The 72,089-nt window shown below is 40.4% G+C and overlaps 1 protein-coding gene across 1 annotated transcript; it reads left to right on the top strand.

The window, feature by feature from the left end:
• The first annotated feature begins 32,791 nt into the window (after positions 1-32,791).
• On the top strand, positions 32,792-70,508 carry LOC122083296 (altered inheritance rate of mitochondria protein 25-like). Its single transcript, XM_042651052.1, has 7 exons — positions 32,792-32,893; positions 33,003-33,059; positions 33,188-33,249; positions 53,491-53,611; positions 68,830-68,907; positions 68,995-69,101; positions 70,255-70,508. Exons 1-7 carry the CDS (start codon positions 32,873-32,875, stop codon positions 70,283-70,285), a joined length of 477 nt encoding a protein of 158 aa, XP_042506986.1. The 5' UTR covers positions 32,792-32,872; the 3' UTR covers positions 70,286-70,508.
• The last annotated feature ends 1,581 nt before the right edge of the window (positions 70,509-72,089 follow it).

Genomic DNA, 72,089 nt, shown 5'->3' with positions numbered 1-72,089 from the left:
CGCCCAAAGAGTCAATTGGATCAAAGACCAATTCCTTCAGACTTGATCAAACACAAGACCACCACTTTGATCACACACAAAGAAAACTCAGAAGAGTGACAACAACATAGCTTTTTTCATTCATAAAATTGTGAGGCTTAATGGGAGCCCTCTCCTTTATTTATAATCATAGTTGTCACGGTGCCAAGGCGAACCAAAGTGGTGGAGGGTTGTCTGAGCGCTTAGGCGAGAAGGCGCCCGCCTTAAGGCGAACTAGGCGAACAAGTGTTATTTTTTATTTTTTCAATTTTCTAACATTATTTAGTAAGTTATATATACCTTGTATCATAAAAAAATCAAGATTAAGCCACATCAAGTCATTAAAAATCAACATTTAGCTACATCAAATCATAAAAAGTTCACATTAAGTCATATTAAGTTATAAAAAATCAACATTTAGAAAAATGCTCTAATTCTATAATAAGTTTGACTGGTCAAATGATTTTATTTTTACATGAGACTTTTTGTATTAGTTATAATATAAAACCAGCTTTCTAACAAGTCTAAGATTACTTAAATCTGAGTTGCAATGACAAAGTAATGCTTCAATCAAACTTATTTTTAAGTGCGCGAATACTGTTAAAATCTCATGAATGAAAATAATTTTATGAATATCAGAACAAAATAATTTTTTACCGGACTTTTGGTTTTTAGCAATGTTTTAACATGATAGAATTTATAAAATTTTCATAATTGAGAAAAACCCTAGCATTTAAAAGTTGAAAATCGTCCATATAAGCAAAATCCAGTTTTTGTTCTTGGACTGGGGGGTTGACTTTTTATCCTTTTGGAATTTGATTTTTAAAACTATTTTTATTGGATTAAAATATGGGGTATTTGCTTATTTATGAATAATATCTTAAGTAAATGAAATAACAAATATTAAAAACATTTACTTGAATGATATTCGGCATAAATAAGTGCCGAAATAGAAGGCAACATGCAGTGCAACAAGGCGACTGTCGCCTAGGCGACACCTTGACAACTATGTTTATAATAATGATGGGGGTTTACAAATGATAGAAACTCACTTTAGTTTCCAAATCTGAAATAGGAATCTAAACAAAAGCAAGTACTCTAGTTTCTAAAATTAAAAATAAAAACTAGGAAATTAGAAACTAACTAGGTACTGAAATTAGAAACTAATTAACCCCATCAAAACCCAACTAAAAAGGAAACCAATGAAAAAAGGAAACTAACTAGTAATCCTGTACTCAATCTTAGAGCCCTTCTTTTAGACTCATAAAAGTGGCCCAATGCACTCCAAACCATATGGACTGAAGGACCAACACATATACAACCCAACCCTAGGCTTATTCCTAATAAAACAAGCCTATTTTGGTTATTAATCTGCATCACTAAACTAGGATGAAACAACTTTCCAACCAGCCCTTTAGTGAACACATCAGCCAGTTAATCACCAGACTTCACAAAAGGAACACAAATCAAACCAGCATCTAACTTCTCTTTGATGAAGTGTCTGTCAATCTCCACGTATTTGGTTCAGTCATGCTGTATTGGATTATGAGCAATATTGATAGCAACCTTATTATCACAGTAAAGCATCATAGGAAGATGAACAGGTACACCAATATGTGATGACAAAGATCGGGAAATGGATCGTTTCCACGATTCCTCTCGACCCTTCGATGACGACATGCATCAATAGGAGTTTTTGATCCCCCTCTCCCTTTTTCTTGGGAGCAAGTTTCTTCTTTATCTTTCCCAACTCTTCTTCCTCCCTAGGTTTACTGGGGATTCATTTATGTATCCTGTATTCTAGGTGACATGAATGGGGATGGGGAAGACATGCTGTTTGGAGTCCCCACCTAGGATTTAGGGCCTAGAACCCTGCTGGTGAGCCCAATTCCGATTGAGGGATCAAGCTCGAGTAAGGGGTTCGATTCCTGTTGAAGGATGGAACCCCCAAATTTGACTTCGTGTTTGGTCTGTTCCAGAGATGCGGGTCTGTGTCAGGTTATAAGGATGTGAAGGTGTTAGGCACCCACCTCGCTCGGAATTTCTGGTCTTCCTATTAGATGGTTGGATTTCGAATATTCTCCCCCGAGAATTTTAATTATCCTAACAAACATGTATGCAATGGTTTCTAAGTTATCATCATTGTTAAGAATTAGCGCTAATCCATCGGGATTAGCATCAAAACCATGACCCGATAGAGGCCTTTTGGTCCTATCGGGTTAAAGACTTAAGTGAGGGGCTTTTCTGTACTTTTCTCTTTGTTTTATGCAATATATATACACTACATTGACCTGCGATCAATCTATTCTGGACTGATCGCAGGCTGCTCTATTTCTGGACAGCTTTCGGTCTCTCCTTCTTGTTTCTGGTTCTGGTTACATCTAATTAATATTGTCACATGGTATCAGAGGAGGTTTAATCAGATTGATTGGTCCAAACAAACCTATTGCTGCTGATTTCAACCTAGCGATAAACTCCCTTGGTGCGCAGATGCCTTCTTTGCTGCAATTACTATGACTTAATTAATATGAAGTGATCTACAGTACATGTAAGTCATCTTCCTTACTGCTGCTATCGGTTTTATGCTGGTTCTTACTGTTTAAGAAAGCCGCTGGACTTGTTCTCCTCTACCGATGGCTGCTACTGCTACTTTATCATCGATGGCTGCTACTACTACTTTGTATTTTTTATATACTTGCTGCTGAAAGTTGCTCCTGCCTACTGTGGTTTTTGTCCATGCGATTAGCCTTCTCGCAGAATTTTTTGTTCTCCTATCAAAGGATGATTCGACACTACTGCTGCCCCCATTGGCTATTTATTTTTTTGTTGGCTTTGTGGTGTCCGATTGCTTACTGCTGCTGTTTTTCTTACTTGGTGGGTGATTATTATTTGATTCTCATGGCTGAGATCAAAGTCCCTACCCCTACTACTACTACTTCTTCTACCTCGGACAATGTTAATGTCCAAATTACATCTATCAAGCTTAAGGGAAGCTCAAATTACCTTCTTTGGGCTCAGTCAGTCAAGGTATATCTGATGGCTAAGGACAAGCTTGATTACACCATCTCTGATTCTCCCAAAGAATCTGAAACTGGTTATGCTCAATGGCAGAAAGAGAATGCATTAATTTTAATTTGGTTATGGAACAGTATGGAACCTGATGTTGCTACCAATGTTAGGTTTCATTCTACTGCCAAGGAGTGTGGAATGATTTGAAGGAGACCTACTCTCAAGAGAAGAATATGACCCGTATCTATGATATCTATGAAAAATTATTTTAGTATCGCCAGTCTGACAAGCCAGTTGCAGAATACTACTGTACTTTCAGGGGTATAGTTGAAGAACTCAATGTCTTTCAACCCTTGACCACTGACATTGACAAATAGAAGGCTCAGTGTAATGAGTTCTTCATCTCCAAATTCTTGGCTGGTCTGAACAATGACCTGAAGGCAGTGAAGGGTCACTTACTTGCAGAAGATACTGTGCCTACTTTGAATGATACATACTCACGCCTGCAGCATATTACCCCTTCCACCAAACCTGATCAGTCTTCCAAAGACAATTCTGCCTTCCATGCCAACCGTGGACGTGGTCGCGGTCGTGGATCGGCTGGTCGAGGATCTTGTGGACAGCCCTCTGATCGTACTGCACGCTAGTGTACTTTTTGTGGAAAGCCCAATCATATTGTAGAAACTTGTTGGGCAAAGCATGGAAAACCAGAGTGGGCAACACAGTTAGCTAATTATGTAGTGTCTGATGATGGTAGGGACACAATGGCTCCAGTTGACACTAAACCAACACCTTCTTTAGGAGATTCAACTATCGGTCTGCGAGATGACATCAACTAGTTGCTCCGGTACTTGCACACTCTTGGGGCGTCTGCTAATACATCTACTGATGCGTCCACATCCGCTACTACCCTAGCCCACACAGGTACCTTAACCCTCCTTACTACTACATTTACCCCCTGGATCATTGATTCAGGTGCTTCTGCCCACATGACTGGTAAGTCATCACTTTTAAGGATTTTTCTACTAGTTCTAACTCTGTGATTCTTGCTAATGGTGCTTCAACACTAGTTTTAGGTCATGGTTCTATCTCACCTACCCCATCCATAAACTTATCCTCTGTCTTACATGTTCCTCAATTTCCATTAAGTCTTCTCTCTGTGAGTCAATTAACTAGTTCGTTAAATTGCTCAATAACATTCTTTCCTTCTTACTGTGTCTTTCAGGATCTTCACACGAGGAAGACGATTGGTGAAGGGCATGAAAAGAATGGATTATATTACCTCAACTGCTGTTGTCCTACCTCTTCTGCTGCTGCTACGGCTGTTGGGGACATCACTCCTTTTCAATGGCATTGTCGTTTAGGTCATTTGTCGCTTTCTAGGTTACAACTTTTATTTCCTAGTTTTAAGTCTACTCCTAGATTAGAGTGTGAGGCTTGTGAGTTGGGGAAACATCACCGTGTGTCATTCCATCTCGCTCTGTGTCTTATAGTCTGTCTTTATTTTCTTTAGTCCATTCTGATGTATGGGGTCCTTGCAGAGTCAGTAATAGATTTGGGTTTCGGTATTTTATGACTTTTGTGGATGATCATTCCTGCCTTATATGGCTTTACATGTTAAAGGACAGGTTTGAATTTGTACATGTATTTACAAAATTCCATAATGAAATAAAGACTCAGTTTGACATTCCTATTAAAATCTTTCGTTCTGATAATGCTTTAGAATATGCTCAAACTAACATTTCTGATTTTTGTGATACTCATGGGATGATCCACCAAACTAGTTGTGCCTATATTCCACAGCAAAATGGAGTAGCAAAGCGTAAAAATTGGCACCTCCTTGAGGTTGCCCAAGCCATGATGCTGCATTTGCATATTCCCAAGCATTTTTGGTGTGATGGTGTCTTAACTGCATGTCATTTGATTAACCGCACGCTATCCTCTGTTTTGTCTGACAAATCTCCCTTCTCTGTTATGTTCCCTAATTTACCGAGTTTTTTAATTCCTCCTCGGGTTTTTGGGTGTGTGCTTTGTTCATAATTTACATATGCAGGTTGATAAGTTGTCTCCTAGGTCTACTAAATGTATTTTTTTGGGCTATTCTCGTACTCAGAAAGGGTATAAGTGCTATGACCCTATTTCACACAAAAACTTTGTCAGTGCCGATGTGACCTTTGAAAGTACTTCATTCTACCCCCCTCCAGTGCCCTCGTCTAGTGTAGAGTGGTCTTTTCCATCTCCTCCACCCATACCCTCCCTTATACCCTTCCTTAATGCTCCTGGTGCTAGGGACTCCCCTCCTTTATAGGTTTATCAACGCAGGAAGAAGATTGGACAGCCACGTCGCAAGGTAAATACCCCAGATGCTTCACTCCTTCCACTGCTGGCTTCCTTAGGTGAAGCTCCTCTTCCTCTTCCATCTGATGACTTATCAATTGCGCATAGGAAAGGTACTCGTTCTTGCACTCACAAATCTATGGTTGTGTATCCTATTGATAAATTTGTCTTTATATCATCTTCCCTCTCCTATCCATGGTCTTGCCTTATCTCTTTCCACTAACCCTATTCCCCGTACCCATACTGAGGCCCTCCGTATCCCTGGATGGAAGGCTGCCATGGATGTAGAAATGGATGCCCTTTTGAGTCGTGGTACCTAGAGTTTGGTAGATTTACCTCCTGGTAAGGATTTGGTGAAGTGTTGCTGGGTGTACACTGTTAAGTATCATTCTGATGGCTCTGTTGAGAGGTTGAAGCCCCGTCTGGTTGCTAAGGGGTATACTCAGATATATGGTGTTGATTACTTTGAGACCTTCTCCCAGGTTGCTAGATTGAATTCTGTTTGTCTTCTTATTTCTCTTGCTATCAACTTTAATTGGCCCTTGTTTCAGTTGGACATCAAGAATGCCTTCTTGTATGGTGATCTACAGGAAGAGGTGTATATGGAGCAACCTTCGGGGTATGTTGCTCAAGGGGAGAGTACAGGTCGTGTGTGTTGCTTACACAAGGCTATATATTGGTTGAAACAGTCTCCTCGGGCATGGTTTGACAAGTTCAGTGCTACCATAGTTACTTGTGGTTATTCTCAGTGTTATTCTGATCATTCTGTGTTTGTTCGTCGCAGAGGTGATAAGCTGGTTGTCTTGGTTGTATATGTTGATGACATTATTCTGACTGGTAATGATGAGGGAGGAATTTTTGAAGTTAAAGATCATCTCCAGCTCCATTTTCAGACAAAGGATCTGGGCCAACTTCATTATTTCCTTAGGATTGAGGTAATCCGCTGCAAGAAAGGGATCAGTCTATCTCAAAGGAAGTATGTGATGGATCTTCTATCTGATACTGGGATGCTTGCATCCAGACCTGTTGATATTCCTATGGACCCTTCACCAAAAGTTTGGTGTGGATGATGGTGAACCTCTCTAGGATGTGCATTAGTACAGGAGCTTGATTGGCAAGTTAATTTACCTCACTGTGACTTGTCTTGACATTTCCTATTCTGTTGGGGTTCTTAGTCAGTTCATGTAGTCTCCTCAAAAAGCACATTGGGATGCTGCTGTTCGTGTTCTTCGTTATCTAAAAGATGCTCTTGGAAAAGGGTTGATTTATTGTCCGAATCGGCATATGGAACTAGTAGGGTATTCTGATGTTGATTGGGCTGACTTTGCTAGTGATCGGAGATCTACTACTAGATACTGCACTTTTGTTGGAGGTAATCTTGTTACGTGGTGCAGCAAGAAGCAGACTACTATTGCCCGGTCTAGTGCAGAAGCTAAGTATAGAGCCATGGCTCATACCACTGCTGAGTTGATGTGGTTGTGGTCGTTACTTTTGGAGTTGGGGTTTCCAATGACCAAGCCATTGAAATGTATTGTGATAACTAAGATGCGGTTTATATTGCTAGTAATCCAGTCTTCCATGAGAGAACCAAACACATAGAAGTGGACTGCCATTTTGTTCGTGATGCTGTTCTGAAGAGGCTGATTGAAACTCCTTTTGTTCCTTCATCTGATCAGTTAGTTGACATGTTCACTAAGTCCTTGTTTGCCCCCACTTTTCGCAATGGTTGTACCAAGCTGAGCATGGGTGATGTGTATGCTGCAGCTTGAGGGGGACTGTTAAGAATTAGCGCTAATCCCGATAAAGGATTAGCATCAAAACCAAGACCCGATACGGGCCTTTTGATCCTTTCGGGTCCATATTTAAGTGTTTTAGGGTTGCAACTTAGGTGAGGGGCTTTTCTGTACTTTTTTCTTTGTTTTATGCAATATATATACACTTCATTGACCTGCGATCAGTCTATTCTGGACTGATCGCAGGCTGCTCTGTTTCTGGACAGCTTTCGGTCTCTCCTTCTTCTCTTCTCTTCTTTTTCTTCTTTTTTCTGGTTCTGGTTACATCTAATTAATATTGTCACAATCATAATGAAAATGAGCATTTAAGAATCTTACAAAATGATTTAATCTATCATTTATTCATGGAATGATACAACCTATTATTAACATGCATATTATCATATGAAATAAGGGTTAAATGTTACAAAAAAATCACATGAAATGATATTATCTCATGCAATAATAACTATTTTCACCTGCAATAATAACTATTTTCCTAATGAAAGCTACATAAAATGATGGATTGTATCATATTTAAATGACCAGATTACTAACTTATCAATATGCAATAATAAAAAAACCATATGCTTCTTATTTGCATAAAATAACATGTATGCTATCATGAATGGAATTAAACAAAACAGCCAATGGCCCGCATACTTGCTGTCATCTGTGCAAGTCTCCCCAACTCAGGGACAATACTTGATTTTCACTCTTTCTTGGAGAAAAATACCAATTTTTGGTAAGGTTTCTGGTCTGATGAGGGTACTTAGTACCTTAGGAATTCTAGGCAGCCTTTTTGTGCCATGTTGGAGTGAGCACTACCGATTTTAAGTATTTGGCCAACACTTCTACACCGTTTTATTAGGTTAGTTCTTTAAACTTGGGAAATTGGGCATGGGTTCCATATTATCAGGAACATGGGTTTCACCCTATGGCACAGTGGTTAGCATTGCCGTGCTATTGAGAAAATGAATTTTTCATTTTGAGAAACGGGTTTTTCTCTTAAAGAAATTAGGCAGCGCTTCCGCATCCTATTTATCGCTTCCGCATCCTATTGAAAATGGGATATTCTTTTCAAGAAAATCGGGCAGCATGTCCGCACCCTATTGAAAATGGGTTTTTCCTTTAACAAAAAAATGGGCAGCGCTTCCGCACCCTATTGAAAACAAGTTTTTCTTTTAACAAAATTGGGCAGCGCTTCCACCCTCTTTTGAAAACGATTTTACAAAATAAAGAAAATCGGTAGTGCTTCTGCATCCTAAAAAATGAATTTATCAAATGAAGTAATTGGGTAGATTTTTTTTACATGACTTATAAAAATTGGTGTTGGCCTTGGGTTAGCTGAATAGAGCTCCTCTCCTAAGCTCTTGGATCAACTTTTAGCACTAAGGAGGTTAATTAACTTAAGTCTACGTAAAGACTTAAGCTAACTAACCTAACCCCCTTACTTTCTCTTCTGTGTTTTTTTTGCGTGTAACATCACAACCTCATGCACACATACTTTTCTCTCTTGATCGAATTTTTCACCTCTCTTTTCTCTATTTTTCTTTCTTTTTTATCCCCTTTCTATGTTGTAAGTTCCTCCTTTTATAGGGAAAGGAAATAAAGGGTAAAAGCGGTAGACTAAGGGTAGTAAATGAGATATTTTTGAAACTCAATCATGACAACCCCACCGTCCAAGCTTTCCCCTTATCCCTTGTGTAACAAAATCCAAGTGGAAAATGAAAGCTAACTTCCTAGAATGACTAGTGTCTCCTACAAGAGTAATTGACTCTCACTTATATGGGTAGAATGGGCATATGAGGTTAGATATTTCTCTCTTTCTTATCTGTAGAGTAAATATTTGGTTATCATATGGGCATTAGAGGTAATTATAACTTAGATATTAATCTACTTACCCCTGACTAAATGACAAATGTACACAAAGAGGTAAAAAAACAATTACAAGATGAGAAGGAATCTTCAATCGATTGCCATATGCTAATGGTCATCATTGTAAGTAGGTTCCCCCCTTTATCTCTTAGATGGCTTAGCACATCAATGGCTTGGCTAAGGTTTGGCTTGGGTTTGGCTTTATTTGGCTTAGGTTCAACTGTTCAAGTGGATTGGTTTGGTTTAGGTTAGGTTCAAGTGGGTTGGTTGGTCTAGCATGGTTTAATGTGGTCCAGTTTTTAAGGACAAATTGCAAAACCTCTGGCCATCCGATTATTGCGCATGAGATATCAATGGATCCGCAATTTCAAACACAATTCAATGAAGACAAGACTGAACACGTGACTGGTTTGATCGTCATTTTATGACGGAAGATGTTATTGACCCCTTATGGTCATCTCCCCTTATCATTGAGCAGTATTTGGGCTGGATTCCTGACATTTCTTACACTCAACCGCATTCCAAGTATTTATGCAAAATGGAATGGGTTAGGGTATCAAGACTTATCCGAGTTACCTAGGTTTGACCAGATTTGACTAGGTCAACTAGATTTAACCAGATTTGGCTGAATTGACTGGTTTTGACCAGATTTGGCTGAACTGACTGGTTTTGGCTAGAGTTGGCTGAGTTGACTGGTTTGACCCGAATTGGCTGAGTTGACTGGGTTTGACCAGTATTGGTACTTCTTGACGAAAGAGATTGTAATAACCTTGTCTTGTCCGTAAATCATCATTGTTGGGGGGTGTCTTGAATGACAGTGCCATTGATTCAATTCAGAAAAAGTAGAATGCAGCTGATGAGGAGTACTTGATGCTGCAGCCGAAGGGAGACAACCATCATGAAGAAAATAAAGACCACCCTGCACCTTACCATATCCAATCTTTTTCTCCGTTACTAGATAGTGGAAAATGCAATAGGAAGGAAAAAATGTTACTTTACAATTGAGGTCCTTAGTAAGACCAAGGTTCAAGGTATAAGGTTTCGACCCTTGGGGAGACCGAAATTTCGGTCAAAACCTGAGAAATTTCGAGGAAATCAGGGAATTTTTTCCGATTGGGTGGAAACTTTGGTTTTGACCCCCAAAATGTGTTTTTTTTTTTTTCCTGATTTTTGTGTACATTCTATTTTAGATATTTCTAACACATTCACATAATTAGTTTCGTAAAAAAAAAAAACACAAAATCATACTTGTGGGTTGAACCAAAGTTTGGTGATATATGTTGAATCGTTGACTAAAAATCTGAAACTATACTACATAAGTAGTTAAGTACATAGTCTACACTATATATAGCCTATGATCTACATCAATACATAATATATAATACAAAGGATCCAAAATAGATAATAATATTACATCATCATGAGTTATCTCTCAACACTCAACACTCAACACTCAACACTCAACACTCAACACTCAATACTCAATACTCAAGTGACAACACAGCACTCACACTCACTCACACACACTCACACTCACACTCACACTCACACTCAACACTCAACACTCAACACTCAACACTCAACACTCAACACTCAACACTCAACACTCAAAAGTCAATTTCATGTACAGTGTCTAGGTGGTTCCAATCCTCGAGCTGCGTACCACTGCAAATGTCGTAGCCACTCCTCTGAATGTACCACATGCATCCCATACCATGTTTTAGGCCCAATTGTTTTGGTAGTCTGTCATTTCCTATCTATAAGATGCATCATCAACATCAGCTAGGTATCCCAGCCTAGGGAATGGGTCAGTCATAGTTATAGAATGTGGATATAGCACACAAAGATACCCTAATATACTATCAACAAAAGATGACCCACCACCTAAACTACCCTCCTGTTCAAATGAGGTAGAAGATCCATCATACTGTCCATACCCACTACCATATCCAAATGTACCGGTGCTCTCGAAAGATAATCCACCGGCATATACACTATAAAATGGATACCCATATTGCGTTGCAGCTGATCCGGCGCTCTCAAAGCCATTATCACTATGTTGTTTTGGACTAGGGCTCGAGTCAATGAATTCTAGTGCATGCTAATGCCCAGATCCTCCACTCTGTCCCAAACTCATGGCTTCCATTGTGCCAGACAAGCTAGATATATCCATGCTTTGAACCTTCTACGTGGACCTTTACATAGTTTTTAAGGCGGTAAGGCGACGGAGGCGTTTGAGGGTCTTTCGGAGCGCCTTAACGATAAGGCGGGTATAAAGCGTCGCCTTATTGACTAAAGCATTCCTGTGTAATTTTTTTATAAAACCAATCTATTTGGCTCAAATCCTAGTTGAATCCTATAACTCATATGTTAAATAAATATTAAAGGTTCATATTCATACCAATGTAAGATATTCATCAAGAAAACAAATCAATAAAGTGAATAAACTAAGTTCATCTTCATCAATCATCATAACAAATTAACATATAATATAAATACATAATTATGAAGCAAAATTATAAAAATAAAGAAAAGAAGACATAAAAAATACAAATATTTATTATACTTACCTCTATGATGCCAAAATGAGTGCCTAAGTCCTAAGATCATCCACTATATTTCTACTCCTGTCAATGAAGAATGAAGCTCACCGCTGCCGGAGCAAACTCACCGCTACCGGAGCAAAATGGTCGCCTAGATAAGTGGTTCTTCCTTATTCCTTGATTCCTTCTCAAAGTCCTTTCTTAAAACCCTTGACAAAATCCAAACCTTGTTTGTGAATCGTGTTTTTGTTTTGTTTGTTTTGGTTATTTTTGGTGGAGTAAAGTTGATCCCATACATCTCAAGTGTTAATAAAATCATACACCTACCATTAAAAATCTATATTTGGAATCTTCATCAAGTAATTTTAAAATGTGTTAAAAAAAAAAAAAAAAAAAAAAAACCCATAAGGCGCCACTTCATGTAAGGTGGAGCACTGCCTTACCATCTCTAGACCGCATCAGCGCCAAGGCGCTAGTAAGACGTCGCCTTAAAAACTATGGTCCTTTACTATAGCCTCTCTGTTGTTGGGAACCGTGATGTTCATATTGCACGGCATGGGAGAACTTAGTCTCCCTTGTGAATCTGATTGGCGATGGTTGTGGAACCGGGTCCCTTCTCATCTTATCATCCTCTCATCCTCTCGTAGGGCAGCTATTCTATCACTGTCATTATACCCACTATCACCATCGTCATCATCATCATCATCATCATCATCACCATTATCACCATCACCATCACCATCACTATCACCATCACCATCATCATCGTCATCATTATCTTGTGTCGGGTCAGGGGTTCGAGTGGAAGACGATGAAGGCAACGGACGCTCTTCTTTATTTCCAGCACTAGGGTGTGACTCAAATGGACAGGGTGTCTCTGAGTGAATTCTACGCTCTTCTAAAATATATTCTTCAACGTCAACATCCATTCCTGAAGCAATATGATTCTTAGGCTGACCAGTAGGCTCATCTAAAAGTGGCTCACCTCGATCTTTGACCCACTCATAAAGGGGATCCTCATCATCGTCATCTATTTGGAAGATATCGGTAAGCTCGATTGGGGTAGTATCATTCTCCATGCCAAGGCGTATGTGCTCTTCTTTCAATCTCATCTTATAGTGCACATACACCAAGTCTGACAGTCGTGCAACACCCAATCAATTCCATCTCTTTGAGTATATGAGGTTGAAAGTACTCCAATTGTGCTGACACCTAGTGGCGGAACATGTCTAGGATAACACTTTAATTGCTACTTTAGACAAGTTAGGTGAGTCTCTGTCATATTGCACCCACCATTCAACTGCATAAAACAATGAGAGACTATTAGGTGGTTTTTGTGATGGTGCATATTTTTAAATATGAAAGAAAAGAATAAGGTCATTGGACTAACCAGTAGCGGTGTTATCTTGAACCGCAATAGCCGTTGCCCAGCCGAAACTCCCAGTATCATCCCTAAAGGCTTTCATCTGTATTTCGGTACCAATGTTAGCAACTTAGCGTTCATAGCCTAGATTAATAATTACATCAATTAATAACTACAACACTCACCTCTGTGTTGATAATATTTTGTGCCGCTGGGTTTGACTCAACCTTCTCCACCTTGGTGTGAACTGCATCTATGAGATCAGTTCTCAATGCTAGTGTAAGATGATATTGGTATTTGGGGTTTAGATAGTATGCTGAAAATATATAATGCAAACTAATAAGTAAGCAAAAGTATATGTCAAAATATACAAGTTCAAGTTAGGTGAATAAAGTAAAATTAACCAGCCTTATGTAGAGGATGTGTGAGCTGTCTCTCTCAGTGGTCCTTGATTATGGCAAGGAACTCCTTGTTACCCTTTCTGTACACCGTATCTACCACCATCTTCAATAGCTGCCCATATGATTGGTAAGGTGGGTTTCTTCTGTGAATCGACCAACTTCAAGGTGTTGACAATTGGATCTAATATCCTCACCACTTTTTTGAGATCATCCTAGAATTTTTCACTAGCAATAGTTGCTTGAGCATCTTTTCCTCCTTGAGAATTAGATCCATCCCAATTACACAATTCCTTTGAGGCAAACATGGACCTCAATCCAGATTTCTTCATCTCAAAGCTCTTTAATGCGATATAGTTTGTTGCGAATCTTGTCAGCCCTGGCCTCACCAAGTCCCCACCACATTTTGTCCTTAACAAATTTAGAGCAAAACCATGGTTGTATACATAGGTGGTTACCTGCCTTGCTTTTTCTATAACATTTTTTACAATCTTCAGATTTCCCATGTCTTTCAACATGAGATCAATGCAATGGGCTGCATAGGGAGTCCATAATAGATGGTACCTCTGATTGTTCATTAGCCTTTCCCTAACTTTCTTGAATTGCTCCTATTATCAGTGACAATCTGTACACATTCTTCACCCCAACATCCTTTACCACATCTTTCAACAGGTTATAAATGTATTTTTCATCCTTCTTCTCACTAGATGCATCAATTGACTTGAGGACGATTGTCCTTCCATCACAATTTACCATGAAATTGATGACGGATCATCTAGTGGGTCTAATGTGACATCCAAGAATACGATAAGTACCAGACCCGCCTGGGAGATCGTTGAGGTGTCCCCACCAAGAATACGGCAAGTACCAGGGGGTTTGGGAGATCGGTGAGGGTGTGCAAACTTTAGTTCCACATCACTTAGGGAGAGATTGTTGGGTTAGTTAATAACCTCTAGCCTCCTTAATATGGTACAACGCGTTTTGAAGCATTGAGGCCCATGGGCCAAAGAGGACAATATTGTGCCAAGGTTAATGGGGCTAGGGGCGTTACAAATGGTATCAGAGTAAACCCCGACAATGTGGGGGGCAACAATGGGGATGTTGTGCTGAAAGGGGGAAGATTGTGACACCCAAGAATACGGCAAGTACCAGACCCATCTGGGAGATTGGTGAGGTGTCTCCACCAAGAATACGGTAAGTACCAGACCCACCTGGGAGATTGGTGAGGTGTTTCCATCAAGAATACAGTAAGTACCAGACCCACCTGGGAGATCGGTGAGGTGTCCCCACCAAAAATACAGTAAGTACCAGGGGGTTTGGGAGATCAGTGAGGGTGCGTAAATTTTAGTCCTACATCGCCTAGGGAGAGATTTCTGGGCTAGTTAGGTTCTATACTGTAACGTTATAAAAAATAGGTTCTGATGTTTATTCATTTTTTTGGAACAGAAATAGGGTAAAAATTGTATGGTAAGCCCGGTTCAATTTCTTGTTTTTTTGAAATGAACAAGGCACTTATGAGGTTTTGGAGTCCTTTTGTGGAGCATGAAAAGTTTGCTTTTCATTCTCAGAATCGATTATGAGCAAAAGGCGCTAAAACATATACGTGACTTAAGAGGGGTAAATCGGGAAATTAACCTCAAAACATAACAATAGGGGTCATCGATGGCATTGTAAACTCTTTACCCTCTTTTCTCTTGGAACGGCCAGAGAGAAGCTTGTACAGAGCCTGAAACCGAAGCTCTGAAGCTTGAATCCAAGAAGTTTCAGTGTCTGTAGATCTGCTGTTGGCAAGGTGGGATGTGATCGATCTGTCTCTCTCTCTCTCTCTCTCTCTCATTGAAACTCCATCTTTCAAGAGTGAAGACTTGCAGCGGTTGAAGCCCCAAGGATCTCTAATGTTAAAGCCCTAAAAACAAGAAGGGAAACTGCCCCTAACGTCATCTAATGTAAGACTAGGGTAGAGAGTCTAACCAAGTCTCAACTTTAGGATCTTTTAATCAGAAGAACAACCAGAACCAGCCCAATAAAATATCAAAAATTCATCGATCTCAACAGTTTCAGAAATTCTGTAACTGAACAATCAGCCAAGGAATTAAGGACTTAAATCACCAATTAATAAGACTAAACAATGAAGCATAAGACCAGCAACCAATCAGCCACATCCAGAACAATGCAATTCAAAATTCTGGGCAGAAACTTCAGCTCAATACAGTCGGCCATAATAGGGAGAATTTCTATCACTCACAATCCTCTGGTCTGATGGACTCCAAAACAGGGTCGAACCATCCATTCAACAGGGGTAACACTCGACCAAATTAGTAAGGCCATCAGGTGGCTGGTTGGCCTGAACAGTGAAGGTCGGTGTAGAAGAAATAAGGAGATTTCAAAACCAGAATTAAGAGGAGACCAGATCTCTTACCTGAGATGGTTGAAGAACTATATAATAAAAAGAAAAGAAAATAGCTTGAAGAAGAAGAGAACACTTGTAGCAGATCCTCTTGGGCTTCCCACCGTAAGGAGTCGAATGGATCAAACACCACTCCCTTCCACTGTGATCAAATATATAGTCTACCTGGCAGATGCATAGCAGCAACCAGCAACCAAGTTTTATTTTCATTAATCAAATCGTGGGGCTTAATGGGAGCCCTCTTATTTATTTATAATAATAATTGGGGGGTTGATTACAATTTAGTAACTTCAAAATTACTAAAAAATTGAAATAAATATTACTAACATCTAGTTACTAAATCTAGAAAAGTAAACTAGGAAATAAAACAACTGGAATTAGAAACTAATTCATGACTGAAAATTAGAAACTAAGTATTGAAATTAGAATCTAAATATCCCCATCTAAAAAGGAAACTAAAGAAGAAAGAAACAAATCAGTGAATTCCGTATTCAATCTTAGAGCCCTTCTCTTAGACCCATAAAAGTGTCCCTATACACTCTAAACCACATGGACTGAAGGCCCAACACATATACAACCCAACCCTAGGCTTATTCCTAATAAAACAAGGCTAGTTTGGTGAAGAATCTGCATCAACTCTCCCCATCGTGAAATAATTTGTCCTTGAATTTTGCAATGATGAGGTGGGAACAACATGTGAATAGCAACCGTAACCATTCCCAAACAGAATTCAGGTTGTTTGTAGACTTTTGGAAGGTAGTCTTCAAGGCGTGGAGCTTTCTCTTCAAAGAACTATGATGGCATAACAAACTCTATATGCTCAACCTCGGATACCACTTAGGGCCCATTTGATAACTTTTCTGCCGTTTCTGTTTCAAGAAATGGCAGAAACATAAATTTCCGTTTCTAGAAACAGAAACGGAATTGAAGGCGTTTGATAAGTTATGTTTCTGGAAGTCAATAGTGACCAACGAAAGAATGGCCACGAGTCGTCTCCAGAAACATCGAAATAGTGGCCTGGGTCGTTTCTCGAACCATAAATAGGTAGAAATTTCAATTTCTATTTCTGAAAACAAGTGAAACGAAATAGTTTTATCAAACGCTTTTTGTTCCGTGTCCAGAAACGGCAGAAACACGTTTCTTGAAACGTTATCAAATGTGCCGTTAATGTAAGACTAGGGTAGAGAGTCTAACCAAGTCTCAACTTTAGGATCTTTTAATCAGAAGAACAACCAGAACCAGCCCACTAAAATATCAGAAAATCATCGATCTCAACAGTTTTTGAAATTCTATAACTGAATAATCAGCCAAGGAATTAAGGACTTAAATCACCAATTAATAAGACTAAACAATGAAGCATAAGACCAGCAACCAATCAGCAACATCCAGAACAAAGTGATTCAAAATTCTGGGCAGAAACTTCAACTCAATACAGTCGGCCAAAATAGGGAGAATTCCTATCACTCACAATCCTCTGGTCTGATGGACTCCAAAATAGGGTCGAACCATCCATTCAATAGGGGTAACACTCGACCAAATTAGTAAGGCCATCAGGTGGCTGGTTTGCCTGAACAATGAAGGTCGGTGTAGAAGAAATCTGGAGATTTCTTCACCAGAATTAAGAGGAGGCCAGATCTCTTACCTGAGATGGTTGAAGAACAATATAATAAGAAGAAAAGAAACTAGCTTAAAGAAGAAGAGAACACTTGTAGCAGATCCTCCCAGGCTTCCCACCGCAAGGAGTCGAATGGATCAAACACCACTCCCTTCCACTGTGATCAAACGCACAGTTTACCGAGCAGATGCATAGCAGCAACCAGCAAGCAAGTTTTTTTTCCATTAATCAAATCGTGGGGCTTAATGGGAGCCCTCTTCTTTATTTATAATAATAATTGGGGGGGGGGTGATTACAATTTAGTAACTTCAAAGTTACTAAAAAATTGAAATAAAGATTACTAACATCTAGTTACTAAATCTGGAAAAGTAAACTAGGAAATAAAACAACTGGAATTAGAAACCAACTTATGACTGAAAATTAGAAACTAAATATCCCCATCTAAAAAGGAAACTAAAGAAGAAGGAAACAAATTAGTGAATCCCGTACTCAATCCTAGAGCCCCTCTTTTAGACCCATAAAAGTGTCCCAATACACTCTAAACCACATGGACTGAAGGCCCAACACATATACAACGCAACCCTAGGCTTATTCCTAATAAAACAAGCCTAGTTTGGTGAAGAATCTGCATCATCATCTCTCTCAATCATCTTCTCTCTTATTGGAAAAAACTCCATCTTTCTTCCTACCAAATCTAGGTTTTGTTGTGTTTATCTCCTTTGATTCTGAAATCCCAAATTCATGGTTGGATAAAATCAATCGGTTTAGAAAACCAATTTCATGCCACTGAGATCCCAAATTCATAAGCGATGACTTCTGATGTTTCCTCTGTATCCTATTAGGGTTTACGATCCGAGGGAAGGATAACATTTTTTTTTTTTTTTTGGGTGAAAAGGGAAGGATAGAATTGAAGGCCCTCAAATTGTTGAAGCTTGTACTGCAATATGAAATTATATTTATTCTGAAATTATCTTCTATTTTTATTTTTGCCCTAACTTATAACAGCCCTAATAGGTATTTCTTCTAAGAACTCAAATCCCTCTCTTAAATATCCCAAATGGTGTGTTTCGTTCTACAAGAATTATGCTTCCTTTTAAATTAGAAGAAAATTGAGGTGTGAAGAGCATAATTGTATGAATATGAATCAATAAGGATTTGTATGCTATTCAATGATCAACAATTGTAGGGTCAGCAACACTCATGCACACTGCTATAACTTTTCGTGTACAATGTTTGATCTCATGACTTAATAGCAATATCACATGCACACTCCTTTCTCTTTAGTGGTTCAGATTTTTTTTTTGGCTGTCTCTGTACTTTGTTTAGATTTTTCTCTTCATTGTGTTGCCTTAAATAATCCACCAAAATGACCAATGAGAATCCTCTACCGGTTTAACAATGTTAATCCACCATACATACAGAAGTAATGCACTAACCCTACCCTATTTAACAATGTTAATCCACCAACGGTGCCAGAGATGGGTTATGGTAATCCTTTGCTGACAAGGAGCCTTGTTGGGAAACTTCAATGTCCTTCTTCATGGATACTGTAGAGAGAGAGAGAGAGAGAGAATGGCATTCTATGTAATTTTTGTAAACAACGGGATTGATTCTGTTAAGTGCGAATCATACAGGTTTCTATTTCTTTCAGGCTTCAAAAACATTTTTTCTTTAGCGTTACCATACAGTATTTAAGGCACAAAATCACTCCAAAATAATAAAAATGCAAAAAAGTGTGCCAGTCCCAAAATCAAGTTTAAAAAACAGAATCGTTACGGTACAGAGCCTTAATAATCTCTAGCCTCCTTAGCATAGAACAACATATTTTAAAGCTTTGAGGCCCATGGGCCAAAGAGGACAATATTGTGCCAAGGTTAATAGGGCTGGGGCTAATGCAGGAGTAGATTACAAGTAACTAACTCCACAATTTATAACCCCAAACAATACAAATAGGAGTAAGAAACAAAGAAATAATACCATCAAATAAATCCCCAAGGATACAATACCTATATAGAAGTAAAACCAGCCCAAAACCTAACTCGATAGGAGAGAGAAAGACCTGTTATAGAGCTGGAGAGAGAGAGGTGCGGCTAGGGCTGTAGGAGTCCGATTGAGTTGCACTCTTGGGTGTAGATAGTCCCTAGGGAGGAGGGTACAAAAACTCCCAAATTTGAGAGGATTCTGACGGCTGGTTGTGAAGTTACAAGCTTTCTTGATTTTTTGACTTAGGAGAGAAAACTGAGAAGAACATTCAAGAACAGCAGCTGAATGTTTCCAACAGTGACTAGGTAAGGATCGTGGGACCCTTATGAGGCCTGGAATACCCTAATTGAAGACCTGGCTGAATAGAGTACAGAAGAGAGAAAGAGAGGAGATCGATCTCTCTTCTATTCCCACTAGGATTGCTGATAGGTTCTGATTTCTACAGACTTTTATCAGAATCTGAATTATATCTCTTAAATGTTATAGCAAATAAAATAAAAAATGAAGAATAAAATAGATGGGGGGTTGAGAAGAGTGAAAGAGAATAAAAGAAGTGGCTATCTCAGCCTAGACTTCTCACCCACAGCTATCTCAGCTGCTCTAAGCATTTAGTTGCAAACTTTCTTTCATAAATGCAAACTTTCTTTCATTCAAAATCTGTCCAATAATAATACATATGCCTCGTATAGAGGTGAAGTTTATAATCATACTAATACTAGGAACTAGTTTCCCAATAGGACTAGACACTCCTATTACAACTAGGAATTCAAAATAGGACTAGGACTTGACTTTATATCTCAACATGGAGTAGGACTGACTAACTAACTAATAGTCCATATAAGACTTTACAACCAACATATGGCTTAATGGGCCTTTATTGAATTAAATAACAACTAATTAAACTAATGAATAAAATCCCGTTTTCCTACCTTCTACACATATTTTAGGCCGATTAAAGTGGCCCATTTCAAAGAAAACCCATGGGATCAAAGGCCCAACACATACATAACACAACCCAAGGCTTATTTGTAATAAAATAAGCCCAAGTGACTTATCTACATCAACTCGCTCTCTTTTAGAAAAAATTCGTCCTCGAATTTTGTAGAGTGTGAGGGTGATCATATCATGGTGCACGTCCCTCTTCAAGCGGTAGAAAAATTCGGGTAGCTCTTTGATGATAAAGATTTAGTCTAGAATCTGAGGAGTTTGATCTTCAAGATACTTTAATGGGATGACAAACTCCACATGCTCAACTTCAATATCTTCGGATGTATCCATAGGGTCATCTACATATGCACCTTTGATCTCTTCTAACTTCAATGCAACATAAAGCTCTTTTGGTTCATCTACCTTATGGTTCCTAATCGGTTCCATTGATGGTTCAAACACAACTTCATTCTTGAACTCCTTAGGATCTTCCTCTTGGCTGTTCACAATCATCACTGTTGTTGTAGTGTCAAGTTCCTTAGTCTCAACCTCATGGTCCATTGTGACAAACTTGTTGCTTTCCACTTCACCCACATGAGTCTCGTTAATGGGAACATCAATCACTAGTTCTTCCTCAACAATAGGAATGGCTGGAAAATTTTTAACACGAACCTCAACTTTTGACTCTAGTTTACTGGTCAGAGGTGCCTTCTCTTGTTGCTCCTTTGCAATAGATGCTGATAATTCCTTCATGCTCTTGTTAATTGTGGGTGGCTTTTGGACATCTGGTGGAAGGAAGTACCTACTTCGTTCATGCTCAGATAGGTACATGCCTACAAACTCATACTGCATCTCGTCCCACGTTCTAGGTTTACATTCTTGAGCTTGAAGTTGCCTTTCACGGACTTTCCATTGCATTCTCAGCTGGGAACATGCATATTGGTGTTTTTGTGTCTCTGTTAAGTTGTAGTTGTCAAAGTACATGTCCAATTCATGCATCCATTCAAGGAATTCCCCATGAAAATAACGTGGCTGATCATTAGATTGGGCAGTAGTGGATGTATTCTGATGGGAATCCTGTGGAGGGAAGAGCATTCTTTGGAAATATATAGGGAGGTATTGTGTCACTAACTCGTACTTCATCTCTTCCCAAGTCCTAGGCTCATGTCCTCGAACTCGGAGTCACTTTTCATGGACTCTCCACCAATCTCTAGCATGACCAATCAACCGGAAACAAACAACTTGAAGCTTTTGTGTCTCTGTCAAGTTATAGTAGTCAAAATATTTCTCCAGAGAATCTAACCAATCAAGGATGTAGAATATATCCCTTTGTCTAGAAAAGTAACGAACTGATGGAACCATCTTCGGTTAGGCCTTGATAGATTGTTTGGAGCTATCTTCAACCGTAGCTCTGATACTACTTAATGTAGGAGTAGATTACAAGTAACTAACTCCGCAGTTTATAACCCCAAACAATACAAATAGGAGTAAGAAACAAAGAAATAATACCATCAAATAAATCCCCAAGGATATAATACCCATATAGGAGCAAAATCAGCCCAAAACCTAACCCGATAGGAGAGAGAAAGACCTGTTATAGAGCTGGAGAGAGAGAGGTGCGGCCTGGGCTGTAGGAGTCCGATTGAGTTGCACTCTTGGGCGTAGATAGTCCCTAGGGAGGGTACAAAAACCTCCAAAGTTGAGAGGATTCTAACGGCTTCTTATGAAGTTACAAGCTTTCTTGATTTTCTGACTTAGGAGAGAAAACTGAGAAGAACCTTCAAGAACAGCAGCTGAATGCTTCCAACAGTGACTAGGTAAGGATCATGGGACCCTTATGAGGCCTGGAATACCCTGATTGAAGACCTGACTGAACAGAGTACAGAAGAGAGAAAGAGAGGAGATCGATCTCTCTCCTATTCCCACTAGGATTGCTGATCGGTTCTGATTTCTGCAGACTTTTATCAGAATCTGAATTATATCTCTTGAATGTCACAGCAAATATAATAAAAATAAATAAATAAAATTGATGGGGGGTTGAGAAGGGTGAAAGAGAATAAAGGAAGTGGCTATCTCAGCCTGGGCTTCTCACCCACAGCTATCTCAGCTACTGTAAGCATTTAGTTGCAAACTTTCTTTCATAAATACAAACTTTCTTTCATTCAAAATCTGTCCAATAATAGTACATATGCTTCTCTATTTATAGAGGGGAAGTTTACAATCATACTAATACTAGGAACTAGTTTCCCAATAGGACTAGACACTCCTACTACAACTAGGAGCTAGTTTCCCAATAAGACTTGACACTCCTATTACAACTAGGAATTCAAAATAGGACTAGGACTTGACTTTATGACTCCAACATGGAGTGGGACTAACTAACTAATAGTCCATATAGGAATTTACAACCAACTAATGGCCTAATGGGCCTTTATTGAATTAAATAGCAACTAATTAAACTAATGAATAAAATCCCATTTTCCTACCTTCTACCCATATTTTAGGCCTATTAAAGTGACCCATTTCAAAGAAAACCCATGGAATCAAAGGCCCAACACATACATAACACAACCCAAGGCTTATTTGTAATAAAATAAGCCCAGGTGACTTATCTACATCAGGGGCGTTACATTCAGTCCATCCATCACACATCACGGTCATTCTATAGCACTACCACATTGGCTTCAACTCCTCAATGTAATCTACCGACTCTTTCTTCTGCTTTGGCAGATAAACATTGTACATCTCACATGTTGTTGGCCCCTTCACACCTGGCCTAGCCCTACCAATCTCATCTAACATGTTTTGGTGATATGACCTTGTGGTCTCATTGGATGAAATGCTAAGATAAAAAGCCCACTTGGAGAAAGCCATTCCCACTACCTCCTTTACATTGGTTCATACTTGCTTCAATTTTAATTGTCTTGAGTCCTGCTTCCGAAACAGTGCAGGATCAGCTTGAAGAACCTCAACATCATGTTATGAGCTGGTGGTGGAGGTTGGGCTTAGTCCCTCACACTTTGGTCCCTCAGACCTCCTCAATGGAATCTCGGGCTCTATATGGCTCAACCTCCTCCTCCTCTGTGGCTCAGGGTCTTCTTCAGCCTGTCGAGATGAACCAGTTCCCCTAGCCCACTGGACATGTCTTTCCTCATCAGTCTCAAGATGGGTTCTGCATGCTGTGAAAGTCCTCAGTTTTTCTGCCTTTTGTGCTATTTCTACATCATCCAAGTCAGGTTCATCACTGTTATAATCTTGCTTCCTCAACTCTGGAAACGTCTCTAGACAAGCATCATGATTCTTCCCTAGCTACCCTCTTCTCCTTCCTCTTCTGCTTCCCTCCTCTTAAATGCTCTAACATACTCCTCTTGATTTTATTAGAAATATTAGGGCATCCAAACACATTTCTGTCCCCACTAGCAAGACGCCTCTTTATTCTTGTGGCCCCACTGGACATGATTTTGTTTTGGCAAAAATTACACTGTGACTTCCTCATATCTGTTGAAAGAGGTCTCCCATGTAGCCATGTAATGTCCACACCTCTTTCAGCCATTATGCAACATTAAAAATCTTGGAATCAACACTATTCCAACAAAAAAGAGACCAATTATTAACATATACACATCAATAATGTCTCATAAAAACAATTAAAGGTTATTGTAAATTCCTAACAAAGCACTATATTTTTTACTTATTTAAAAATATTTTTAAAAATTATGTTGGTAATGATTATTTAATTAATAAAAAATAATCAATTAAGAAACATCACATTATTAATCAATTTTGATTGGAAATACATTTCTAATAAATTCAATAATTTTCTTGAATTTTCAAATCATAATAGACTATTTCTCATAATTATTTACATTTTTAAAATAATTTCAATAAATATTTAATGAATTTTGGGAATTAATTTTTTTTCAAATATATGTTGAAGGTAAATGTATTTTTAAAAACAGAAAAAAAATTAATTTGAAATAAAAAACATCTGACACCGTGAATGTGTAGATCGGGTGATTCTAACATATAAAAAATTCATATCATTTTACTCTATTTACAACTATATTCTATTAAAAAGTAAGATTTTTGGGGAAGATGGGATTGACCTTTTTGGTCCAGGCTGCTTTCCTTATGTAGATCAAGCAAGATCCAATCTTAGATTGAAGTTTTTTGGGCACAAGGGGGGAATCTTGAGTGTTTTCCCCAAGTTTCCCACTTCACAGAGAAAAAAATAATGGGGGAGGGTTGAATTTTTGAGAATAGAAGCCTTGGTTTTCCTTAAAAGTATGTTATATAGGAGATGGTTTACCCAAAGGGTCGAACCCAACTGGTTCAGTTGAAATTTCCCACATTTCGACTGAAATGTGGGATTTTTCGTCGAAACATGTGAGTTTAATCTATATGGTATCGAGCTACTGCGATACATCGAAACTTGTGAAATTTTGACGGTATCGGTCGACTTCTTGAACCATGAGTAAGACTATTAATGGATAACAAATTAGTAGTAAAATTAGGGATATGTAAAACTGAAGACAAATGTATGGAAGAACACTTAATAGAACCCTTTTCGGAAACAAATGTTACAACGTCGTCTGCTACCGTAACTTTATCTTTTCCTGAGGTGGCTGAATACTGGTGAAATAAACTAGAGGAACCGGTTATGTGATCAGTGGCACTGGAGTGAATGATCCGGGGAGTGGAGCCGACTGATGCACAATGACCACCAAATAAAATACCTGAGTGAGAAAAATTGGAACCTGAGTCGACTGAATTGGCAGGAATTTAGGAGTTTGATGCCTTGAGCATACGTCTGAAAGCCTAGAGGTCCTCGTGGGAATGTCCTATATCAGTTGCAAGTGGAGTGTCCACAGTCTCAACTTGATGGGCTTTAGTTTTGGATTGACCACGAGCACGCTTCACCTCAAAATCAGCAGGTTTTCCATGGAGCTTCCATCAATTTGCCTTGGTATGGTATGACTTGTGGCAATGTTCACATTTAACAATCTCCTTGGTGATATTACCGGTTCGATTTTCTCCCTCAGAGGTAGTAGTGGATCTAGTCTGTAGGGCTTACTTTTCAACAGTAGGAGTATATAGCATAGAGTTACGGTGACATTTCTCTGTATAAACCAGGGCAAAAGACTGTTCCAGAGTAGGGAAGGGAGATTTGCTAAGTACCTGAACACGAATCTGATCATGTTTGACATTCAAACTAGCCAAGAAATCATACTGCCTAATACTGCAAAGTGATCCAGTTCATACCACAAGGTTCGAAGTTCAGCATAATATTTGGACATAGAAAGTTCCTGCTGAGTTGTGGTGCGAACTTTCTTGTGAAGATCAAATACCTGAACATCATTCTCTAGTTGCCCATAAGTTTCCTTGGCAGTAGCCCAAATTTGAGAAGCAATATCTAACAGTAAAAATCCTCTAGAAATAGATTGATGAATAGAAGCAATCAAGTAAGCCATTACCAAAGAGTCATTAGTGATCCATTTATCCTAAGGGTTTCTTCAATTTCCCTGTAATGTGTCTAGTTACCCCTACTAGCAATGGTAAGATATGTAGATCTGGACTAGACATGGTAATTGTTCCATCCAATTTCACAGAGCTAGTCCCAAAATGCATGTAGTCATTGGGACTTTGTCCATCACATCCAGAGGTTACAATAGTTATTTCAGATATAATTGAACTAGTAAAAAATCGACAATGAGAGAAAGAAATGCTAGATCTTCAAAACCAGCCAGCATAAAGTGTCTATTGGATCGAATTGCCCAGTAAGTGTAATGAGGCGCTCATCCAAATAATATCGGATTTTGATGAAGAACTGTTGAGATAGGAAAATTAGGGTTTTGGGAGAAAACCCTAATTATCAAAGAAGAGGGGAGATTTGATACAGAGACTTGGCAGATGGGGCCACAAGTCTGGTCGATCTTTTCTGAAATGGTGATGATGTTCTCTTAAAAAATTTAGCCACTTATGAGGAGAGAGTCCCAAGAATCGATTTAGTCAGGGTTTTGGAAGAAAACCTAGTTTTTGCAAAAATCGATTAGTGTAGATCTTCAATCTTGCAAGTGTTGATGAGTCCTTCTAGGTAGCTGTATTTGATCTTCAAGAGGTAGAGGTGTGTTCTTTAAAGAGGAAGAAACCACACTCCCTCAAAATAGAAGAATAAAAAATCTTAGAGGGTGAAGAACCCTAATTTTCTTGCAAGGGTTTGGGGTTTTGGTTCATGAGGTAGGGTATAGGATAGCCACTAGATTCGTAGGAATTACCTCATTAGTGCTGCCTTATGGTAGGTTAATGGGACAGAAGGTAGGAGAAGATGGAGGCTAACAAAGGTGATGGAGGTCTGTGATTCTTGAAGGAGGAAAGGAGTAGGAAACTGAAAACCTAGATAAAAAATTAGGCTCTGATACCATGTTAACGGGATGAGTGTCTGTAACTGATCACACAAAGTCCTTTATTTATAATATAGAATCATGATAGTGATGATAGGAGTACAAATCAGAAAATAAAAAATAATTAGAAGAATACCCACCATCCAGCTGCCCCATTCTAACAACCATCAATGTATGAAACACAAAATTACCTTGGAGTCCAAACATCTGATTCTCAACGATGTCTTTGCAGTCCTCTGTGATCCTACGCTTTTGCTACCCAATACCATTACCCTAGGGTCCAAACATCTGATCCTTGATCAAGTATTTGCAAGCCTCTTTTAATCTAGATTTCAAGTCTTTAGTTTTTATTACATATATCCTTACTTTGGCGATAATGCTGAAACATGTATAATACTTTACATTTAAATATGGTTTGGATTTGCTAGAATGCTTCAGAAAACTAAGCCATATCTTGGATTATAGTCATAGTATAATACCAGGTGAGTGAGCTAGATTGGTAAATGAAATGCATCTGTGTTGGAATTGTTTGTTGCATGCAATGATCTAACTGACTATTTATGGTAACTGGCTGCTGCAGCTTCCCAGAGAGAGTGATTAAGCACTGCCATGGTTTCAATTTAAAGTCCATAGTCTTTTTTCATTTAAGTTGATAATTTTTTTTTATGCAGGGCAGGTTAGGTTCTAGTTCTAGTCAGGTGTACATATTTATCAAGGGAAGGGTTCAGCCGTTCAGTTATAATAGTTTTTAGTATTTAGAGATTAAGATTCCTTAATTGGAGATCTGTTTGGGGCATAGTTGTCAAGGTGTTGCCTTGGCACCTTGTTGGTGTTGCCTTGATTGTTCCCTCCAATGCCTAGGATAGGCTAGATGCCGTGACAGCTGCGGGTTAGGGTTCTGTTTAAGTTGATGATATGGTATGATAGAAAATGTAAGAGTATACAATCTTCTCTTCTATGGCACCTGGATCCTTCATTATATCCCAAAGAACCATGGCAGGCATGACAGAAATTGGGTGTTGGAGTGGATATAGGGCTTATAAATTTCTTTTTGTAACTTTTTTGTTTCGGATGGGGTACATGCCCATTGATTTGGCACTACATTACTGACATAAATAATAGACTTACCACATCTGAGACAGCAGTCACATAATAGATTACCACATAATATCCTGCTGTAGTCACAAGTCGTTAACCTTTTGACCTTCTGCCTCGTAGATTTCTGGCCCATTACTACCTTACTATTCTTACTGTCATGTTGCATGTTCATAACTGCGTCTATTGTTGCCAAATGTTTCATTTTTGGATTTTTATGATGAATGGATCTATATTATCAACTTATCTTCTTATCTAGTAAATGAGTATAATTATGTATGATTTGTCAATGTATCCATACTGATGTGGGAGTAGGTTCCCACAATTAATTCAATCTTTAAGAAGTAAAGTCAAAGACAAGTTACCCTGGAATAGAACTATAGCAGCCGGGTAGGGTGAAGTAAGAGAGGTAGTTGCTGTCTGGATACTGAAAAATGAACAATAAAGGGGAAATTAGGATTTGAAATGAGATTAGGGGGTTAGGTTTGGAGGTAATGGTGGTGTATGATTTAGATGGGCTAAGGTTGAAATGCACTAGGGTTGTGAAATTGGATGAGAATTTTATGTGCCAGATTAGTTGCATTAAGCATGGACAGATAATCAAAAGTCTGGCCCAGGACTAGGATTCCATAGTTGTTGAAGGCTGGTTGGTTAGGGTTTGTTTGGCTAGGTGATGGTTGGACTAAGGTAGATTTGTGATTAAAATATGATGTTGATAGGCTATTTGTGTGAGTATAATTCTGTATGATTTGTCAATGTACCCATAATGATGTGGGAGTAGGTTCCCACAATTATAAGGAAGCATAAGAATTTCGATCTCGAGTATTTTTGGCGAAAAAATTCGACATGTCATGGGCTGGTCAAAACCGTTTGAAATTGCTGAAACTGGTCAAAATTGGGCTGGTCAAAAGATTCAGAATTGGTCGAAACTTAGTATTTTTCAGTCAAAACTGATCGAAACTAACAAATGTATGAAATATCGTTGAAACTGGTAACATTTTCAATTCGACCCATGGTTTGGTAACATTTATTTGATCCATAGCGAAACTGGGAAATTTGGGTCAACTTGAAATTTCGACCGAGATTTAGAACTATGATTATAGGTTGGGCGACAAAAAAATTGCAAGTAATTGGGAGGAGGAAGAAGAAGAAGAATATTAGTTCGCAGCATCCATCTTCAAAGAAAGCATGTGAATCCAGATGGCATTATGACAATAGCACTATAAAGATGTGAGAAAAAAAAAAAAAAAAACAACTCCTTATTGTGATTCTGATTCGGTAACAGCCTTATAAAGAAAATGCATATGAATAACTACTAGTCAAACTTATACTTCAAACCTCGCACAATTGGAAGCCAAGATTTATGAACTTTATGAAGTTTGGAGGTTTGTATCTTTGCCATGAATGAAGTATGTGATTGGACTTGGATGTTCTGGAAAAAGTTGCCAAAAGGGTCAGAAGCATGATAAAAAGGTTTCCTAACCTCAACGACTTGGTAGCCATGTTATGGTGCAAAAATAAATTAATGTCTATTTCTCTGTAAGAAGAGCATCAAACCATCCCAACACTGAGTAATATTACTATGACAGTTCTCATCAAATGCCTTATGTGAGATCTGATGTTTTGCCACATTTAAAGAACATGCTTACTTCGAAAGGGTTGCATTTCCTAGTTGCAGGTTTAGTGTTGTACGGTTGTACCATGTGAACTGCTATCAACCAATTGTTCTGTTGACTCAAACTACATTCATAAACAAAATTGACGAATACATTTGATGCAAACATAGTGGTTATAGAAGTAGTTCTTTAATTGATTGGGTGAATCTTACTATTCCACCTCTTATTAGCATGCTTGGTGTTTTTTTGTTTGTTTGTGTGTGTGTGCGGGGGGGATTTACCTAGTTGTATTCATCAAATAAGCCGCTCCCTCAGAGCTAGAAGCCTCACCCTCCAAGCTCAAGCCCAAATGGCTTGAGCTTGGAGACTCCAATTCGGCTTATTTCCACCACTCCCTCAAAGCCTCTGGTATTGAACTCCATTCCCCCGATCTCATAAAACAAGAGGCAATTTCAAATCTCCAGAGAATCTTCAGCTCCCCTCCCTCCCCTCACCCTCCTATTCCCCTCAATCTCCTCAACAATTTCGTCCCCGAGGATCTCTTTCCCCTCCTCCAATCCATTTCTTCTAATGAGGAAATCCTATCTGCCATCCTCTCCTACAAGCCAACAAAGCCCCCGGCCCTGATGGCTTCAGTATGGGATTCTTCTCCTCCTATTGGAATATCATTCGCGAGGACCTCATTCTTGTAGTGAGAAGCTTCTTCTTCAACCCTAATCAAATTGTTGGGATCAATAACACCTTCCTCTACCTTATTCCCAAGAAAGAAGGAGCGGCCTCCATGAATGACTTCATGCTCATCTCCCTCTGCAATCTTCTTTATAAATTCATAGCTAAAATTCTTGCCAACAGGATTCAGAAAATCATTGATTCTCTAGTAAGCCCCAATCAATTGGCCTTTATTGCTGGTAAGAGCATTGCAGATAACATTCTCCTCTGTCATGAGGTTGCCCAGGGTTTTGACCGGAAGAATCACTCCCCGGCTGCCCTCCTCAAGATTGACATCCATAAAGCTTTTGACACGATTAGCTGGGATTTCATTTCCAATGTCCTTCTCCCCGTTTCTCTGTCCTCTTGAATGGTAGCCTGGTAGGGTACTTTTCCTTGGGCCGTGGCATCAGACAGGGATATGCCCCCTTTCCCCTCTCCTCTTCTCCCTCTCCCTCAAAGTTCTGTCACGTTCCATCTAATTGGCTACCGGCATTCATCTCATTTCCCCTAGTCCCAAATGCAAAGCTCTCCTCCTCCTCCTCCTCTCTCATTTGGCGTTTGCTGATGATATTATGATCTTCTCCAAGGCTAACACCATCTCTATCTCCACCATCATGGATACTCTTCACTCCTTTGAATCTTTTAGGTCTCAAAATCAACCTCATTAAATCCAACATCTTTATCTCGGGAGTTTCCCCTAATGCCAAGGATGCTTTATCTGAATTATCTGGTATTCCCCTGGGCTCCCTCCCAGTTAACTCCCAGTTAAATACCTTGGTCTTCCCCTCATCTCTTCGAGGCTCTTTGCCCACCATTGTGACCCCTTGTTGGACCAGCTTCCGAAAAAGCTTCAACTGTGGGAAGGTAAATTCCTCTCCTTTGCTGGTCGTCTCACCCTGATTAGTTCGGTCCTTCAATCCATGTACTTCTACTGGTCTGGAACCTTCATCCTCCCTGTAGCGGTGATCAAATCCTTTGAAGGTTTTCTTTGTTCCTTCCTTTGGAAAGGATCTAACTCCACCAGATTCCTTAGACCTCTTAGTTGGAAGAAGGTTTGCTTTCCCAAATCTGAAGGTGGCCTTGGGATAAGGAGAATCAAAGAAGTTAATTCGGTCAGCCTCCTCAAGCATTCTTCTATTTGGACTGTCACCCCCATCTCTGATGCTTCCTGGATCTGGAGGAAGATCCTGGACCATAGGCCCATTGCTCTCACTGCCATCTCTCATTCCATTGGTGATGGGAACTCTACTCCCCCTTTGGAAGGACCCCTGGCATCCTTTGGTTATCCTTTGCCACTTTGTAACTCCCCGAGGCATCTACTCTTCTGATCTTCCTTCCAATGCTCTTGTCTCCTTGATCCTCTCTCCCAATGGTTGGTCTCCCCTCCTCCCCCCCTTTGGAGGACATCTGGTCTTCCCTTCCCCCTCTCCCCCTTGGTCACAGAGGGAGAAATGACAAATGCATCTAGCTCCCCTCATCAAATGGTACCTTCTCGGCTGCCTCAGCTTGGGCTCATATCAGAACTCCTTCCCCGACTGTCCCGTGGCATAGATTGGTATGGTTTAAGGGTCACATTCCCCGTCATAGTTTCACCCTCTGGTGCTGCCTATCCAATTGTCTTCCAACCCAAACCTTCCTCATTCACCGTCACATTCCGGTGAACCTTTCCTGCTGCCTTTGCCCTTCATGTGAAGAAGATATCACTCATCTTTCCTTTGCTTGCACTTCTCCTCCCATATCTGGAAGTCAGTCCTCTCCAAATGCTGGCCCAATCAGAGAAGCATCCTTCCCTTCGATAGAGAACACATTTGGATGGATATGACTTTCCCTAGCATCCTTTTGTGACACCATTTGAAAACTCGCTTTCTGTGCTACTGTCAATCATCTTTGGATGGAGTGCAACATTTGTAGATGGACCCCCAAATCTAGATCCCCGACATGATTTGAAAAGCTATCTATTCCGATGTTACCTCTAAAGCTCAATACCTCTGCAGCCTTCGCCCTCGTCCCATCCCCATCACCCCGAAAAATTCTCATAACATTTCTTCTTGGAACCTACAGGTTGACCTCTTCCATCCTCCCTGAGCCATCCTCAACTGGCTGCCCCCTCCCCCCTCCCTTCTGTCAGTTCCAGTTGCTGTTCTGCTCTTTGGTTATTTAGTTGCTGCTTTATGTTGCTTTGCTTCTTTTAGTCTTTTTCTTTGTTTGGGCTTTTCCTTGTTTGCTTAAAGCCTCCCCCCCCCCCCCCAACCCTCTTTCTCCCTGTGTATATTCTTTTCTTCTTGGTAATGAATTATTTTATTCCTCCAAAAAAAAAACTGTGATACTATGCTTGGTTCAGTGTGTTATAAGGATGATTAATAGATATGAGTAGATATACATTGATAAAAGAAGTTGTGCTTGCATCATGCGCAAGAACTCCTCCATTGCATCCAATTATTTATGTGAGAGATATTCTTGTTCATGTTATGGATCTTTTCTTATATGGAGGGATGAAGGTCCAAGGGATGCAGCAACATGTGGCATGGGCATATATGCCCATCCTTTTCCCCCACCCCCTTTTGACAGATAACAGAAAATCTTAATTATGAAAAAGGATAGATACATTATGAAAGAGAAAGAAACATCTGTATCTTTTGCACTTATTATATTTGATGTTTTTCCTGTGGGAAGAGAACTTATCCTCCCGGGGAAAAAAAAAGAAAAATGAAAACCCTTGCTTGAGTTGTTTGAACTTATGGTAAAATTCTGCAGCTGCTTCGTACAAGGCGCCCCTTTGTTGCTTACATAACTGACAGCATGGGTAATGAGCTCTTTAGGGTGAGAACCTATGGCATTCTTGTCCTTGAACTATCTTGCAATTTCTTTTTTAATTTACGTTTGAACATATAGTTTTCGCAGCTTATGACTTATCTATTAGTTGCTTTAGGTTCACAGGCCATTTTGGTGGATAACCAGTACCATATATGTGGAGATAGATGGTAAGGTACGGAAATTTGGTTTCCTTTGTAAATTAGCCTTGATTTCTTTGCAGTTAGTTGAGATTATTAGTGTCACTTTAGTTAAGAATGGGATCTGTTCTATAATGATTTTGATTCATCTATTTGTTTCTAGGAAATTGGTGTGGTTCACAGGAGATGGCATCTGTGGAGGAGGGTTTATGATTTGTATTTGGGGTAATATGTCATTCTTGGATTTATATGGATTTTTTTTTGTGCAAGATAGTCCCTTAATTGTGATTGCTTCCTTATGTTAGAATTGATTATTGTTTCAAAGGTTAGGAGCCTTACATGTAACACAACTAATCATTCTTTGTATTCATACGATATGATAAAATAATTGTAGACTCATTAACCAATGAGAGGAAAGTCAGTGATGTTGTACTAACAACCCCAATTGTCAAGGGGTCAGCTCGTTGACCATGTAAAAGAAGTTGGGATGTAAGGCCATTGTTCGTACCATAGTTGTCAAGGCGTCGCCTAGGCGTCCAGGTGGCCTAGTTGTGGTCTGGGCGACTGTCACCTTACTGCAAGGCACATTACTTATTTATATCAAGTATCATTTAAGTAAATGAAATCTTATGATATTATTCATAAATAAGCAAATACCCCTTTATTTGAATCCAATAAAAATAATTTAAAAATCAAAAATTTGTAAAGGATAAAAATCAGCCCCACAGTTCGAGAACCAAAATTTGATGTTTGATTGAATGGGTGATTTTCAACTTTCAAATGTTGGTATTTTTCTCAATTCTGAAAATTTCATAAACCTTATCATGGTAAAACATTGCTAAGAACCAAAAGTCCGATAAAATAATCTCTTATTTTAATGTCCATAAATTGTTTTCATTAAAGTGATTTTAATAACATTCACTCACTTTAAAATAAGTTTGATCAGAACATAACTTTTTCATTACAACTCAGAGTTAACTATTTAAGTAATCTTAGATTTGTTTGAAATCTGGTTTTGTGCTCTATCTAATACAATAAGTCTCATGTAAATATAAAATTGTTTGACCAGTCAAACTTATTAGAGATAAGAACATTTCTCTAAATGTTGATTTTTGATGACTTTTTTTTGGGTGAATAAAAATTCATTACCAAGAAGAACAAAAACTTACAACCCCTATAAGGGGGGGGGGAGAGAAAAACAAGCCTAAGCTCAGAGAGAAGAAGAATGTTGATTGTTGATGACTTGATGTGGCTTAATGTTGATTTTTGATGACTTCATGAGGCTTAATGTTGATTTTTTTATGATACAAGGTATATGTAGCATAATAAATAATGTTAGAAAAGAGAAAATAAAATATCACACTTAGGTGACTTAGGCGCCTTAGCAACACCTAGGCAAGGTTTCCTCAAGATCTGCAAAATCTTGTGGACATGGATGCTAGCCACATTGTTTATTTTAGAAATTAATGTAATTGTGATGTGTTTTATTTGGATTTTGCGGGGCCTGTCCTGCTTGTTTAGGGATCTCTCTACCCTCATTTAGGTCTATCTAAAGAGGGTGGGTGAGGTTGGCTTTCTCTGTATTTCTCTTTTTTCTCTTTTTTTTCTATACACAGTTTATTTATTAAGAAAAAAAAAAAAAAACCTAGGCGGATGAATTGTCGCCTAAGCATTTAGATAGCCCTCCATTGGCTTGGTTCACCTTGGTGTTGTGATAATTATGATTGGTACCTTTAAAGCAGTAAGAAGTCTGCTATTATTTTTTCTATGCTTTTTTTTCTTCTTCTTAAGAGGTGAGCTTGGTCCAAATGGTAAGGTATGAATGTTGTGACCTAGTGGTCAAGCGGTTGAAACAGCCTCTTGAAATTCTCGGGGTAAGGCTGCGTAATTCTCGCCCCTGGACCTCGCACATACGGGAGCTTTGTGTATCGGGTACGCCCTTTTTTGTTCTTTTATTTCTCTCCGTTTTTTGTACTTTTAATTAGTTTCAATATGCCTCATGCTTGTTCTTAATAGTCATGAGTTTATGCCATTAATGAATGACTAAGGGCCCGATCTAAAGGCACAAATGTTAATGATTTACTTGCTCATCATTTAATCTAATTACTATGTTATAAACTTAAACCCTATAATGCTTATTTATAGTGGAATAAGCATTGGATTGTGTCACAAATATTTTTTTTTTTTTTTTTTGGGTGAATAATTTAATTCATTACCAAAGAGGAGAAGGAAAAATATAAAGCCCCAAGAGGGGAGGGGGAAGAAAAGAGAACAAAATCCTCAAGAGGATACAAGGTTCCTAATTACAGAGCTTGGAAGCTCCCAAGAGGCAACAATGTGATAATTTCTGGGAGAGGGGGGAGACTTTTGAGATCTTTGCTTTGACATCAAAGAGGAGGGAGTTCCAAATCTTTTCTAACGGCCGAGAATTGAAAGTCCATTTCCTATGATTTCTCTCCATCCATATTTGGTTAAGAGTAGCACAGAAGGCCAGCTTTCCCACATAGTCACAAATAGTATTCCCTTGGAAAGTCATGTCCACCCAAACCCACTCTCTTTGGAAATGGAGGATTCTTTTGTTGGCCGGCCAGCATTTGGAGAGAACAAGCTTCCAGATAGAGGAAGAGATAGGGTAGGTGAAGAATAGGTGATTCGTGTCTTCCGGTTCAGATCCACAAAGATAGTATAAAGGAGAGACTTAGATGCTTCTTTGGATAAGGAAAGCTTGGGTAGGAAGACAGTTCATAAAGACTCGCCAGGCAGTAAAGCTTTGACGCAGAATGTTGTGTTTGAACCAGATGAGCTTATGCCAAGGGGAGGGCAGACCATGAGCTCTAATGAAGCAGATGGACTTGACACTGAAAGTGCCACTCGAAGCGTGGGACCAAATAATGGTATCAGGCTTCCTAGGATGGGTGGATGGCAGCAAAGCACAAATTTTGGCTAAGAGAGTTGAAGCAGGGGTAGGGGGTTCGAAGAACCAGCATAGATGATGTTAGCCACCAAAGCACGCCTAGGGAGCCCTGAGTTGTAAATATTTCTAGCACTGAGAGATTGAGATAGGAGCCCTTTAGGATGCCAAGGATCTAACCATAGGAAGGTAGAGGAACCATCCCCAGTGCGAGAAATAATGACTCTGGAAGCCAAGCATCTTAAGGAGATTAACTTCCGCCATACCCAGGAGGCATCCGAGGGAGAGTGGACCGACCAAAAAGTTTCTTGCCTGAGGAGATGCAAATACACCTAATCCACCCAAATGCTTTTCCTTTTATTGAAAACCTTCCATTTGAGCTTGAGCATGCCTGCCATGTTGACATCCTTGATGCGTCTCAAGCCCTGCCCCCCTTCCTTTTTAGGGAGAGGCAAATTGTAGCCCAACTAATGGGCCAGAGGAAGCGAGAGCTCTCGCACCCTTTCCAAAGGAAGGAGGCAAATATGCATTCTTACTTCGCAACAATCGACTTGGGCAACCCATAAATACCAGACCAGTAGATGTATAAAGCTTAAAGGACTGATCTGATGAGAACAAGGTGACCCACAAAGGATAAAAGCTTTCCTTTCCCCAATTGGAGGCGCTTTCTAATGATATCCAGCATAAGAGAGCAGTGGTGGCTCGAGAGTCTTGCAGGGATGAGCGGGAGGCCCAAATACTTGACAGGGAGAGAGCCCAGAGCAAAGCCTGTGATATGGAGAAGAGCGACCTTTTAAGGCTTCCGAGATCACAGCCAAGAAGATAAGAGATTTCCTAGGGTTATGTGAAGACTAGACATCAAAGCAAACCGGCTAACACAATGAATAATAGTGCCAAGGGATAAGGCATCCGCTCGAGAAAAGATCATTAGGTCATCAGCAAATGCAAGGTGATTGAGGCTGATTGCCTTGCACTTGGAGATAGGAATGATTGACCCCTAATCTATAGCAGATTGAAGGCTATGGGACAGAACCTCCATGGCCAGAAAAAATAAGTAGGGGACAAAGGGCATCCCTGACGAATCCTAGTAGAAGAGAAGTATCCCACCGAACTACTGTTGACTAGCACTGAGAATTTGGGGAAGGCAATGTAGTGGAAGACCCAGTTGGTGAAGATTGGGGGAATCCCATCAAGCTGAGAACAGAAACAATGTAATCCCACCTTAAGGAGTCAAAAGCCTTGTGAATATCGATTTTTAGGAGAGCAGCTGGAGGATGGGATTTTCTGCCAAACCCTTTAACAATCATGTCAAAGAAGGATGTTGTCTCCAATGGATCTTCCCGGGATGAAGGCTGACTGGTTGTCACTAACAAGGGAGCCAATGATAGTCTTGATCCGGTTCGCTAGGATCTTCGCTATGAACTTCTATAGGAGGTTGCATAAAGTTATCGGCCTGAAGTCATTCATAGTGTCAACACCCTCCTTTGGGATAAGTCAAAGGAAGTTATGGCTGATAGCCTTAATCTGACTGGGGTTGAAGAAGAAGCTCTTAACAACTTTTATGAGGTCCTCTTTTATGATATCCCAAGCAGATGTGAAGAAACCCATACTAAATCCATTAGGCCCCAGGGCTTTGCTAGCTTTGTGGGATGGGATGGCAGCAGTAATCTCATCATCAGAGGGAACAACCTAAAGTATAGGAGCAACATTATCAGGAATAAATTTTCTTATGAGCTTCTCAAAGATGGGCAAAAGGGGAGCAACTTCTAGGTTGAAAAGACTCTTAAAGTGATTGACGGTCGCCTCTTTTATCTCATCCACACTTGAGATATGAGATCCATTCGGATTGGATAACATAGTGATGGAGTTGAAATTATTTCTGGCCTTCAAGGATCGATGGAAATAAGAGGAGTTTGAGTCTCCTAATTCCAACCAATTGATCCTGGCCTTCTGCCTTAAAAAACTTTCTTCCTGGGCCAAAAGAGCTGAAAGGTTTGCTGATTCAGATTTCTCTTCCTCAGCAAAAGAAGTGTCCAAATGGTTCAATTGAAGATAAATCTGAATTGAAGCCAACCAATTCCTGCAATCAGTAACAAGTGAGGAGATGTTGCCAAAAGTGTTAGTATTCCAGAGCTTTAAGGCTTCCTTGACATTTCTGAGCTTCCTGGATAAGGCTACGAGGGGGGAAGAGAAAGCTTGAATAGGCTTAAGCCAAGCTTCCTTGACATGTTCTTCTTTGATAAACAAAAGCACATGTCCAAGGTCAATAATCTATGTTAATAGGTTAAACTCTCCCCAGGGATCAAGGTTTAAAATCTTGTTTCGTTTCAGTATCTCAGTGGGTTCATAACCACCGAAATACCGAAATTTCAGCTAGATTTTGGCCAAAATAAATTTTTTATTTTATTTTTATTTTTATTTTTTTCGGTTGGCTGTTTTGGTGGTCAAACGGTGGTATTTTGACCTGAAACTTGGGAGATAGCCTACTTTAAGTTTAATAAACATGCTAAGAACATAAAAATGTAAAAATATTAGAACATGATTTTGTTTTAGAGTTGTACCTTTGTTTGGCATTGACCGTCGAACTGTTCTGGAAATTGTACCTACTTCATTGCTAGAACAAGATGTAGTACGATAGTAAAACAAATAAATAATGCATTTAAGCCATGATCAAACATACATCAACATTAATTAGCTAATATTTAGAGTATTAGAGTAGTATACTATGCGACTCCCTAAACCACAAGTCCCAACCAAAGTCAAACACTGAGCATGTAACTTACATAACAATACAAGTGTACAATAGTAAGCATAATGACTATGTAGTATCTACTATCTACTGGAAAGAACTATGATGGCCTTGCTGGATTCGACAGTCAGTACGAAAGAAATGATGTGCAGTTTCCTCTGACTGTGCCACAAATGCATGCCACGTTATAGTCTGAGAGAATAATCGGACGTAGTCCTCCACAGCTGCTAAAAAGACTGAGTCATCTACATACTGAAGGTAACCTATCTGAGGATATGTATCACCACCATAATATGAAGAAGAAGAACCTGCCATTGAGTTACTGTCAACTGATGGATCCAGCAACGTGTACGGGTTGGCTAGGACCGGCTGGGTATGAGAATAAACTGTCCACAAAGCCATTACCATGTGACTGGGTCTGGGATCCATAGTTAGAACTACTAGTAGGATTGGATGAACCAGATGTATGCCCCATCCCAATGAATTGACCATAAGGTCCATGATAGTGCGACCAGGTGCTCCCTCCAGTAAATGATGGGACATGCTATTGCCCACTCCCTCTACTCTCACTGTTCGGATGACTCCCCTCCACTGAAGCTCATTCCACTAATAGAAGTAGATAGACTATCAATGTCCATACAATCTTGTTGCCCTTCACTGAATCAGCGGCGAGGCCCTTGACTGTAACCTGAACTCCTCCCTCCACCTGATGGATGTGCACCATGATGAGAATCTTGTGTGGTATACTTAAACGGACTCTCCCCAGGGAATCGCACTGGCTCCAGCTGTGGATCGGCCAGCTCATACTGCTCTCGAACTCCTTCAAATCTATCACCACCACCTCCCCCATCACCACTATCACTATCGCCACCATCATCACCCTCTTCATCACCTCTTCCGTCTCTGTCACTATCACCATCACCTTCACCATGTGTCTGTGTCTGAGTCTGGGTGTGAGTACGACCACCCGATGAAATGGACCAATCCTCTTCATCATCATCATCATCATTCCTACCAGGTGCAGGCTCGAATGGTCGAGGGGTCTATGAATATATCCTTCCATCTGACGCCATATAATCATCAATATCGACCGCCATCTCTCGCACTAGATATGGGTCCGGCCTACCTCCTGGCTGATCCATCAATGGCTCACCTTTATCCCTTACCTAATCCACTAGGGGATCCTTATCATCTGAGTCGATCTAGAAAATATCAGCCAGTTCGATCTTGGCCCCTATCATTATCCTGACCCATGCATATGTGCTGCATCCTTAGTCTCATATTATAATGTACATACACCAAGTCATTCAGACGTTGTGAACCCAATTGATTCCGCCTCTTCGAATGGATGAGTGAAAATGTGCTCCAATTTCTCTAACAACCAGATGCAGAACATGTTTGGGAGAGTACTTTGATGGCAATATTCCTTAATTCTGGAGACGAACCCCCATACAACACCCATCATTCAGCTGCATTATAAGTTACAACAAGTGTACAAGATTATTTATGTTCCAAAACACTTAACACTTGTATAAGTAACATACTAAAATTTGGATTTCATACCAAGATCAGTATTCGTACGACCCGCATATGCTGTGGGAGACCTGAAGCTACCTAATGCATCTTTGAATTCTTTCGTCTATAACAAATTTACAAATAGGACCCTAGTTAACAACCATTGTACTGAAATTTAGATTCATATAGTAAAATAGTAATAGTAGTACAAAACTAGCCTTAGTATTGGCTTTGGCTTATAGATCGGGGTTTGATTGTAACTTGGCAACCACCTGCTTCACTGCTTCTAGAAGATCCGGATCCAATGCAAGTCTCTTGTTGTAGTGATACCTAGGGTTTAAATAGTATGCTGAAATGTGACAAAACATATTATTGTGAATGTGAACATTAATGCATTTTTATATCACATAAAAGAATGTATTCAGCTTTGCTTACCAGCATTATGCACGGATGCGAAAGTTGGCGCTCCCAACGGTCTTCTATTATTTCCACAAATTTTCTACTCCCACGTGGGTTGGCAGCATAGACATTTTCCTTCATCATTGCAATAGAAGCCCGCAGGCTTGGCAAGGTGGGTTTGAAAGCAGAATCCACCAACTTCATTGCGCTAACAATTGGTGCTAAGATTTTAACCACTTTACCCAATTGTGTCCAAAACTCCTCTGATGAAATGGTTGCGTGTGCCTCCTTACCACCAGTTGATCCTGCTTCCTTCCAGCCAAACCACTTCTTAGATGCGAACATGGATCGAAGAATAACTTTCTTGGATTCAAAACTCTAGAGTGCAATATAGTTGGTAACAAATCTTGTGAGACCAGGCCTGACCAAGTCACCCCCGCACTTCTCCCTCAATAGGTTCAATGAAAACCCATGATTATAGACAAATGTGCTCGCTTGCCCAGCCCTTTCAACCACAGTTTGCACAATTTTAAGTTTCCCCATGTCCTTCAACATTAGGTCAATGCAGTGTGCTGCACAAGGAATCCAAAAGAGTTGGAATCTAGGGTTCATCATTTTAATTCCGGCCTTTTTGTAGTTACTTCCATTGTCAGTCACAATTTGAACAACATTTTGTATCCTAACTTCTTCCTCAACATCCTTCAAGAGCTTGTAAATATATTTTGCATCCTTTCTTTCCTTGGATGCATTAATAGACTTCAAGAAAATGGTTCTACCATCACAAAAAACCAAAAATTTGACGATGAACTTTCTCGTGGGCCCTGTCCAACCATCACACATTATGGTTACCCCATAGCTCTTCCACATAACATTTAACTCATCAATATATGCTTTCAAGTCAGCCTTCTCCTTAGGCAAATATACATTCATCGCCTCATATGCAGTTGGCCCCTTTATCCCTGGACCGGCCTCAGCCACAGCATCAAGCATCTGCTGGTAATAAGGACCTATGGTGGCGTTTGCTTTCATAACATCCACTTGGACACTGCCTCCCCAACATAAGCCTTCATGTCTCCCCACATCCCCTTTATCTTACGTTGCTTACTACCCTTTTTCCTGAAGGCAGGGGGATCCTGTTGTAGAACGGGGTTCACACGAGATGGAACCACTGGAGCTGGAGGTGGGGCTGCCCTTGTACTCTGTGATCTCCTAAAGGGCAAAGGGATCTGTGAAGTTCCACTACCTCTTGCTCTAGATGGCCCAGCCCCTCTATGTCTACGCCTTTCCATATCCTCATGAAGACTTGTTGGCTCAATGCTTGCACCTGCTGCCAATCTCTAGCCTCTTGCTCAGTTTCTATGTCATTAGGCACATACACCGGGTCATCGCTATCTTCATCACTATCATCATTATATCGATGCACGGGAGCATGTAGTGCCTCCTCAAACTCTATCCTCGTCTTTTCCTTTGCCGCTTTTCTCTTATTCCCCCCTTCATGTCTTCAGCTATGGCCTTAGCAATATGATTAGGCACTTCTTTGCATCTAGCCACATCTGAGGAATTTCCAACCAGATGTTGCTTAAGTCTTGTGGCCCCACCACTCATAAACCTCTTATGACAGTAGTTGCATTTTGTACGCCTCTTATCGCCATCAATTGGCTCTCCGTGTTTCCATACAATCGCTTCACTATCATGTCTCCCACCTCTCCCTCTTCTCCAGCCTTCCTCATCGCCTCCTCTAGCCATTTTATGTCACCTTGGTGTTGATGCATAGCAAAAGAAATTTCATTATTAACTTATAAGTATATGGTAGCTGTTTATATTTTATTCTTACATAAATTTATATTTTAATCAATTTTAGAAAATATTTTAATGACATAATACAACAAAATCAAAGATGTTATAACATAACAAGCATATAATACGCTTCAAAACACTCTAATATTAATCTCCTATTTTTCTTTTATTTTTAAAATCAAAACAGACAATTTTTCCTATTTTTAAAATTATTTTTCAGTTATTAATCTATTTTCATATTTTTCAAAAATTAAAATAAATGAACACCTGCTGAAAAAATATTTCACTCCGATGGAGTCGTAGAACAGCCATTGGTGACTAACATATATATAGTTGACAACCATCAAAGTAATATTTAGCATAAAAAGTAACAATTTATGTTAATGGAAAATGAATTTTTAAAGCAGAAAAATAAAAAAAATATTTATGTACAAAAAACAAAATTTCGACTCCTTGTGGTCATAGATTGGCCTCTAATGTCTAACATATAAAAAATCTTTAATCATGCAACAAATATTTATGTACTATTTAAAAAAAAAAAATGGTTTTAGAGAAAGAACTTTACCTTCCTTAGGCTTTGAATGTATAGATCTTCTTGTAGGAGTCCAATGGAAGTCAAAGAGTGTGATAATGTGGCTAATTAGAGGAAGGAAGGAGTGTTTTCCCTTCAAAATAGCTTCCTTGAACCGAAATCACCGAAATTGCCGTCTGGTCGAGATGGAGTATTTATAACAAGGGAATTGTACCGTTTCGGCCAGATACCGAAATGGTACCGAAATTTCGGTCGAAATACCGAAGTTTTTTTCGACCGCAACTTTGCATACATCTTATTTCGTATGTAGTTTTGTTTCGGTAAAAAGAAAAACCACCGAAATTCTGAAATTTCACCGAGATATTGACGAGATTTCGAACTATGCCAGGGATGACCTTACAATCCTTACACATCCATCGGTTTGACCTTCTAGTGAGGAAAAAGTCTATTTGACTGGAATGCTGTCCACTTTAGTATGTAATTAAGTGTTCTCTTTTAGCGAAAAGAGTGTTAGCAATGGATAGATCATAGGCGGTTGCGAAGTCCAAAATTGAGGTTCCCTCCTCATTTCTTTCCCCAACTCCATAACCTCTGTGCACTTCAACATAACCTCTCATATCCTTACCAATGTATCCGTTCAGATCTCCTCCCATAATAATCTTTTCATGCAGTCTAAAGCTATGCATCAATTCATCCATGTGTTACCAAAATTGTAGCTTGTAGCTCTCATCCAATCCCGCTTGGAGAGCATAAACGCTAATAATGTTGACCACCTCTTTATCTAACACCAGCTTTAAGGATTGGATCCTATCTCCCACTCTTTTAACATTTATCACATCGTTCTTCAAGTCTTTATCCACCACTATACCAAATCCATCTCTACCACTTTGGTCTCCCGAATACCAAAGTTTAAAGTCGTCTAACATCTTAGCTTTCATCCCTTTCCATTTAGTCTCTTGGATACATGCAATGTTAATCCTTCTCTTCCTCATGACATCTATCAACTCTAAACTCTTGCCCGTCAGCGAACCAATGTTCCAGGGTAGCACATTGAATCCTCTTTCTATGGCCAACATTCATAACACGCTCTTGTACATGTTGCAAGGTAGGTGATGCCGTGTGTCATTTATGTGGGATACCCTGACAACTGGAACAAAAGACATAAGACATAGAAAGAGGTAAAATATGATAAAAAAATACGGGGATCCATGCAAAGGGTGGATTGGCTGGATATAATACGGTGCCGGCTGCCTACTTGATACACCAAAGTATTAATAAGAAAGAAGATAGGAAGAAATAGGTAAGGAATGAAATCTAGCCCAATAAACAAGAGTTCTCAGTATATAAAAGGAAAGCACATGACAATCAACCGGTGTACAGTTGATGAAATAGTAGGATTCTTCCACAACACATATATCAAACCAACTCTACTAGTATTGTAAGCTAGGCAATAAATCTCGATAACCTTTTTTTTTGACGAATAAATCTCGTTATCAATTATATGTAAAGAGAAGCACAAGATTAACACCAAAAGAGCTAGTACTCAAGGGAAGCGGGTATCACACAAGGCCACACAATATGCAAACACAATAGATGTTAACCAGCCACAAGAAGTCAAACCAAGTAAGGTGATGCAACAGGTTTACACACAATAGACAGATGTGCATGTACCAAAGCCGACAAAAGACGACTACTAGTGAACTGAAAGTCTTTATATAAACCTACAATGTCAACAGAAAAAGGAGAGAGTGGGGTATCTCTTACGACTCAAGTAACTCAGTGCCCGTGAACCTGTCGGCCAGGTAAAAGCTCCATTGAAAGTCTAACGTGTAGTAAGATGCACCCAGTGTAGTATCTCAGCAGCGTCGAAGCGGTTGGGGCGCTGCACTAACCAAGGAGGTTCGAGGCTTGATAATGTGTATGGTGGCCGGATTAGTCTCACTGAAACAGGAGTGATTGAGTGGATGTGGAGGGGGGTCGATTGTAGAGTAAATAAAGTCGTGTGGAAGGGGGTTGGTTATTGTGTATAGATAGTGATGTGGAAGGGGCTACAGGCAGTGAAGAGGTTAAGGTGTGCCAAGAGTCAAGCACGTTGAAGGGTCGATCATGGTTTTTCACTTCACAGAAAAAGTAGTGGAAGCTGGGGAAGGAGGAGGCGTGAAAATCAATTGTTTGTTTTTTAGCAAGGATAGAGGGAATTGAAGGGGAGGGGTGGATGCTTACACTAGGGGATAAATTGGTTGCAAGAGCAGGGAGGAGGTAATGGGTTGATGTGGTTTTCCACTTTATGGTGCTAGGAGAGGAAATCGAGGAAGAAAGGGCGTGAAAAGCGCTGGGTTAATTTTTTTTTTGTTATTTTATTTTTCCTTCTCTCCGTAAGGATATAGGAAAATCGTAGGAGAGGAATGAGATGTTCTCGGTGGAATACAATAGAGGCAAACTTAGTTGCAAAAATCAGGGAGGAAAAATTGGGTTGATTTGGTTTTTCACTTCACAACAAAGGCGAGAGAATCGGGGATGGGTGAGGCATGAGAACGGTGATGGTAGAGGAGAAAGAAGGTGAAGTAAAAAGGGGGGAAAGAAGAATAACAGAAAAGGGAGTAGTGACAGGGAGGGAGCGAGGGCGAGAGAGAGAGAGGAGCGGGGGATATGGGTCGAGAGAGAAAGAGAGATAGAGAGAGAGGGGGAGGAATAGAGAGGGAGAAAAAAAGAGGGAGAAGAGAAGAGCAGCGTCAGGGATACCTACCTAGTTAGAGAAAGCCCTAGGTCGCCACTGCCAGAGATAGGGAAGGGATGGTGTGTCGGAGTGATTCAGCGATAAGTAGCCATTGAGAGGTTAAAAGACTTTAGAGGGCTAAGTAAATGTTCAATATGAATATTCACCATTTGGTCCATTTTAACGTAGTCAGTCTACTTCTATGAACCAACACAATGCGGTACGAGATGATGACTTGTATAAAGAAGGTTGCTAAAGAAGTTTTAGGGGAAGCAAAGGGTATTCGTCATGCCCCAAGGGAGACTTGGTAGTGGGATGATTAGGTCCAGACAGTGATTAAGACTAAGAAAGCTAGTTTTAACCTGTGCGATGGAGGGCCAGTAGGAGTAGGGAAGAAATCCTTGAGATGGGTCTCAGAGTTGTAGGGGAGAGGGAGGAAACTCACAAAGAAAGGGAGGGGGGAAGGAGAATCACACACGCAACCCTTAGGCTCTCAAACATTCAAACTCAATTTATCATTTTAATCTCTGTCTTTCTCAATCGGTTACAAGCATTCAAATAGGAAAATAAGACTATAACATGGAAACAAATCCTAAAATCAAACTAACTCAAGAAAGAAAGGAAATCTAAAACCAACTCCAATTATGTCCTGTGTATGCAACTCCCAAAAATAAATAGAATAAAATAAACTAAAGATATTATTCTCCTAAATAAAATGACTACTTAAATTCCTACTAGACCAAAAACTTAAATATAGATGCGGTTCATCTCTGTTTGGATACCTAGATGGGTGTGGATCGCTCTATGGGTGCGTTTCCCCCGGTGTTGAGAAAAAATTGTCCACGAGTTTTGTACAAAGGGAAAATCAACACCAATCATCAACATCCATCCTTGCTTGTATGAAGTCACCATCAAGACCATGATCGAATGCTATGAAATCCACGACGCGAAGTTAATTGGTGAAGTAGTGACTCGAGAAAATAAAATCGATCGGTTCACTGAAGAGTTCAACCGATTTAAAATTTTCCACAAGTTAATCTTCAATTTCCAACGATGCCATCTCATCTTCCACCATTGGTGACTCATCTTCTAGCTCATATACCTGTTGCTTAATGTCTGAGATCATGTAGTTGAAGGTAGAGTGTGCTTGGGCTTTGAAGTCCGTGTAGTGTCGTTGAATTTCCTTGAGCTTCTCTCGCATCAATTTCATTTGTTAACGGATATCCAATAAAAGGTTGAGATCCATCGGCTAGGTTTGCTATTCCGAATCACTATGGACCCACTATGGAAGGAGAACACTTAAAAGCAAAGGGTGAATGGAAAAAAGAAATTAAATGGAAGATTGGAACAATGGCAGAATGGTAAATATATGAAAGTCCTTTAGTGAGTGGCATAATTATAAATAATTGAAGTTCAATGTAACTCAAATATACCACGTGTGGGAAGGGGTAGACTTGTAAAGAGACAAAGGTAGGATAATTAAGAATAAGACTGGAAGATAGGGGTAAAATTGGAAACAATGAGAAAATTAAATAAAAGGATAAAGAAAGAAATCAGGGATGGGGTTTTCAGATATCGACATGGAGAAGCCTTTTCTTCTGCTGGAAATTGAGAGTGACGGTGGTGGTGGTCGAATGCAGCAAGGGGAGCTGCAATTCAAGACAAAGAAGGGGTGGAGAACCAGCGGAGTTCTAGGAAGGTTGAAGAGAAACTTCAAGAGGTACGACGGAAGGTGTCGATGAGCTGGGAGAACTTCGAACCAGAAACCAGGTATGGTTGTGTCGCTCCCTACTTACTTTTGTTTTCTATTTCGTTCTCTCTTCTTGTCTTGTTGCTTCTTCCTTTTTTTTTTTTTTTTTTTTTTTCTTTTTTTGGTCTGTTGGCAATACCCTAGGGCAAGCGGGGAGTCGTTCGAAGGGGTTAGGAAAAAAGACGATGGTGGGGGTTGGGACTAGGATTTGAAAGAAGGGGTTGAGGTACTGGTTCGGCTTCTCTATTTGGGCAACAGAGAACTTTATTTTTTTTTTCATTGGCGGAAACCTTGGACAAGGGGAAGGTTTTAATCAGGGGTCACAAGGGTGGAATGGATAAGTGGGGGTTTTGCTTACAGAGGCACGGGTGGGGTTGGGTTTCAATAGATTTTTTTTTGGTTGTTCTCAATCACAGTAGAAACCATAACAGAGAATGGGAAGGGAAGGAGAGAGATGGAGGGGAAGGAATTGGGATCCTTCGGCTCTGATACCAAGATGATGGAGGGCCGGTAGGAGTAGGGAAAAAATCCTTGAGATGGGTCTCAGACTTGTATGGGAGGGAGGAATCACACACAGCCCTCGGGCTCTCAAACATTCAAACCCAATTCATCATTTTAATCTTTGTCTTTCTTAATCGGTTTCAACCATATAAATAGGAAAATAAAAGACTATAACATGGAAACAAATCCTAAAAGCAAACTAACTCAAGAAAGAAAGGAAATCTAAAACCAACTCTAACTATGTCCTATATATGCAACTTCCCAAAAATAAACAGAATAAAATAAACTAAAGATATTTTTCTCCTAAATAAATTAACTACTTAAATTCCTACTGGATCAAAAACTCAAATATAGATCCGTGTCAAAACGGTCTCTTGACATTCTTGGGGTAAGGCTGCATAGTTCTCCCCTTGGACCTCGCACATGCGGGCGACTTGTGCACTGGGTTGAAAAACGAAAGCTAGTTTTAAGCCGTGTGATATCTACATCACCATGTCAAAAGTCTCTCGACATTCTTGGGGTAAGGCTGCATAGTTCTCCCCCTGGACCTCGCACATGCGGGGGACTTGTGCACTGGGTTGAAAAACGAAAGCTAGTTTTAAGCCGTGTGATAGCTACATCACCATGTCAAAAGTCTCTCGACATTCTTGGGGTAAGGCTGCATAGTTCTCCCCCTGGACCTCGCACATCAGTATCGAGGTTGAACCGGGTTGATCTTTTTGGAAATCTTGACCAAGATGAGCCGGGTCAAATTGGGTTTTTGGTTCAGTAGGATATTTTAGGATTTTTTTTTTTATTTGAGAAAAATTAAGCTATTTTATTCGGGTAGATATGTAATTTATTATTTTGGGTAGTTGTTAAACAAGTAGGGAGTTACCAATTTGAGCTTTTTTTTGTTTCTAAATTCATCAATTAGAACTTAGGAAGTAATTAGGAGTTGCTATTTCAGTTTTAGATTTTAATTAGGAAGTTTTATTTTGATGAATAGGCTTGTAACCCCATTCAATGGGTTATGTTTTGAAGAATGAATTGAATGAATGGTAATGGTGCCAGGTAGGTGCTTAATCCTGGTCATGTGACCATCTTCTTCCCCCCCCCTTTTGCGATTCTCTCTCTCCCTCCTTCTTAAACTTCTTTTCTCTTCTTCCTATTTCTCTTTCGTGCTCTGTTCCTGAGTGACCTAACAGCCCCCATGTAATCGATCGATCTCCTTGGGAAGAAGTGGTTCCTCCTGAGATTTGGGGCGAAGGAATCCCATCCCTGGGCGACCCAAATCCCTAGGTATTCAGTTCCTAAATTCTTTTTCTGGTTTGAGAGATAGATACCTGCAAGTAGAACTAAATCTGCTGCTTCCACCAGTAAGATTTCAGCAGCATTATTTCATGTACAATTGATTGTTGGGTCTGGGTACTCCTTGATTTCAGTAGGGTTTTGAATCATGAAATCAGCCCCAATATTTTGGTTCGACTATCGTTTACTCTAATATATGTGATTCAACAATGTAAGATGCCTAACTTATGAAATGGTTTATGAAGTCTTTTCATTTTTAATGCTTATTTAAGTTGTTTTACTTTAATTGTATGTGTTCTAGTAGTACTAAAGATTGTGTAGAATAGCCTAGGGTAGAGATTGGGATGAGCCTATGGTGCAATGGTTTTTTTTTTTTTTGGATAGGAATAAATATTCTTACCAGAGGAGTAAGAATTATACGGGGGGGGGGAACACCTTAGGAGAAACCTTGGCAAAATAGAAGGGGATACAAAACCCAAGGGGCGGGAGAGAGATCTATACAACCTAGCTGCTAAGGCAAAACTTGGGGGGGGGGATAGAATGGAAGAGGAAGACCCTAGGAGACAACAATAATCCTATTCCTTGGGGAATCTCTAACCAGTCTACAATGCGAAGAGGCAAGTTTGGAGCGGATGTCAAAAGAGATGGCTTTCCAAATCATATTGAATGTATAAAACCTGGGTGTCAATTTGGCGAAGATTTCGCTCCATCCAAAAGTGGTTAACAGAGGCACAAAAGGCAAGTCTTGCAGTAGTGTCGCATATAGAAGATCAGGCAAAGGTCATATCCATTCAAATCCATTCTTTGCTTGGGGGGAGGGGGCTCCTTCTGGTAGGCCAATAGTTGCCAAAAACTTTCTTCTATATGGTGGAGGAGAAAGGGTAGGAGAAGAAAAAGTGATCGACATCCTCATTGGCATTTAAAAGGCATTGGGAAGATGGCACATGACTGTGGCGCAGTGGTTTAGTTGCTCTATTGCGACATATTGGTCACAAGTTCGAAACTTGGAAACCTTCTCTTCTGCAAAGCAGGGGTAAGGTTGAGTACATTTTCCCCTTTGAGACCTTGCAACAGTGGGAGCCTTGTGCGTGCGATCTTCGAACCTAGGGTAGAGATTGTATACATCGTAGACTACCAACCTACGGTCCGAAGTCAAAGTACCATTTTGGGTTTGATTTTTTAAAATGTAATGTTTCCATCGTGTTTAAAAGGCCTACAATAGTTTGGATTACAAGTTTCAGGACCTAACTTGGCCATATGGCCACCGAAATCCTTCTTGAATTTTCCTGTAAAAAAATACTAGATTTCGCTGAGATCTTTGCAAATCTCGGTTTTGAGCCTGGGCGAAACCAAGACCTCAAACCTTGGCCTTATTGCAGCTGCTAGAGCCCCACTGTATCGAAGGGAAGTGTGTTCTCTCCTGCTTAGTTTAAGTCTCCTGAGTTAAAGAAGGTTTTAAAAAGGTGGATTTTCTAATTTTATAAGTAAACAAACTAATTTTTAGAATTTATGTATAACTCCCTCTTAATAATTATATCTTAGAACATTACAAACACATATTTTACATCTACCATCCCCCTTTTTTTAGTATGTGCATGCCTAGGCGGCTGGTCACCGCCCTGGGTTGCCTTGTCACCGTGACAACTTTGCTTTGAAAGGAGTATGATTGTCATCCTTACTCTAGTTGTTGCATAGTTGTATTCATAAAGCAGTAGAGATATATGTCAAACTCTATAAGATGTGAGGACCAATTCTTTGTTCTCTATCTAGCTTGTCATGCCATTCAAAGATGTAGCTATAAGAATCCCTAGAACCATTCATACGTCTCTCTGATACTTTGCTACTACTCCAAATCTTTATGTGCCCAGTTATGGATGGGTCATAGTATTGGGTATGGAATAGATTTTTGTTATGAGCCCATCTACATCATCTCCTTTCTCATCATTGTTGCTTAAAAGTTATTCGCAGTGTAGCTTCCTTTCGAAGGGTAGGGGGTTGGGGGGGTAATGCAGGAGTAGATTACAAGTTACTAATTCCGCAGTTTATAACCCCAAACAATACAAATAGGAGTAAGAAACAAAGAAATAATACCATCAAATAAATCCCCAAGGATACAATACCAATATAGGAGCAAAATCAACCCAAAACCTAACACGATAGGAGAGAGAAAGACCTGTATAGAGCTGGAGAGAGAGAGAGAGAGAGGTGCGGCCAAGGCTATATGAGTCCAATTGAGTTGCACTCTTGGGCGTAGATAGTCCCTAGGGAGGGTACAAAAACCCCCAAAGTTGAGAGGATTCTGACGGCTGGTTGTGAAGTTACAAGCTTTCTTGATTTCCTGACCTAGGAGAGAAAACTGAGAAGAACCTTCAAGAACAGCAGCTGAATGCTTCCAACAGTGACTAGGTAAGGATCGTGGGACCCTTATGAGGCCTAGAATACCCTGATTGAAGACCTGGCTGAATAGAGTACAGAAGAGAGAAAGAGAGGAGATCGATCTCTCTCCTATTCCGACTAGGATTGCTGATCGGTTCTGATTTCTGGAGACTTTTATCAAAATCTGAACTATACCTCTTGAATGTTACAGAAAATAAAATAAAAAAGAAGAATAAAACAGATGGGGGGCTGAGAAGGGTGAAAGAGAATAAAGGAAGTGGCTATCTCAGTCTGGGCTTCTCACCCACAGCTATCTCAGCTGCTGTAAGCATTTAGTTGCAAACTTTCTTTCATAAATGCAAACTTTCTTTTATTCAAATCTGTCCAATAATGGGACATATGCTTCTCTATTTATAGAGGGGAAGTTTACAATCATACTAATACTAGGAGCTAGTTTCCTAATAGGACTAGACACTCCTACTACAACTAGGAGCTAGTTTCCCAATAGGGCTAGACACTCCTACTACAACTAGGAATTCAAAATAGGACTAGGACTTGATTTTATGACAACAACATGGAGTAGGACTAACTAACTAATAGTCCATATAGGACTTTACAACCAACTAATGGCCTAATGGGCCTTTATTGAATTAAATAACAATTAATTAAACTAATGAATAAAATCCCGTTTTCTTACCTTCTACCCATATTTTAGGCCTGTTAAAGTGACCCATTTCAAAGAAAACCCATGGGATCAAAGGCCCAACATATACATAACACAACCCAAGGCTTATTTGCAATAAAATAAGTCTAAGTGACTTATCTACATCAGAGGGGGGGGGGGAGGGGGAGGGGAGGGGGAGGGGGGGGGGGGAGGAAATTCCAACCTCAATGAATTATCTCTGCTGGCAATATCAAGTCTCAAAGCAAACCAAGTTCTAGGCAGGTCTGTACTATTTGGAGTGACTTTGATTGCTCAAGACAGATTGCATTTCCAGGAGTTTAATTATTCATAGTTCACTGTACTTACTCTCTTCTTTGCTGCAGTTCCTTTACTCTGTAGTTTACCATCGACTTCTTTCTCTTTTTTCCTTTCCAATCATGCATCAGCCAATGATGCAATTATCCACATTCATTCTTGAAAAATTTGCTAGTAATAATAGCCAGATCTATGATGAACATGTGAGACTCAGTGAATCTCTCTCTCTCTCTCTCCCACCTTTATTTATGGAACAAGTGTTTACTTGATTGTGTGATGCATTTATTTATTTTCACCTCTATAGGAATTAGAAACATTATTATGATTCTTAAAGGAAAAAACCTGTATATAGTTGCAGTAGGAAAACAAAAGTATCCATTGTATTTGACAATCTTTATAGATTTCAAATGCACACTTGTACCGATTTGTAGAAGATTCACCCAGGAAGAAACAATGATGGATAGGTTGTTTTCCGGTCTGACTGGAAATTTTCATTGTACATCCAGCAGTTTCACTGCCCAATGTGTAAAGAATATTTTAGGGAGTGAGTTGTACTCTTCATTATTTGATGACTGATGGCTTCCACATGCAATTCTACTTAAGTATTGCATGTGGTGGTGGATTAGTTATGGCATTAACTTTTGACTGTCCTTGCGTTAATATTGAACAATGGATGCTGTCCATGCAACATAGGGTGTGCATCTAGTCAAATTAGTTTAATAAAACATAATCTCATTTACTGTAATCATGGTACTTCTTTCAACTTCAAACTGTATGGTTCTACCAACCTAAGTAATAATCTTAGTTTCTCTATTAGAATTTCTATTTGTAGCTACTATCCTATGAATCTGTAACTGCCTCGGATAGAAAGATTTCCCTAGTCTGAAAGCTGGATATTCATTGGTTAACTGAACTGAAAACTTTAATCCTTGCCTGTGAAATTTTATGTAGGAATAAGCAGTTTGCAGAGGTTGTGAATCCTGGATTTTGGAACTGGACATTTACTTTAAAGGATATTGATGGTAATGTACAGGCTCAGATCGATCGTGACTGGAGGGGTTTTGGCTTTGAGGTTGTCACTTTTCTTTTATGTATAGTCATAGCATGCAGAGAAAATTATTCTTGAAAATAACAGTTAGTTAACAAGTTTTCCAGTGCAACATTTGATAAGTTGGGTTCTTATTTTTTGGTTGTGTGGCCACTTAGTTAAATTTAGCAATTTGTAGACTTACCCTATTGATTTTTCCATTCCTATGCAGTTGAAACATTTTATAAGTTGGAGTTACGCTATTTTCTTGGTGATTTATTGCACTGTGATAGTGAGATGCATTCATTTTCATTGGATCCTGTGGCACTTAATGAAATTGATCAATTTGTAGACTTACTCTAATGATTTTTCCATTCCTATACAGTTGCAACATTTGATAAGTTGGGCCCTTTATTTTAATGGATATCCTTGTAATGCTGATTTATAATTTAATGGATATCCTTGCAATGCTAACTGATTTATAAGCCCATTGTTGGGGTTTTGAATTGGCAGACAAGATTAAGAAAACTTAATATTAACTTAACGGAGTCCCTTAAGATTAGATATATGGGTCCAAGGTTCAAAATATTGGGTTTCGACCCTTGGGGAGACCGAAATTTCAGTGGAAATCTGGGAAATTTCGAGGTGACCAGGGAAATTTTCCCGCATTGGTGGAAACTTTGGTTTCGATCCCCAAAATTTGTTTTTTCTTGCCTATTTTTATGTACGTCCTATTTTAGACATTTCTAACCCATTCACATAATTAGTTTCATCGAAAAAGCACCTAAAGTCATACTTATGGTGTTGACCAAAGTTTGCTAATGTACGTTGAGTCGTTGACTGAAACTATACTATATAAGTACATATATAAGTTACTAACTAAAAATGTGAAATACATTATTAAAAGTTTAAAACAAACAAAACACAATGTAAAGGCTTTAGCGGAAAAAAAATAAACATAATGTAAAGGATCCAAAATGAATAATAATATCATATAATTGTGAGTTATCTCTAAAGTTTCAAGTCTTGTCTCAAGTCTCAACAGTCAATAGTCAACACTCAACAGTTAATTCCAAGTAGAGAGTCTAGGCGGTTCCAGTCCATGAGTTGCGTACCATTGTAGATGTTGTAGCCGCTCCTCTGAATGCACCACATATGAGTCCTATGACATGTTTTAGGCCCAATTGTTTTGGTAGTCTGAAATTGCTTATTTATAAGATGCATCATCAACATCAGCTAGTATCCTATCAAAGGGAATGGCTCAATCACGGTTATAGGATGTGGCATACAAGGTTGGGATGGATACCCAAAGATACTGTCAACAAAAGATGACCTACCAGCTGAACTACCCTCTTGTCCAAATGAAGTAGAAGATCCAACATACTATTCATACCCACCACCATAGCCAAATGAACCGGCTCTCGAAGAATGGCACAAAACAGGGACTTGCACCGTTGCACAATTTGTAAGTGCTTCGGTCACAAAACAGGGACCTGCACCGTTGCCTCCCAGGATGTCCTTGTTACAGCCTCTGTTCATGAACCCTCGAGTGGTCGCACTCTTACTGATGATCAAACCCACTCTAGGAATATTGATCTCAGCTCTGACCGACCCCAACAATCACCTTCTCGGTGAAGATATCTAAGAAAATGAAGCAGAAAAGGCCTCAAAAGTCCCTGCCATGGACCTCGGTCCCTGGTTTTGGCCCCCTCCTGATGGAACCTCTGCTCCCATTACCCGTTGGTCCAACAGCATTGTCTTTGCCCATCGGTCCTGACCCTTTCTTGGTCTTGGATATGTCAGATTCTAATGGAACTGCACACCAACCTCTTGATCCCTTGACTAATAATCCTAGGCACAATCTCCCTCTTCTTCCTCTCCTTACTTCTGCCACCAATACCCTAAAACATAACCCTTTACCCTATTCTAGACAACCTTCTTATGGTTTTGAGACTTATCAGTCCATCCTTGAAGCGGTCCACTCCTCATTAGAGAATCCATCCCTTGCCTCCAAATCAAACCGGTCCATCCCTGAACCCCCTTTTATCCCTCTGAACCAATTTTTACCGGTTCACCTGCTCAACAGATTCTCTAAATTCCTGACGGATCACCCCTTATACCCTAGTAACCTCTTCAACCCGACCCACCCTTTCAACTAATCCAACCCACCCATCTCCTCAACCGACCCCTTCTACCCATCCTACCCACCAACCTATCCCTCTGGTCGACCCACCCACGTGTTCCCTTATCCTTGACCCATTGCAGGTCATGCCCGACCCGACTAACCTATCCTCTTCGCCCGACTATGTTTTCCTTTGTCTGAATCTCTGGCCAACCCCCTCCACTGACGTCGACGATCAACAATGCTTTCGTCAGTCCCTTTGGGCTTCCATCTTGCCGTTAGTCTTAGTTCCTGCCACGACTTCATCGATATACTAGATTGCTCACCTCCCTGCCTCGGACGTCTCTCCGCTAGCCTCGGAAGGGCTTACCTCTGCCTACAACATCCCTTGCACCATCGAATGCCTCTCGCCTCTAGCCTTGGAAGGCCACATTTTCACCTCTTCTCGGATGCACTTAGAAACTGATTTTCATTCGAATTGCAGCCCTGGAGCCAACTCCAGCTTCACCACTGTCCCGACCTTGGTTTCTCCGACGACTTTCGAAGCCCATAGTATCATTCCGGGGACTTGCCCTGCTCCCTAGGGTTCACTCGCCTCTTCCCTGCCACGACATCATATCTGGTGGCCTCTGGAGTCCTCTGTCTCCAAGCATCTTTGCTATCCTATTGCTCTGGGCCATATTGTCTCTGTTGCTCTGCCCAGAGCACCGTTGAAGGCCCCAACATAGCTTCCCTTAGTCTGGACTCTCCTCGGCAACCACTGCAACCAACTCCCCTGGGGTCTACTGCCACTATCAGCTCTGATGGCTCCCTAGACATGTGCAACTCTCTGCAAAACCAACCTATAGACAACCCTTCGGCTGCCTCTCCACAATTTATACCTCCTCCTCCTTTGTTGAACCCCACCACTACCACCTCACCAACCATCATCAACCCTTCGTCCACCAAAACCAACCAAAAGAAAACAAGCAAAAAACTTCCACCCAAACCAGATCCTCTTCCCCCAACTGCCTCCCCTATCATTGGCTATAGTCGTAGGCCTCCCCCCGGGCCCCCCATTCCCAAGACCCCCCCGTTGCTCCACCAAACGTTCGATGCCCCCACCCTTGGTTCGTCCTGATTCCTTGGACCGTATGGAATGTCCAAGGTCTAAATTCCTTAGCCAAACAAGTGGATATTAGATCTCTCATTCGCTCTTCCAAATCCAACATCTGTTGCCTTTTGGAAACTCGTGTTTTGGAAGCCAATGCCTCCCGGATCGCATCCTCAATTGCTCCCTCTCGGTCCTTTGTTTCCAATTATCTCCACAGCCCTAATGGGAGGATTTGGATCCTTTGGGATCCCTCCTTTCTGTCCATCTCCACTCTCTCCTCCACTGCCCAAGCCATTCACTTGTCTATCTCTCATAACTCTGGCCCCTTTATTTGCTTTCTCTCAATCATCTATGCTTTTAACCAGGCCCCCCTTAGGCTTCCCCTCTGGGCTGACCTACTTTCTTTTGCCCCCATATCTGGATCTAGTCCCTGGGGCATTGTTGGAGACTTTAATGTCACCCGTTATAGCCATGAAAAACATGGAGGAAACCCCATCGATTCCTCGTCTGTTGACTCTTCCAATGATTGCATTGAAGATTTAAATCTCACTGATCTCTGTTGGTCAGGTGCCAAATTTACTTGACATAATCGGAGATCAGGAAATTTCAGGGTTGCATGAAACTTGACCGAGCCCTTGTTAATGAAGCCTGGCTTAAATCTTTCCCATCCTCTTATGCTACCTTTGATCTTCTTGGTATCTCTGATCATAGCCCCATCTCTATCCATGTTCTTCCATATCGCTACTTTGGCCCTAAGCCTTTCAAGTTCTTTGATATGTGGGTCTCCCATCTGGACTTCTTCCCTCTTATCCAAGATTCTTGGAATATGTCCACCCCTCGCTCTCTTTCCCCCTTCTTGACTTTTACCAAAAAGCTCAAGAATGTGAAAGCTTCCTTTAAGCTTTGGAATTCTGCAACTTTCGGGAACATCTCTCGGGTTGCTTCCTGCCGAGACACTCTTCGCTCCATCTAAGCTAGACTCCAGCAGGATCTCGTTAATGCTGCCCTGGCTAAGGAGGAAAATGTTGTTGCCTTTGAGTTATCTCTAGCTCTGGGCCAGGAGGAATCTTTCCTCTGCTAAAAAGCCAACATCAAATGGCTTGAACTGGGAGAATCCAGTTCTGCTTACTTTCGTCGTCCCCTCAAATCTAGGAACAAAGTCAATGCCATCCCTAAGCTTATCTCCTCTGGGGTTGAGCTCCTCTCCCCCGATCTCATCAAGGATGAAGCAGCCTCTCATTTTTCAGAGACTATAGTCCTTCCCCCCCCCCCCCCCCCCCCCCCCCCCCCATTCCCCCTAATCTCATCAATAAATTTGTCCCCACTGAGCTCTTCCCGCTCCTCCAATCCATCTCTAATGATGAGGAAATCCCCCCCCCCCCCCCATTCCCCCTAATCTCATCAATAAATTTGTCCCCACTGAGCTCTTCCCGCTCCTCCAATCCATCTCTAATGATGAGGAAATCCTTGTGGCCATTCTTTCCCACAAGGCTAATAAGCCCCTGGCCTGGATGGCTTTAGCATGGGGTTCTTCTCCTCTTGCTGGAATATCATTTGAAACCACCTCATCCAAGCAGAGTGCAGTTTCTTTTTAAATCTTAATCATATTGGTGGGACCAATCACACTTTCCTTTGCCTAATCCCTAAAAAGGAAGGTGCAGATTGTGTGAGTGACTTCAGACCCATTTCCCTGTGTAACCTCCTCTACAAGTTCATTGCCAAAATCCTAACCAATAGGATTAAAAAAGTTGTTGACTCTCCTGTTAGTCCCAATCAATCCGTTTTCATTACGGGAAGGAGCATCTTTGACAACATCATCATATGTCATGAAATTGTCTGTGGTTTTGATTGCAAGTCTCACTCCCCTACTGCCCTCCTCAAGATCGACATTCATAAAGCTTTTGACACGATTAGTTGGGATTTCATCTCCAATGTGCTAACTTATGTCCTTCCCTCCCTCCTTCGTCCATTGGATTTGCACTTGCATTTCTAGCCCTCGTTTCTCTGTCCTTTTGAATGGTAGTCTAGCTGGATTCTTTCCCTCTGGTCGTGGTATCCGTTAGGGATGTCCCCTCTCCCCCCTCCTCTTCTCCTTATCCCTTGAAGTTCTTTCCCACTCCATTCAATCCGCAACGGACCTCCATCTCATTTCTCACATCCCCAAATGTAAATCCCTTCTCCTCTCCTATTTGGCATTTACAGATGACATCATGATCTTCTCCGGCATTTACAGATGACATCATGATCTTCTCCAAGGCAGACGCCCTCTCCATCTCCACTATAATGGATTCCCTCCATTCCTTTGAATCTCTATCGGGTCTTAGCATCAACCTCCTTAAATCCAACATGTTTCTCTCTGGTGTCCTGCTAGATGTCCAAAACATCCTCCTCGGCATCTCTAGTATCCCTCTAGGCTACCTTCCCGTTAAATACCTGGGCCTCCCCTTCATTTCCTTCAGGCTGTCTTCTCATCATTGTACCCCTTTGCTGGATCAGCTAAGAGGCTTCAACTTTGGAAAGGCAAGCTGCTTTCCTTCGCTGGTTGTCTCACTCTCATCAGATCGGTGCTTCAGTCCATGTACCTCTATTGGTCTGGCACCTTTATCCTTCCTGTCTCTATGATCAAGTCTCTCGAAGGTTTTCTGTATTCCTTCCTCTAGAAAGGTTCTAACACCTCCAAATTCCTTCGCCCTCTCAGTTGGAAGGTCTGCCTTCCCAACTCTGAGGGAGGGCTTGGAATCAGGAGAATCAAGGACGCCAATTCTGTCGGGGTCCTCAAGCTTATATGGAAAATTGTGTCCAAGTATAAAAACATCTGGGTTGATTGGATCCATATTGGGTTCCTCAAGCACAGCTTGCTCTGGACTGCCACTCACATTTCTGATGCCTCCTGGATCTAGCAAAGATCCTTGATCATAGACCTATTGCCCTTTCTGCCATCTCCTCCATTGGCAATGGTCTGTTCACTTCTCTTTGGAAAGACCCTTGGCACCCTACTGGCATCCTCTCCCACTTGATATCTCTCAGAACCATCTATTACTCTGGTCTTCCTTCCAACGCTCCTGTCTCCTCTATTCTTTCCCCAACGGGTTGGTCCCCCCTCTCTTTTTAGCCTCCTCTTCTTGATCTCTGGACCACCCTCCCCCCTCTCCCCCCTAGCCACAGAGGTAGAGGGGACAAATGCACGTAGCTCCCCTCCTCTTATGGGATCTTTTCCTCTGCCTCGGCTTGGTCTCACATCAGTACCTCCTCCCACGCGGTGCCTTGGCACAAGTTGGTTAGTTTTAAAGGCCATATTCCCTGTCAAAGTTTCAACCTTTGGCGTTGCCTTTCTAACTGCCTCCCCACCCAATCCTTCCTCATTCACTGGCTGATACCAGCCAACCTCTCCTGCTGTCTCTACCCTCCTTGTTTTTAAGTTTAGATTTACCTTTTTCTCCATATGATTTGTCACCGTGACCTTTGTTCTTGTATGGTATTCTTCCCTTCTTTTTGAGGAATTTGTTGAACTTCCTTGTGATGAGAGATATTTCTTTTTCCATGTCGAACTCTTCATGCTCATCATCATCACATTCCTCTTCTGTGGTTTGGGAACACTTCAATGCTATAGTCCTTTTATTTTCACGAGTTGGTTTATCAGCTTTCAATTCCACTTCATGAGTTTGTAAGGACCCCAACAGGTAAGCAAGGGATATCTTCGTTAGATCCTTTGCTTCTCCAATTGCTGTCTTCTTGGGTCTCCAAGCTGTTGTTAAGACTCTCAAATATTTTTTTTAACCTTTTCAGCATTAGTATAAGTCTTAAGCTTTTAAGACTACTCACAAATCAGTAAAACCAGTAAACATTTCAGTTATGGTTTCATTTTCTTTCATGAAAAATGACTCATAATCTGAAACAAGTTAATTACCTTTCTTTCTTTTACCTCTTCTGTACCTTCGTGAGTTACTAAAAGCATGTCCCAAATTTCCTTGGCAGTGTCACATACTATGACTCAGCTGAATTTTTTCTCATTCAGTGCACATTGGAGGAAGGTGATGGCACTGAAATTGTACTGGATGAAAGTTATATCATCGGCAGTCCACTGCGTCTCGTCCTTTGGTACTTTCTTTCTTTCAACTTTTGTGATGACATAGGGTCCATTCTCTATGGCTCTCCACACAAGAATGTTATGTCGACAAACAAAATTTTTAAACCTCCATTTTCAAAAGAAGAAATTTTCTCCATTGAAGTAAGGGGGTCTTGAGGCATTCATGCCTTTAGGTGGTCATTGGGATGTGGCCATGGTCTTTGACTCACTTAAGACAATTTTGTCTTATATATTGAGCTCTCGCTCTGATACTAATTGAAATAACCTAGGGGGTGAATAGGTTATACTAGTGGAAATTAAAATCTTTTCGAATAAATCAGATTCCCTAATGTGATTATGAATTAAAATAATACGAAATAAAATATCACAATCACACTACACCAAGATTTATAGTGGTTCAACTCAACCTGAGTCTAGTCCACTCCCTACAAGATCCCCTTGTAAGGCATTCCACTAATTCTCTCTTTCAGTACAGTAGGTAGGGAAGAAAACCTTTTACACAATCTCCTTTACAGGTAAAGAGACACCTTTACAATCTCCTTTACAGGTAGAGAAGCACCTTTACAATCTTATTAGGACAAGAGAATCATACACTAGCCTTAGTACAGTCTAGACAAGTGTAAAAGAGAAAAGTGGAATAGAGTTGAGTTACCTCGTGCGGTGCGTGCAATGAATGTGAAATGACAAAATTAAATAGCACCTTTTAGTAGTCTTCCGTTGGATGATGAATAATGATGAAGACTTCCACACAACTTGAGTTTTTGAAAAACCGTATTTGACTTCAATAGTTGAACTCAATATATAAAAACTGTTTCTCACTGAATATCTCTTTGATTTTGATTTCTAATGCTCACTTAATTGTTAATTAATAAAGCTATCAATGGGGTATTTATATGGGTGAAGAATGGGCTCAATTTGGGTAACAGAATCTCCAAATATGAAAGGAGTGTAAACTTAAACGGGCAAAAAATGCCTCATCCGGTAGTTACCGGTTGGATCCGGTAAGTACCGGATCATATTACTGTTACCCAATTCTATCCGTTAGGATTTAAAAAATATAGCCGTTAGGTTCAGAATATAACCGTTGGGGGTGTTTAGAGGGAATCCGATAGTTTCCGATTCAATCTGGTAGTTACCGAATGGCCTTTGTCAGCCATCTCTGAGATGTCTTTTACATCCATAACCGATCCGGCTAACCGGAAGAACTTCCGGAACAATCCGGTAGTTATCGGATGGCCTCTGTTGGTCTGTTCTAAGAAATTTTAATTCACGGAGCCTATCCAGTAGTTACCGGTTCAATCCGATAAGTACCAGATGGCCTTTGTTTTGTGTTTTTACTTATTAGCAATTATGATCATGAGACCAACACTTAGGTTGCATCTAGGGTCTTTCTAATACATACATGCATGAGTGTGGTGCGTGTTTGTGTGTGCTATTATAACCTAATCTAGAGATCTTTAAGAAAGTCTTTAAGTCTTCGATCACATGCTTATTTCCATATCTTCTTGACTTCTCCGTGCAACGCGGTCTTGAGCTTTAATACACTTCTAAATTCTTCTACCACTCCATATTCTTGAGCTAAAGGTCAAGTAGCCTTATGTCTTGATCCTTCACATCACACTTGGTATAAAACATTAGTTGCATACAGACTTGTTTATTATCATCAAAACCAATCTGGAGAGTGGTATTCCCAATAGAATCCTTTTTATAATAACACATCCACTTGCCGTTTCAGCTCGGCATGTTCAGTAGGATTAAGTTTGTAGACGGGAAGGTTGGGTAAAATCGAACCGGGTACCAAGTCAATGGCATGCTGTATATCATGCATGGGGGGTAGCTCATCTGGAAGTTCTTCAGGGGTTAAGTCAAAGAAATCAGATAAAGGCTCTTTGATAGGTGCACTATAAGTTACCCCAGGTTGGGGAGTGACTTCCTGAGTAATACGAGTCCAGACCATTCCAATTTCCTGACTTGTGTGTATGAATTGCTTGCGGTGAATAGCTAGCAACTCCTTCATGGGCATAACCACCACTTTCTTCTCAGTCTTAATGTCCTTTTGATTAGCCCTCAGAGCCCTTCGTCTCCTTATTTCAGCGGGAACATTTACCGGATAAAAGGTTGTAGGAACACCCTTCCATGCAAATGAACATAGATTTTTCTTCCCTCCAACCATAGCATCATTATCATACATCCATGGCCTACCAAACAGTACATTTGTGAGCTTCATGGGTATCATGTCACACCAAACATTTTCCTCATATCGATAAAGCTTCAAAGGAATTGAGCACCGTTTGTTGACCTCCTAGGTGTGTCCAATCAGCAAGGATATCTTATAAGGTTGAGGATGTGGTTCAGGTTTCAAGGTTGCTTTCTTCACAAAGGCTTCTGAGATGACATTAACATAGCTACTACTATCAATTATTACTTGACAAGTATGTTTCCCATACTTCATACGGCTATAAAAAATGCAGTTACGTTGCCAATCCTCTCCTTTAGTTTCAGCCACCAAAATGCGAGTAACAATATGTATGCCATAAGTGCCATCATCACTAGTGTCTTCCAGGTCATAGTCATACCCACAATCATCATCATCATCATCTTCTAAGGGGTATGGATAAAGTGCTGAATCATCTTCCCCATTTCAACTTCAGCCACTGCATTAACTCTCTGCTTGTGTGGGTAAGACTTAACAAAGTGTCCTACCTCTTAACAATGAAAACACTGTACCTTGTTGTTGCCTGTCATAGGTGCCTTTCCTTTGTAATCAACTTGAAGGAAAAGTGGCCTTTGGGGGGGGGGTATTGAACTACTAGGTGTAGTGGCTGGAAAATTTTTCTTGACCTCCCCAGCTTGATAGCCAAACTTTCTACCCGTCTGTGCTATGAGCTTCTTTGCTCGTAGGGCCTTGTCAAAGCAATCCCTCACTGAGTACACATCAACACCAATTCCCCTATTAATTTCAGCTCGCACTCCCAGTCAAAACCGAGAAAGTAATTGCCTTTCACTCTCCTTAATGCCTATGCAAGAATAAAGTGCATCAAACTAGTTCATATACTCTGCCACAGTCATATTCCCCTGACGAAGATAGTTCAGCTGGTCTTATATACGAGTTCTAAAGTTTCGTGGCAAGTACTTATCAGATAGTTCTTGTTTCATCTCCTCCCAAGTAGTAGGTTCTCTACTACGGTCTTTAAGCTCATGCTCATAGGTTCTCCGCCATTCACGAGTAGCCTCAACTAGCTTAGCACAAGTTAGTTTAATTTTCCATTCCTCAGGTAGGTCATAATAGTCAAAGTAGTCATCCAATGCAGCTACCCAATCATAGAATAATTGGGGGTCATGTCTACTATCATACTCCTTCAGATCAAGCTTGACCTTCTGTGAATCTCCTGAGTACCTCTGGTCTATGGGACGTTCAATGTCAAAGTAACCCCTCACTCATTCTTCAAAGGTAGGTTGCACTACATGAACCCTCTGTGGTCCTCTCAGATTAGGGTTAGGTCTCCTGTTAGCCAACTGAGTAATTAAGTTTAATGGGGCTTCCACTTCAAGTGGTATATGAGTACCATGTGTAGGTTGTTGTTGGGTCTCCACAGCCAACATCCTTGCACCAAGAGTTGTTGTTCAGTCCTCATAGTTTGTTGTTCAATCCTCATAGCCTGTAACATCTCCATAATAGAAGCCATGGAGGTCTTCAACTCAATATTAGGGTTGTTCTGAGCCATGCTCTGATACCACTTAATGTAGTCTAGGATAGAGAGTCTAACCAAGTCTCAACTGCAGGAACTGTTAATCAAAGAACAACCAGAAAACACTAGTCCAATGATCCCAACAGCAAGTATTTTCTTAGTCAGACCAAAATACTGATAACAGGGACTAACAATACTTCAAATAGGTTCAACCCAACTGACTATCATCTACCAAAGTCCAAAAGAGTAGTCAGAAAAAGATCAGGTCTACCGATTTCAGTCCTAGCCACAGGTCACTAAAAGACAAAAAAAAAGTGATTTTTAATAACTCAATAACCAGAGGTCAGAAAGGCCTCAAACCTGGATCAAGTTCCTCCTGGGATGAGTGGAACATCAGGTCAAAATATCAGCCAAAACTGACTGTGGAACAGATCTAGGCAGAAGTTGAAATTCCTTCACAGGAACGCCTATCGCTGGACAGAACTGAGAACAAAAGGCTGATCTAAATACCTGTAACAGCAGGGTAGTGATAGAGCCTTGAAGGCAACCTTGAAGAAGAAAGAAAACACTTGAAGAGACCTCTTGGACTTCACACCGCAAAGAGTCACTGGATCAAACATCAGTCCATCACTTTGATCACACACAAAACACATTCAAAAGAGCAACAGAAGAGCTTTCTTATTGGCTCAATGGAAGCCCTCTCCTTTATTTATAATAATGATGGGGGTTACATAAAATAGAAACTAATTGTAGTTTCCAAAAACTTAAATAGAAACTTACAAAATAGAAGGTCCTCTAGGTACTAAAATTAAAAATAGAAACTAGGAAATAAGAAATTATAAACTAATTAGCAAATTGTGGCCCTTATGATTAGGCCTAGTCGACCCCTATTCGGAGTGGTCGACCCCCTCTCTTCTTCTTCCTTGAGTAAGTCTTCGGTGCTACATCAGCATATAGGGTATACCACACCATCGAATCCAACATCACGTGAAGGTTTTGTCACGACGCCGGCATCTACTCATCTCGGTCACTGGAAGTTCCCCTAACCTCAGTCCATCGGACAGTAGGATTAGCCAATACATAAACCCCTATTGGCAAGGACTGTAACACTAGGATGATTGTCTTAGCCCAATGCATTCTAACATGGCACATTCCATATCATAGTCATATTCATACACACACCATCATACCATTATGCAATATCACATTCACCAAATAGAACAAGTTTATAATATGCAATCCCTCATGACCATGAGCATAAACATCATGTATAGACAATAATATCATCAATATTCTTAATTCAATATTCAATCAGATAGCAAGTTTGACATGCAACTACCATCAACACATACATGAATAACATGTTAGAAACACTCCATAAAATAGTTCATAACACCCACTCACCTCGAAAACCCGAAATCAACTATTCGCTAAATTTTCGTGATCGCATACCTTGCCTAGTAGATTAGGTTCCTAGCCAATTGAAGGGATTTGAGTTAACATTTATATGCTTAACTTATCCTCATTATATTCTAATTATGATCCTAAGCCAACACTGGAACATAGGTTCAGTAAGGTCACTAGTAGATGGGCATCCGTTGGTGGTGCTCTCGCGCCGCCTTACTGCTTGACGGTTCTATTTATTGGAAACAAAGGGGTTTTTGGTCAATTCTCAACCATAGGGGAGGTCTTCCTATAATTCAAATGACCAATCAAAAAAGTGGTTCAAAACAATATGCTTGGTGGTTCATCAGTGGATGCTCACCGGTGGATGGATCCGAGATGGTGGAAAACCCCCAATTTCATGTCTATAGGGTTCACCGGCGAGTGGTCCATTTTTCACTAGCTGATCCGGTGACCATTAGCCGGTGAAGCAAAAACTGGGTTATCTCTACCCAGAATTGCTCCACAGGCCACGTGGGTCCTTTTGAGTGCCCGAGTGTGTGATTTCATGGGGGTTTACCTATTGCAGCTCCATTTCCTCTTTTTTTTTTGGATGAATAAATAATAATTACCAAGAAGAAGAATATACAAGGGGAAAGAAGGGGGGCAAAAAGGGGCAAACCCAACTAGGGCCCAAAAGGGATAAGCCCCAAACAACCTGTCCAAGGGGAACATCAATTGGGGGGATGGTAGTGGTAGGGAGGCCCCACGAGACAACAATGAGCCTAATCCTTGGGATGTCATGAACTGGGCGGATGAGTAGAGATCTGAGCTTGGAAGAAACATCAAAATAGATGGCTTTCTAAATCCCTTCGAAGGAATGGGAGTTGGGGGTCCATCTATGAAGATTACATTCCATCCAAATGATTGATGGTGGCGGAAAAAGCGAGCTTTCCGATTGTGTCACATATGGTGGAGCTTGTAAAGGTCATGTCGATCCAGATCCATTCCTAAGGGAGGGGAAGAATAGGATGGGGGGAAGGCCAGTGGGAGCGGAGAACATTTTTCCAAATGGAGGTAGAAAAAGGGCAAGAGAAGAAAAGATGGTCTACATCTTCAATGCCATTCCAGCACAAACAACAAAAGGTGGGGACCTAGATGTGGCGGTAATTGAGGAAAGCCTACGTAGGGAGGTAGTAGGAGAGGGCTCGCTAGGTGGTGAAAATATGATGAGGGATGTGCCCTTTAAATCAGATGATGTTTCGCCAGGGAATAAGAGGGTCTTTAGAGCGAATGAAATCCCAAGCATAAGCAGAAGAGAATATGCCCGAGGAGGAGGGAATCCAATTAACTGTATCCTGAAATCCTCTGTGGCTAGGGGGAATGTGAGGGAGGGAGGACCAAGGGTTCGCCAAGGGGGGAGGGAGAGGAGGGGGGACCAGCCATTGTGGGAAAGAATGGAGGCCACTGTGGCAGAGCGAGTCGAACCACAAGAGGAGATGATTCTAGGGGAAACCATGGGGAGAAGGATGCCAACTTGGTACCAGGGGTCAAGCCAGAGTGAAGTAGAGGAGCCATTACCAATAGTGTAGGAAATGGCAGGGGGCCGGAGGTCTGGACTTGAGGATACAACGCCAACTCCAGGAAGCATCGGGGGAAAGGGTGACAGTCTAAATGGAGTAATTTTTAAGAGGGCTGGAGTAGATCCACCCCAAATGCTGTGTTGCTTGGAAACGATCTTCCAAATGAGCTTAAGGATAGGAGCAGGACGTCCTTAATTTTACGGAGACCCAGGCCTCCTTCAACCTTAGGGTGGAAAACTTTAGACCAGCTCATGGGGTTGAGGAATCTGGTGGCATCAAATCCTTTTCATAGGAAGGCACAAAGAAGGGAGTCAATGGCCTTACAAGTGGAAGCAGGGAGTAAGAAGATACCCAACTAGTAGGTAGAGGGATTGGAGGACTGATTGAATGAGGACTAGGCGACCAGCAAAAGAGAGAAGCTTGCCTTTCCAGAGGTGGATCATTTTCCTGATGGAATCAAGGATGGGAGAGCAGTGATGGGAGGAGAGGCAAGATGAAATGAAGGGGAGGCCAAGGTAGGCTACAAGGAAAGATCCCAGGGAGAACCCCGAGATGGCAAAAAGCTGAGCTTGGCGGGCATCAGAGACACCCGAGAGGAAGAGGTTGGATTTGAGGAGGTTGATTTTTAGGCTAGAAAGGGACTCAAAAAGGTGAAGGGAGGTCATAATGTTGGTAATAGAGGTGGATCAGCATTAGAGAAGATCATTAGCAAAAGCCAGGTGGATAAGCGAAAGCGCTCTACATTTGCCCGGGGTTTTGGGCACGGGTGGAATAGTATCCATATCCATGTCTTCATTGTAATTAATGAGTAGAACCTCGCCCTCCATATTCAAATTATTAGTGAAATTTAGTAGTTCAAACCATTACTTCCATCAGGTGTTGCTACATTTTAGGGGGGAAAAAAAAAGACATACCCGGTGCACGAGGCTCCCACATGTGCGAGGTCCGAGGGGGAGAGAACTACGCAGCCTTACTCGAGAACATCGAGAGGCTGTTTCGATCGCTTGACCACCAGGTCGCAACATTCATACCTTTGTACCATTGGACCAAGTGCACCCCTTTGAAGAGAACCCCAAGATGAAGAACAAGAAGAATGTACATTGATATTTTTCTCTGATAGAGGCATTAAAAATAAAAATAAAAAGTCGTACCTGGTGCATGAGGCTCCCACATGTGCGAGGTCATCGATGTGCAAAGAACTTGAAATACTTAATGATAACTTAGACAGAAATATTCATATTCTTGGGTTTTCCAAGAAACTTCCTATTTTAGAAGAATCTTTCATTATTTGTAATTTTTGCTGCAGCTCTTTACTGATGCTGGTCAGTATGTGATTCGATTTGGCAATTCTGATCCAAGCTTCCAGACTGGGCCTGTTGGAATGGTAAATTACCAATGCTGAGTATCTACGAATCAATTATTATTTTTTGTTCTTGTCTAATGTACTCTGCCATTGTGGTCTCTGTTTCAGATTCAAGAATTAGAAACCTCCCACCCACTTACTCTGTTAGAGAGAGCTGTTACCGTCGCTCTTGCTGTGTCACTTGACAATGATTATTTCTCTAGGCATGGTGGCTGGTAAGAATTTATGAAGTGTACCATCTAATATGGGATCCTGTTTCTGTGCTCAACTACTTTAATAATCACCCTTGTTCTAGATCTGTGCTGTTTGTTTGTTGTGGTTATATTACTGAACAGTATGGCACTTCCATTGAATTTCCCTTCTTTCAAGAGAAAAAAGAGTGTTGGGGGGTCTGGGGGGGGGGAAGGTAAAGTCATTTCCAGTGGTAAATCCTGAATTAGGGGGAGCAGCCACTTCCCTTGAGAGTTGTAGGACTTTCCATTGGTAAAATATAGGTACGAGCATACTGATGGCACATTGTATAAGAAATTTAGAAAAGGAAGGGGGGGGAGGGAGGGGGGGAGAGGGAAGTCATTTCCAGTGGTAAATCCTGAATTGAGTGTTTAGGGGGAGCAGCCACTTCCCTTGAGAGTTGTAGGACTTTCCATTGGTAAAATATAGGCACGAGCATACTGAATCTGGGGTTATAGGCACGAGCATACTGAATCTGGGGTTATAGGCACGAGCATATGGAATCTGGGGTTAGCTGGCACAGGGGGGAGGGGGGGGGGGACTAATAATTATGACTTTGTTACAGAGAAACTAATGGGAGTTATTATTCTAAGCTATATTCCCTCATACAAGAAATAGGTTGGCTATGCAGTTTACAAAAGCAACGAGGTGGTGTTACTTTCTAGGTCTGATGGTCACCCTAGGTCATTACTAAATCACTATCAAAGGGGGAAGAAAATGACTTGCTAGCAGGTTCAGATATTAGGTAATTGAACTGCATGAAGGCCACAGACGTCACAACTAACAAAAGGCCAATAAATAATTATTTTATTTTTTTGTGGGTTTCTGCTGGGATACCATTCTGTTGTCTTCTAAGATGGGAATTATTGGAATAAAAAATTAATGGGGTGTGAATTATGTGGTGATGATGAAGTAAGACTAATTTTGGGGTCTTTATTTTATTTATTTATTTATTTTTGTTTGAGAGTTACCTCTGTAGTTCTACAGGCGCTCATCTTATCACATTTTCTGTAAAAAACGAGTGCATTTATTGGCTTCTTTAATTTATGATGGCAAGAAGATCAAAATCTGAAATCAAGTTAAATGGCTTTTATGGGTTTTTTCCATGGAAGAGGCTAATTTTTTGGTTTTCTTCAGGGGAATCCCTTTCATTGTTGTTGGTGAATAGGATTGCAGATAGGCATCTTTCACAATGCGTCCATCTCCTTCATTTGCAGTGTTGGGATATGTATACCATTTTTTTCTGGAAACTTGTTTGTTCCTTGATGGTGAATGAAATTGATGGAGTCTCTCAATTGGTTCTTTGCTCTGGTAAAATGTAAAGATTCTTTGTACCTTAAATATGAGGTCATCTATTGGTTAAATATAGTCTCTTGGCCGTTTCTTGATCATCAGTGGTTTATTGTTGAATTTCAGTATTCTCTCAAGTTACATTCTTCCTCATGGTGTCCTGGGCCTAGAGTAGTAGCCAGGTCAATGGCCCTCCGTGACTTAATTGAAAGGGTCCTAGTGAGCGTTGGGGAAATTGTAGGTTTGGTACCCAACGTTTGGAATCTTAACATTTGGGGTACCCCATGCTTCATAAAAATGTTTTAAGATACATTGTGTTTCATAAAATTAAGGGAAATTTACATCCATCTACCCTCGTGAATAAACCCACCAAACCTAACAATGTGAGAGGTGTTAGTTTTAAAATGGAAAAAACTTAATTATCATTTTACATATTTGAGCTAAAACAACCAACAATAAATGCCAATATAACCTTTTCCCACTTATCTTAGAATCCCTAAATTCCCCAAATTTATATGCCGGTTGTGACTCGTTAGATTCAATCTCTACTCTCTATACACAAGCTGTCCGAGTGATCCATCCAAGAAAGGAAGATGAGAAGAACTTTTTAACCCAAGAAAGTTATCAGTGCCGATCGCTCGCCTTATTTGCCTAGGCCAATAGCACATTCTCTCAATTTTTATTTTTTTTATATATTAAGAAAAAAAGCAAACTTAAATCAAAGAAGCAAGGGTAGAGTTATCAAGCTTACACCTATTGAGTTGAGGTCTTAGATCCATTGATCTACCGGCGATTTTAACCAAAAAAACAATCGTGCCATTAGTAGGCCCGAGACAAAAGAGAGGGGATTGCATTATAAACATCTAGAGAGGAACCACAATCCGTCATGAGGTGGGTGTGTGGTCTATAAAAAAGTTGTATAGGTCTTTCGAACTTGTCCAAGTTTCCTTGGTCGTCCAACCATTTACTTGTAATTCCTGCACTTCAAGGAGGACCCCCCTAGTAAAAGCTTCGATGAGATTCATTGTCATCAAATAATTAGTAGTGAATGAGATAGACTCTCCTTTATAAATTAAACAAGATGCCCAACCACATAATTTAAGTTATGGCTTCGCAACTGTTACACAAAAAAATGTATAATTGTCAAGATTTGGACAGTATGGTATAGATGAAAGTTTTATTAGGTCTAGTTCCGTTGAGTCGCTTGTTGGGGTTCTCCAAACCTGCTTCTAAAGACAATTAATCCACCATAAGGCGAGGGAAAGGACTTTATATGGATTAGGTTTTTCAGCTTTAAATAGTATATCATTCTTATGATTCCAAACAAAATAACAGATAATTATAAAGATAGGAAAGAAGAAAATATTTTTGCCCACTAGAAATAGGTCAGAAGCAAAGAAATACAGTACTAAATTCTAAAAAGAGGACACAAAAAGATGTTCAATATTTAGCCCCAATAGACTTGCAGTCCAAATCATTTTAAAGAATTCACATGTGATGAAAATGTGCCAAATGGTTCGGAATGATTATTGCAAAGAGCATGTGTATGATCAATTTCCATCCATTTCCCCAAGGTATCCTTTGTAGAAAATCCACCATGGTAGAGTCGCTAGAAAAAAGTCTAAGATTTCGGGTGGATATGGAGTTTCCATAAGAATCTCCACCAATGCGAGTAGGAAGAG

Source organism: Macadamia integrifolia, chromosome 7 (assembly GCF_013358625.1).
Source record: "Macadamia integrifolia cultivar HAES 741 chromosome 7, SCU_Mint_v3, whole genome shotgun sequence".
Classification (NCBI taxonomy): domain Eukaryota; kingdom Viridiplantae; phylum Streptophyta; class Magnoliopsida; order Proteales; family Proteaceae; genus Macadamia; species Macadamia integrifolia.
Note: the sequence above shows the minus strand (reverse complement) of the source record. Positions and strands in the feature narration are given on the sequence as shown.

Bases quoted from the DNA above. Each gene is read 5' to 3' on its own strand.
- LOC122083296 (XM_042651052.1), top strand. From the start codon at position 32,873: ATGGGTAATGAGCTCTTTAGG. The intron at 32,894-33,002 runs GTGAGAACCTAT...TAGTTGCTTTAG, and splicing joins TGGGTAATGAGCTCTTTAGG to GTTCACAGGCCATTTTGGTG. The intron at 68,908-68,994 runs GTAAATTACCAA...TCTCTGTTTCAG, and splicing joins AGACTGGGCCTGTTGGAATG to ATTCAAGAATTAGAAACCTC.